Here is a 72,089-nt window from a genome sequence, read left to right on the forward strand (position 1 = left end):
AACGTTCTGTCATAACTACTAATAGCATTGGGAGAACCAGCCATTACAAAGCCCTTCCATCTGGTTTGCAAGATGTACGAGACAGGCAAAATACCCTCAGACTTCAAATAATAAATCTAATTCCACAGAAAGCAGGTGCAGACAGGTGTGAATATTACTGAACTATCAGTTTAATAAGTCATGGTTGCAAAATACTAACATGAATTATTTACATAAGAATGAAAAAAAACTGGTAGAAGCTGACCTCGGAGAAGATAGGTTTGGGTTTTGGAAAACATTGGAACATGTGAGGCAATATTGACCCAACAACCTATCTTAGGTCTTGTAAATAGGTTGAGGAAACGGAAACCCATGTTTACAGCTTGTGTAAATTCAGAGAAGGCTTTTGACAATGTTGACTGGAACACACTCTTTGACATTCTGAAGGTGACAGGAGTAAACTAAAGGGAGTGAAGGATTATATGGAACTTATACAGATATCTCAGTTATAATAGACCAAGGGCATGAAAGGGAAGCAGTGGTTGAGAAAGGAGTGAGACATTGAGAAAGGAGTGAGACAGGGTTGTAGCATATCCACAATGTTACTCAATGAAACTTTTATTTTAGCAATTGCTGGGGCGGGAGCTGCAGTCACTGAATGTGCTGCACTCTAGGTGACTGTTATTCTATGAATACTTACCTCTCTTGTGCACAGAAAATAATGGTGTTTCTACAAACCACAGTAAATACTCACTTGCAGAAAAAACAACTGTTTAAAATTTACCACTGCATATATCTTCAAAGGAAAAGGAACCAATAATGAAACGTTCTCTGAATGTGCACCACACCTTTTCACTGCTAATACAAAGGTATTTCCACAATTAATCAAGCTATATGTATACACATTTCAATTACTTGAAAAGTGTATCTCATCTGCCTGCATGACATTTGTTTGATTGGTTGATTGATTTGGGGGAGGGAACAAACAGCGACGTCATCAGTCCCATGCATGACATTTATGTCCATCCATATTATTTTCCATTTGTTGTGTGTTGGCCTGATGCAGCTAAGTTTATTGCAGGTCACTCTAAACAGTATGTATTGTCAAAGTTTTTCATCATCGTTATCACTGAGAAACATGGCACCACACCCTCTCAGCTACTGTTCAAAAACAGTATGAACAATAATGGAAATTCATAAACTGTGAGTTACCTTATTACGTTATGGTATGGGAAGATTTCAACTTACTAACTATAGGCTGGAAAACTCTATAATGATTATGGCAAGCAATAACAACAGGGATTTGTGTGATATTGTTATGAATCCTTATCGAAAATTTACCTTGAACAATTAGTAAGGGAAGTGACTTATAAGGGGAAATGTCTTAAATCTAGTTACAAATTGGTCATAACATTTTAATTTAGTTAACATAAAGCAGAGAATCAAAGCTGATATAGCAGTTATAGCATCACCACCATGAGTGTTATTAGATAGGTTAAGAAAGGCAGATAGATATTTCTCATTAATAAATGTGACAAGAAACAGATTTCAGATTATCTGAGCAGACAACATGAAACATTAATCATTCTGCTGTTAGCTGCCCTAAATGGTTGGTATTCCACAATTTTCACTCTTATAAACGACATAAATTGATGTTACAGTATTCATCTGTGGCATGCTAGTGTAGAATATGTGACAAATTCAGCTAAGTAAAAAGACCCAAACATTGCACATGTTAATTTAAATATGTAAACTAACTTTCAGTTTTTCCATGGTGTGAGACCACGTCATGTGTCAGGTAAAACTGATGCAGAATTCTAGAAATATTTTATTGTTTGTATTAAGGCTTGTGTGTATCATAATATATTGTGTATCTTCAAACATCTGTGAGTGCTGCAAAAGATCTGTACTACAATGTCAATTGCAAACTACATTCTGGCAGCAGAACCCATCATTTAGACAACCACTGCCTCCTGATTTCAGTTGGTACACGTGTGATAAATGATACATTTTTCAGAATTTTTGGAAGCTCTGAGTACTGTGTGTAACATATTTGACAATAAATCAATGGTTTTGAGTTATAGTTGTGTACTCTGCAAACTTTAGCAGCAATATATTTTTGGAAAATCATTTCCCCACATGAATCTGTTAATGAAGATGATTTCAACAGAAGTTTGAGACAAAGTAATCTTCAACAATTCACTGATATTTAACAAAAGCCACTTTCTTGGGTGTTGAAACTTCATATCTTAAAAAGGAACTTGGAGGCCTTGTAGGGTAATAAATCACGAAACTAAAAAATCCAAGATTAGTTTAAAGTTACTTGTTTATTGTTCAACAAAAACAATCAGTTTTTGAAAAAATAATTTAAATTTAATTGGATAAATAAAAAAAATCTACTCACCAAGAGGTGGCAGAACACACACATAAAAGAAAATTGTAATTAAGCAAGCTTTTAGAACCAGTGGCTCCTTCTTCGAGCAGAAGGATTGAAGGGGAAGAAAGAGGGGTGAAGGAAAAGGACTGGAGAGGTCTAGGAAAAGGGGTAGATTTTGGGAAAGTCACCCAGAACCGCAGATCAGGGGAGACTTACCGCACAAGATGAGAAGGAAAGACTGATTGTTGGGGACTGCATCAGATGATATTTGAAAACCTGAGACCTTAAAGGTGGAACACAGGGTAATATGCAAGACAGAGATTACTGCTTACACATCATGCATGAGTTAATAAGAGCAAAAAGATAAGTACATTGTATGTAACAGATGTGGGAGGGGGTGGTGAAAAATAGATAGGTAAGACAATGAAAGATGTAGAAAACTAAAGTGGAGTGAAGAGAAGAGTAGTTACTGTGAAGAAATGCTGGGATGGAAGAAGTTAACATATATTAAGGCCAGATGGTTCGCGAGAACCAAGGACATGTTGTAGTGCTAGTTCCCACTTGCAGAGTTCTGAGAAACTGGTGTCTGGGGAAAGAGTACAGATGGCATGTGTGGTGAAACAGACTCCGAGGTCATGGTTATCATGTTGTAGAGCATGCTCTGCAACAGGATATTGCATGCTCCCAATATACACCCTCTGCCTATGCCCATTCATCCTAATTGATAATCTGGTGGTTGTCATGCAGATATAAAAGGCCAAACGGTGTTTACATACCAGCTGGTACAAGACATGTCATTTCACAGGTGGCTCTCCCTTTGATAGTATATCTTTTGCCAGTTACAGGGCTGCTATAGGTGGTGGTAGGAGGGTGCATATGGCAAGTCTTGCAGTGAGGACGGTCACTGGGCTAGGAGCCATAGGGTAGGGAGATGGGTGCAGACGGAGCACAGGACCCGACAAGAATATTGCAGAGATTGGGAGGGCAACAAAAAGCTGTTCTAGATGTGATGGGTACAATTTCAGACAGAATGAATCTAATTTCATGGTATGTTTTTAGGAAGTCATGGCCCTGTTGAAGTAGCTGATTACACATTAAAGACCAGGATAATACTGAGTCACCAGTGGTGTGCTTCAAAGCTGTTTTTACAGTGATCAGCAATACCAGGATTGGATGGGATGGCCCAGGAAATATGCTTTTGAACTTGGCTGGTGGGGTAATTAAGTGCAGTGAAGGCTGAGGTGAAATTCTTGGTGTATTGCTCTAAAGAGTTTGCATCTGAACAAATACATTTGTCTCAAATGTCAAAGCTGTATGGGAGGGAACATTTGACATGTCAAGGCAAACGTATTTGTTCAGATGTAGACTCTTTACAGCAATACACCACCAGTCTCACCTCAGCCTTCACTGCACGTAATTACTTCACCAGCCTAGTTCAAAAGCAGATTTCCCGGGCCATCAAATCCAATCCTGGTACTGCTGATCCCTCCAAAAAAACAGCTTCAGAACACAACACTGGTGACTCAGTTTTGTCCTGGACTGGAATGCATAAATCAGTTACTTCGACAGGTCAATGACTTCCTAAAATCATGCCCTGAAATGAGATGCATTCTGTCTGAAATTTTTCCCACCACATCTAGAACAGCTTTTCGTCACCCCCCCTCCCCTCCCCCCCTCCCCTCCCCTCCCCTCCCCTACCCTCCCTCCCCCCCCCCAATCGCCACAATATTCTTGTCAGACACTATGCTCCTTCTGCACCCATCTCCCTACCCAATGGCTCTTACCCCTGTGACCATCCCTGCTGCAAGACTTGCCCTATGCACCCTCCTACCACCAACTATAGCAGCCTTGTAACTGGCAAACATATACTATCAAAGGGAGAGCCACCTGTGAAACAACACGTCATGTACCAGCTGTCATGTAAACACTGTTCGACCTTTTACATCAGCTTGACGACCACCAAATTATCAATTAGGATGAATGGACAAAGGCAGAGGGTGTATACATGAAACATGCAGGCTCTACAACGTGACTATCGCGATCTCGGTGTCTGTTTCACCAAACATGCCATCTGGATTCTTCCTCAGACACTAATTTCTCAGAACTCCGCAGGTGGGAACTAGCACTACAACATGTCCTTGGTTCTCACCACCCACCTGGCCTTAATTTATGTTAACTTCTTCCACCTCAGCATCTCTTCACAGTAACTACGCTCTGTGTGCTCTCTGGTTTTCAAATCTCATCCAATGCAGTCCTCAATAATCAGTCTATCCTTCTCGTCCCGTGTGGTGAGTCTCCCCCAACCTGCGGTTCTGGGTGACTTTCCCAAAGTCTACCCCTTTTCCTAGACCTCTCCAGTCCTTTTCACTCACCCCTCTTCCTTCCCCTTCAACCCTTCTGCCTGAAGAAGGAGCCACTGACTCTGAAAGCTTGCCTAATTACAACATTCTTTTATGTGTGTGTTCTGCCACTGCTTGGTGAGTAGATGTTTTATCTAGCCAATTAAATTACTGTTTGTTGTTCAGATAAACATCGCACCACCCACATGCAGCCCCACTGTGAATGCTGCTCTCAGGCACTGGGTGGACTACTTGGTGTTTGCAAGTAATTGGAAATTGTCCAGACTGCTATCAAGCATTTGAAAGCCGGTGTGAATGGATGGTTGGGTAGACTTCTGTCAAAGGAGCGTGAACTACTATCCTCTCCCACGGGTACTGTTCCTTCTCCAGGAAATACAAGATGTCGACAACTAGACTTTGAGTGGTGAGTCAATGGTTGGTCCAGAGGAAGGCTAGGACTGGGAAGAACTTCAAAGTTCTACACTTATCACTTTTACCAACAGGTTTAAGGTGCTGTCTCCCACTGGAATGATAACTGTTGGGGCAGTAGGACTAAAAAAAAAACATTGTTCATTGTTCATTGGTAGCATAGTAGGATAATGCAGTCAATCTACACAGGAAACTGCTTAAAAACACTTCCACATTCCATTTCAAGTGTATGGGGCCCATAAGAATTAGTACTGACATGTATATTGAATGTAAACAAGTAAAAGTAGTATGAATGGTCACAGGTTTGTTTGACTCACAGGAATGCTGAAAACCTTAAACTGGCACACACTTGAATATAGATGCCATCTGTTACTGGTAGTGGTGCATACACATCTTGCTGCCAGCCACAAGCACTAGTCATTTTTTTAATAGAATAATTCTTAGTCTCGCAGCCCAACCGAGATGATGCAGCTGTGCCAAATGAGGACACCACATGGCCTTGTCAACAGAGGTTATTAGTCGAGGCCACTGCAGGACAGCAGTTTTGCACACTACATCTCTCCACAGACTTATGGAGGCATGACACCACTGGCCACTCATGTACATCCCCGGCAGCACAGCCAACTCCTGCCCAGGGGGCAGGAGGTTTCTTCCCATGCACACCAGCCACTGCCAGACGGGGGGTCTAGTGTGGTGGGCACCCCTGCTGTGATGTCAGCAGATGGTACTTGGGGCCACAGAAGCCATAGCAGCATAAAATTTGCACAATGATGGTGCAGGGTCCATGCAACCAGCTTATGTAACAAGGTCACTGGCACGATGTAGTGCCGCACCGGCAACAAGGGTTGTGCGGGCAGACAGCCAAGCAGAATTCGGCAGCCAGCTGGACACTGACCCTATGCATCAAGCAGTTCAGATGTGTCAATAAAAGAACTTGTTACATTTGCAGCTGCCGTCCTCTGCCATCTGGGCTCGACCTCAGCTCCACCACCCATTTGCAGCATCCTGGCTTCTAGTCACCGCACCCTGCACCACGAGCACTGTACCTTAATCAGTCCCACAATCAGCAATTATTTTGTCAACACATCAGTGAAAAGATCTGTGCTCAGCTGTGAAAATAAACGTGTATGAACTTCCTTGTGTAGTCAGTCAGTGATAGGTGTAAATATCGATAAGTGAGACATGATTGTTGAACCTGTTAGAGCGCTATCGATGAGTTATCCTGCCACTGTTAAAAGTCCATTATATTCGCTAACTAACTTGGCCAACTAGTGTTATTATCTGGAGAGAAAGTGGACTGATTAGATGAGTATTACTAATGAAATTATTTTTATAAACTGCTGATACTACGAAAAAGTGTGAGAACTGGTCATCAGTTGCGTGCAACTTAATCTGAATAAATAAGGAAGAGTATCAAAATTAAATCAATGGTGTTACATTCGTCCCTGAACTGTGAGAACACCAACTAATACAATTTCAGGATCTGAGACTAAATTATTCATGCACCACTGAGGACTTGCAGCGACACTGCCAGATTGGTACCTTAGTAAGGTGGACTTTATTATTATTATTATTATTATTATTATTATTATTATTATTATTACTATTACTACTACTACTACTACTACTACTACTACTACTATTTTTATACGCAAACTATCAATGAACTGAAGTGACATGTAAAGGAAACGGGTCAATGCTGACACATCAAGAGTCCCAGAATCACTCCTCATCAATACGTACTTGTCAGAAGTACAAACAATGGCTTTATTGTGTTCAGGTGTGTCTTTATTGTTTCTAGATTGTTTTTGTTGTGAAAAACTGTAGACAATCATTTCATTTCACACTGACTTTATAATCTGCAGAATATACCAGCCACAAACAAGAAATGCATGATAATATTCTTCAAATTACATAGACGTACACGACTGCTGCATTTGTCTCCCTGTCTGGAGTGCGGAGATTCCTGTGCCTACATGGGGCAGCCTGTGTGCACAAATCAGAAGCCCGTGTGACTCTGCGAAGTTGCATTCACCCCCTCACCTCTCCGTTCAATGGCTACATGCACCTATAGTGCGCGTCATTTATGTTGGCGGCCATGTTTAGGTTCGTTCTGCGCATCTGACATCACAAAACACAATCAGCCAATGAACAGAGAACGACGTTGCCAGATCTCGACTGCAGTGCAGAGCATGGATGAGTGGTTTCAGTTTTAGAAACGTTCAGTCATAAATAAAGTAAAAGAACAAAATCAATGTCTTGATAGCAGACTTTCATTTATAGAAAGTTTGGGAAAAACATTCTTTATACCAATTGCTTCATATTCTATTAATTAATTAAACCTAACAAGTAATAAGACTCCTAATTCAGGCGATAGCAAGGAAAGGTGTTTGTATCAATCTCACTAACCGCTTTTTCGCAATAAAGAACGGCGGTAAGTGTTTATTTCCTATTTTACTTCGACGAAGCGTCAGTAATTCATAGTCATACCAACAGTGTTTGTCAGTATTTTGCATGACGTGTTAGACTCCTCATGTAGTTACATTGTAAGATGAGCTGCGTTAGCGTAATGGTTAAGGTGTTGGGCTACTAAGCAGAAGGTTGTAACGGTTAAGGTGTTGGGCTACTAAGCAAAAGGTTGTAACGGTTAAGGTGTTGGGCTACTAAGCAAAAGGTTATGAGTTCAAACCTTGTGCGGTGCTTAATATTTTCTTTATTTAAAAACAATATCGCAGTGTCTTACTTCACGAATTTTATTCGTTTGAATGCAATTTTTTGAAATTTCTAGTGCTTTGTCTCTTCATTAACCCTTTCGCTGCTGCAGACATGTGCTCCTCGAATTCCATGCTGTGCATGATTTTGTCATCACTGGACTGCTAGCCTGTGTAGACACATGGTGTTCCCACTGCTTTGACACACTTATCATTCGATTTCACAAAAAGTATTTGGCCCAAAAATTAGATTTTTACACATCTTCTTGACTGATATCTTCCCCTCATAAATGACTTAATTTTGTTTCGATGTTCAACACAGTTATTGTGCAGCAAAATGTAGTAAACCATTGCACGAAATTTTGAAGAGTTTGCAGAGGTAAAAGTCCATAGAGTGTACTTTCTGTATGGTCGATTTTAGTTGCCACAATGTTGAGATTGAAATGTGGACAAGATACCTAAATTTCATATAAAATTTACTGTATAACAATATCTCATTTAATTTAAGTACCACATAGGTGTCATATGTAATATTGAGAAATATTCCATCTTTCGCGACTGTAACAAAAGTTTTATTTACACTGGGCAAGTTTGGCTTTATTTTAAAGCACTTCAATCAACAAAAGGTATGACACATACACAATGGTACTCATGTTCTCTTTCTTGTTTTTGTTCCACAGTTGCAGTTTTACCAATGGTACTGAAATATATTCCTCTTCTGCAACTGTAATAAGCGACTTATTTAGACCAGATGCATTTCTCTCTTTTGAAGCATTTTCAGAGGACAGTATTTTGTCTCCTCCATTGCCAAGTCACCTTTCATAGTTTTGTGCTGCGGTAACACAATATTCAATGTTTGTGTCGGCTGATCAGTGTTTTAGCAAATAAATGCTGTTTGTGTGTGCCACACACAAAAATTATATTTGACATAGCTCAGAACACTTCACTGATAGATGGAGTCCTAATGTTTTTGTAAGTCCACAGTTTTGTATAATGTATTTTGTCTACTTCCTTTTGATCGCTTGAAGTACTTTTAAATAAAGCCAAACATGCCCAGTGTAAATAAAACTTTTGTTAGTCACGAAAGATGGAATATTTCTCATTATTACATACGACACCTATGTGGTACTTAAATTAAATGAGATATTGTTATACAGTAAATTTTACATGAAATTTAGGTATCTTGTCCACATTTCATTCTCAACGTTGTGGCAACTAAAATCAACCATACGGAAAGTATACTCTATGGACTTTTACCTCTGCAAACTCTTCAAAAATTTCGTGCAATGGTTTACTATATTTAATGCTGCATAATAACTGCGTTGAACATCAAAACAAAATTAATTCATTTATGGGGGGAAGGTATCAGTCAAGAAGATGTGTAAAAATCTAATTTTTGGGCCAAATAGTTTTTGTGAAATCGAATGATAAGTGTGTCAAAGCAGTCAGAACACCATGTGTCTGCACAGGCGAGCAGTGCAGTGACAAACGCGCACAGCGCGGAATGCAGGGAGCACGTCTTTGTATCAGCGAAAGGGTTAATGCGGCCGTGGTAGCTTTACTTCATGAACTGCGCGCTCCCCCCTAAATGTAAGCTTAGGAACTATTCTATCCTATGGCACTGCTTCTCTTGGTGCGTGCATCGTGTGCAACTGGCAATGCAGCAATCTCCCGCATCTGGGCGGGCATGCGCGAGCCGCCAAGATAAAAGAATTGAACTATCGTGCACACATAAAGTTACACAGATGTAAACACACCTTTACAAGCAGGTTAGTTTACATGCATCTAGCAGTAGTTTTGTCAGAGAAAGTTGTTGTTGCATCAAAAGAAAACTTCACCTGATAAAACAATAAATTATGAGACAGAATTTCTTCCCAGTGCCTATTTTCTGGGGGCAAGACTGTTAGTACGGCAAAACATATAAAATTATACAAAAATACTCTAGCTTTCAAAACTATCTGCTGCTACTGCTGCTGGTGTGTGTGTGTGTTTTGTATGTTCCACATCTTCTCCTAAACCAGTGGACCAATTTCAACCAAACATGATATACATATCCATTACTGTCAAGCAACAATTGCTGAGGGGTAAGAACCACCTACCCACCACAGTTCAGGACATATGACTTCATTAACACTGAGATGCATGAAAAACTGCTACATTGTGCATGACATTTACATTTTTTACTCCTTTGCTACTAACTCTATTCACAACACATTTTGCAGACACTATCCACAAAAGCTGCTGAATGTAACTATAAAATTATATCATTGTATGATGTACAGATCAGGAGAAACTTTTGCATCATGCATGACATTTAAATAAACTTGTTCTTAAGTACTAAAACACTCCTAGTCAAGTCAACTTAAGGTAATCCCTTACACCTGCTTGTGCTTTTGGCATGTTTGAACTGTGAAGCACAAACGGCATTAGACGAAAACTATAGCTGCCTACAGAGATATGGAGAGGCATTGCCATAGTGATGTTCACAAAACTGCACATCTCACACCAAGTATACTGCTCAAATACATACAAGGTTTCATTTCTAATAGAAAATTGGCAAAATTAATATCCACGCAATGCTGGGTTTGTCAGCTAGTAAGTCTATAAAAATCAGCAGCAGGGTGCAGTGCTGTTTATGAAAGAAGACAGTATATTGAACATTTCAGAAACAGAAGTCAGTGTTTCCAGTAAATGTTCAGTATTTATGAGAAATAACATGTTCTTACGTAGTACTTGAAAGTCAGTAATAAAAGTTAGTGTGATCTTATAATCTTTTAAATGAACAGATGCATCACCCATGGGGCAAGTGAACAGCAGATCTATTTCCTAATTCTTGTCAGTAAACTTTTACTTGTGTTTTCTCTTTGTATCAAACTGATGTTAGACATATGATTTATCTATGGATAAACAATAAACTAAATAATTGTGGCTTCATACTTCTACAAACATTATTCATTGTATAGGAATCATAGCCAGAGTTAGGAAATTGTATGTCCTGTTTTCCTCATTATACACTCCTGGAAATTGAAATAAGAACACCGTGAATTCATTGTCCCAGGAAGGGGAAACTTTATTGACACATTCCTGGGGTCAGATACATCACATGATCACACTGACAGAACCACAGGCACATAGACACAGGCAACAGAGCATGCACAATGTCGGCACTAGTACAGTGTATATCCACCTTTCGCAGCAATGCAGGCTGCTATTCTCCCATGGAGACGATCATAGAGATGCTGGATGTAGTCCTGTGGAACGGCTTGCCATGCCATTTCCACCTGGCGCCTCAGTTGGACCAGCGTTCGTGCTGGACGTGCAGACCGCGTGAGACGACGCTTCATCCAGTCCCAAACATGCTCAATGGGGGACAGATCCGGAGATCTTGCTGGCCAGGGTAGTTGACTTACACCTTCTAGAGCACGTTGGGTGGCACAGGATATATGCGGACGTGCATTGTCCTGTTGGAACAGCAAGTTCCCTTGCCGGTCTAGGGATGGTAGAACGATGGGTTCGTTGACGGTTTGGGTGTACCGTGCACTATTCAGTGTCCCCTCGACGATCACCAGTGGTGTACGGCCAGTGTAGGAGATCGCTCCCCACACCATGATGCCGGGTGTTGGCCCTGTGTGCCTCGGTCGTATGCAGTCCTGATTGTGGCGCTCACCTGCACGGCGCCAGACACGCATACGACCATCATTGGCACCAAGGCAGAAGCGACTCTCATCGCTGAAGACGACACGTCTCCATTCGTCCCTCCATTCACGCCTGTCACGACACCACTGGAGGCGGGCTGCACGATGTTGGGGCATGAGCGGAAGACGGCCTAACGGTGTGCGGGACCGTAGCCCAGCTTCATGGAGATGGTTCCGAATGGTCCTCGGCGATACCCCAGGAGCAACAGTGTCCCTAATTTCCTGGGAAGTGGCGGTGAGGTCCCCTACGGCACTGCGTAGGTTCCTACAGTCTTGGCGTGCATCCATGCGTCGCTGCGGTCCGGCCCCAGGTCGACGGGCACGTGCACCTTCCGCCGACCACTGGCGACAACATCGATGTACTGTGGAGACCTCACGCCCCACGTGTTGAGCAATTCGGCGGTACGTCCACCCGGCCTCCCGCATGCCCACTATACGCCCTCACTCAAAGTCCGTCAACTGCACATACGGTTCACGTCCACGCTGTCGCGGCATGCTACCAGTGTTAAAGACTGCGATGGAGCTCCGTATGCCACGGCAAACTGGCTGACACTGACGGCGGCGGTGCACAAATGCTGCGCAGCTAGCGCCATTCGACGGCCAACACCGCGGTTCCTGGTGTGTCCGCTGTGCCGTGCGTGTGATCATTGCTTGTACAGCCCTCTCGCAGTGTCCGGAACAAGTATGGTGGGTCTGACACACCGGTGTCCATGTGTTCTTTTTTCCATTTCCAGGAGTGTATTTTCCACACACAGTCAAACATCAGTTCAGTGTCAGTTATTATTAATAAATTTTATGGACAGAAAACTAGAACTTACAGTGTTGACATAAAATTTACACTTCATATTGCAGGTAAGTGTGGCTTGGTGGTAAAGTGCAATCTTTGGATTGGTGACTGATTTACTTTTTCTATTCCAGGTAAACTTTGAGTAAAACACACTGGATATTCTCATTCAGAATACAGCAATAAATAAATAAATATGTACAGTATTATTTACATATTTTAGAATCACAGTGAATAAGTATTGTCACACATACCTCAGAAAATACAGCAATGCATAAATATTCAGTAGCAACACAATATTTAGTCCAGTTTTTAGCTAAATGCTTGTATTCCAGTTATAGCTCTCCCAAGAATGAGAGCATGGATATCGTGAGTACCTATAACAGATTGATCAAGTGCAGTTGTCCATTATTTGCATTCAGGAAACAAAGAGGAAAAAGACAGAAAAGTATATGACCTTACCTTCATATGTATTGACTGATTCCAGATTCAGAACATGTCTAATAATATGATATTCATCAGAAATGCCATTCCCACCCAACATGTCACGGGCAGTGCGTGCAATGTCCAAAGCTTTTCCACAGGAATTACATTTCAGTATTGATATCATTTCTGGAGTACACCTTAAAATAATATGTACAAAATGAAACTTTACTTATATGGAGAAAATGAAGATGGTTTAATATGTAAGTGAGAAAGTGAGGAATTTGTGTAAAATCTTGAGAACAGCTATTTTTATTATATTATTATGAAACACGCAATAACAAATGGCTTTTCATGTAAGACAACTTTTGTTGGTGAAACTGAAGCATATAATTAGGAGACCACTCTTGCATCACAACATCCAGTTTCATACTACACCTAGTCACCTAATAGATAGCTGCCTCATCTTGACATACAAGACAGCTGCACATTATCAGAACATGGAGTCTCCATGTCCCCAATGCATGGTTAATGACACCCCAGACCAATTCAACTGGGATTATGTGCAATCAGGACATCAAATATCCCTCAAACCACTGTAGCGTGATTTTGACCTGTTGGTATGGATTGTGTTTTCCTGGGAACGCCACATCTGGTAGGGAGACCATAAACTATGAAGGAGCATATGTGACTAATAAAAATACTGGCATATTCCACAGCTTTCATAACGCCTTCTATAACAACCGCAGGTCCCAACAAGGTCCATGTCACCTTTTCCGAACCTTCATCTGAGTTGCCACTCTGCTACTAGGAAATTCATATTTCAAACTCTAATATCTAATAGGTTACAATATAATTAGTTTGCTTTTGATAAATATTAGTGATATCAGAATATGAACATCCAATAACCTATGCTGCTTTTGCAGTAATCATTTCTAGCTTCTAAATTATCAAAATGTGACCTCTGTTGAAGTTGATCAGCAGTTTTCTGTAATCTCAGAATACGGAGTACACTGAATGACTTAGTTGCACTCTTGGCACCTGTCATGCCATGAGTACATTAATTTGAGATAGTTGCTGTGTAGGAAAGAGAGTGGTCCTGTTTTCAAAGTGAACACTTCGGCATGCCACATGACTGGCAGTCATCAAATTTTGTACTGGTCATTGGCATAACAGTTGAGAGCAGGATGTTAAAGATATGCAATATTAGCATATTTTATCAAGATCAGATCATGTGTATATGGCACGTGAGACACTCCATTTGAGGCTATGCAATTGATGGGCTTTTCATATGCCACTCTTTCAAGGGTGTTCCTGAGGACTTGCTTATAGGGAAAATAACTACCACCAATGTCATAAGTCATGAGAAATAACACAGTGATGAAAGAGATTGCCACTAGCTCCTTTAGTTAGTGCAGGTTGTAAGATTTAAGTGGTGGGCCACAGCCAGTTCAATGCAGAACAACAACAATGTCATTTTTTCCTCTGTCATTCCTTAGTTGCTTCAAATTTCATGGAGGTACGTTTCAAAACTGTAAGTCAATGAAAGTTAGATTGTTTATGCCATATACGTTTCACTTCTTTTATTCATGAAGCATCTTCAGTGGCCTGTAATACATTTTTCTTTTTATACATAAAATAAATGTATTATGTAATAGTTACAATACGTTACTATGTTACATTTCGCCATGTCTTTCTCTTGTTTTTTAGATTACAAACAACTTTTATTACACAGATCTTGTGAGGTTCAATTATCATTTGATGTTACTTCCGATTTTCAGTATTGTTAGTCCATATGTGTGGTCCTGTAGCTGTGTTCGTTTGGTCCCCATGCTCCAGCTCGCCGATTTCTGGCAGTTTTTTCACCCACATTTATTACAACACATTACTTGCACTTTTCATTTTGTGATCAATATGTGCTTGTTTACAGTATGTGGTATTGCCAACTATCACCATGTGGTTTATCTTTTGTCTTTTATGTGTGGTTTCATATTTTTCATTTGTTTTGTGTGTGTGTATTTTGTTATGTGTAAATGTTACATTATTTGTGGGAGCAGTCTTCTTTTTCCTTAAGTGAATAAGTGTGTGTGTGTGTGTGTGTGTGTGTGTGTGTGTGTGTGTGTGTGTGTGTGTGAGTGAGACAGAGAGACAGAGAGAGAGAGAGAGAGAGAGAGAGATGGGGGGGGGGGGGGGGGGGGAGAAAGAGTCATCAATTATTTACTCTGGTTAATGTTTCCGATTTATGTTTATTATTGTTTTAGTGGCTAACTTGATCAGAGAGTTATTGATTACATTAATTAGGTCATTAATTACTTTCTTTTTCATTGCATGGGCTCTTTGTATGTGAAAGTTTTCTCATAATGTCAGGAGTTTTTTGTTGTGACTGTTCACTCTTCTCACATAAAATTATTAGAGTGAACGATCACAACAAAACTCCTCATATTAGAAGAAAACTTCCACATGCAAAGAGCCCTTGCAATGAAAAGGAAAGTAATTACTGACCAAATCAACACAAGCAATAACTCTCTGATCATGTTAGCCACTAAAACAATAACAAACAGAAATCTGAAACATGACAAGAGTAAATAATTGATGGATCTCTCTCTCTCTCTCTCTCTCTCTCTCTCTCTCTCTCTCTCTCTCTCTCTACACACACACACACACACACACACACACACACACACACACACAATATTCACAAAACACACACTCTCACAATGAACAACAAATTTACATATAACACAACACACACACACACACACACACACACACACACACACACACACAATAAATGAAAAATGATAAATGTGAGTGAACAAACACCAGAAATCGGCCAGCTGGAGTATGGGGACTGAATGAATACATCTCCAGAACCACATATGGACTAACAACACTGGAAATCATAACACCAAATGATAATTTAACATCACAAAATTTGTGATACAAACGTTGCTTCTAATCTATAAAACAAGAGAAAAACATGACAAAATGTTACATACTTACATTCTGCAACTACTACATAACACATTTATAAAAACTAAAACTTTGTGTTCTGCCTTATGGCAGGTCTTGTCATGGAGGAAGCCTCATCAGAGAGGTCCACCCCACGAGCGTCTAGGGAAGTGATTCCAGTGGTGGTTTCCTTTTGCCTTCCACAGATGATGATGAAATGATAATGAGGACAACAAAACACCCAGTCCCTGGGCGGAGAAAATCTCCAACCCAGCCAGGAATTGAAACCGGGCCCCATGACATGACAGACCGCCATGCCGACTTCTCAGCCATCAGGGCGAACACACATTTATTATATGTAAAAAAAAGAAATATGTATAACATGCCACTAAGATGCTTCACAGACAAAAGAAGCAAAAGGCATATGGAGATAAACACACTGCCTTTCATTTAGTTGCATAGATGGAACATACCTCCATGAACAACAATGATGATTGGTCAGCACCCACAATCATCCTCTCACTATAATGTGTAGAAGTCACCACTCTCACATGCTTATTGAACATCAAAGAGCATGGCTATTCATATCATCACTGGACACTGACAGTAAAGAAAGTTACCTGAACTGACGAGCTGCAGAACACACTGGTACACTCTTATGGCGGGGTACAATTACACCAAAAACCAGGTGAGCTGTTTTTCCAAAAGAACACCATTCAGGCCAGTAGCAGTGGTATAACCATATGGTGGACATGTACGTGGAATGAAATGTGGTTCCTGGTATGACTAACATTGTTCCTCACTGGTGAATGATACAACCACCTTCAGCCCAATCAGGTGCACACTAAATCTCTCACCTCCCTCTCCAGGTGACTTGTACCTTTAGAAAGACATTCCCTTATCTAGTTGCTCCCAAATTGGAACACTGCATGAAATGAGAAAGTTTTCTGGTCCTCCAGGTCACCTGACCTTAATCATATTGAGCACATATAGGACACCATATGTATGTTTCTTGGATCCATTTCTGGCCAATTTCTGTGTGTTGTGGTCAACAGTTGAGTAGTTACGGATCAGGGTGGCTATCTACACACACTGTTTCACACAGCCCGAGCAATGACATGTCACTGCTGTCATAAGGCCAAAACGTTTTGCTAGATGCTATTAGGTTATATTCCTCATTACTCCATAATACCTCTGGTATTATGACATCCCCCCTGGGTTATTAGGTGAGCTCAATCTTGACAGAAGGATGTTCATAATATTAATATTATAGGCAATCGGTGTGTGAGGAATTTTCTTAAGCTCGGTCTTCAGTTTTTCCCAATACCCACCCGTCATCCGTTTAAATTTGTTGAAATACTCCGAGACAGTCACTGTGTGAAATGTACTAACTTATCTCATGTTTAAAACAATTTTATTTTAATAGTAAAAATTGCACAATTTAAATGAGTTTGTTGTATATAAATCAATGTCTTGTAGGAATGAGTCATTTTACATCCCATCACAAATTATTTTGTGAATATTGTTATGGCATCAAAATTTTTTTTTTTTTTTTTTTTTTTTTTTTTTTTTTTTTTTTTTTTTTTTTTTTTTTTTTTTTTTTTTAGACATTTTATATGCCTCATTAAGTGATCAACAATTTTTGTTGCAGCATTACACCACCCTTTCTTTTGCTAAAGACAACCTTTATGGGGAGTATTGGATGTCATTTTTCTTTGTGGTATTGTAATTATGTACATCATAATGTACTGTAATGAACTGCAATGGATTATTTACAACAAACTTCATGAGGTAATAAATATACTGTGAAGCAGAAGTGAGGATGCCCAACTCCTTAAACAAATGTCTACAAGGTGATCATGGGTAAGCTACCACACATTATTCTTGTTGATAAATAATTAAACTTTAAGTGTTTCATGATACAACACTGGAAAATTCTTACTCTCATCAGTAAGTATGACAAGCACACTTTTAGGATCCATTTTAGAAGTTCTGGGCATGTTATTCATCTGCAAATGTGTCACATGACACATGAAAGTCATGTTTTTTTATCAGCAATCACATTAAAGGACTTCTTGAAGTTTTCAACCTCAGATGATTTTCACAAGTATTATACAGGGTGATTATAATTACAGTTAAACTTTCAAAACACTGTAGAAATAACACCACTAGTCAGAATGATGTCAAATTGCAATGGAAAATTATTGGAGAAGGGGAAAAACCTATGGCAGATGAAAAATATAGTATGAAAATTGATCAACAGATGGTGCTTCATGTGACAGAATAGGTAAATGAAAACACCTGTCATGCGCACGACACATTGAAGTTGGTATAAACACTCCAGGTACACGGCTTTTCCTCCTTTCGCATCTGCGATGTTCGCAATGACTGTCTCAATGCAGAATCACGCTCTGCTTGTGAAGCTGTATTACAAGAACGATGACTGTGCACACATCATTCTGTGGAAGTACTGGACACTGTAGGGTTTTAAAAAAGGTGTTGGTCCAATGACTGCCGTGGGTCTGGAGAAAATTATTCATAAATTCGAAAAGACGTGTTCTTTTGGTGAGCAACCTGATAGACAGAGGAAACAAATTGATTCGACGTCAGTGGAAGCAGTGGCCACAGCAGTGCAGGAGGAGACAAGTAGTGGTGTGCAAACGTGTAGTGCATGGAGAATTGCCTGAACATTGGACATACCCATGAGCATTGTGCGTAAAATCCTACAAAACACTCTTCTTTGCGACACATTCAAAATTACCCATGTGCACGAGTTGCTTCCTGTTGACCTGCCAGCAAGAGAGACCTTTGCTTGCATGGAAGTGGACAATGATTGGCCAGGGAAGATTTTGTGGAAAGATGAAGCCCACTTCCAACTGACAGGGTATGTCAATACACAGAGTTTTCGAATGTGGGCAAGAGAAAATCCACACGCAAATCAACCGATTCCATTTCATCCTGAAAAGGTCACTGAGTGGTGTGGGTTTACGGCATCATTTATCATAGGGCCATATTTTTTAGAAGAGACAGGTGCTTCTGCTAAGTGCTATGAGTGTCTCTTGCGCAATCTAGTTATTCTAGCTCTCCAAAAGCCTGGATGTGTGGATGGGATCATTTTTATGCAAGATGGCACACCTCTGAACATTGCAAATCCAGTTAAGCAGCTGCTGAAATGCCATTTCAGAATTGCTAGAATTATCAGCCGCCATTTTCTTACAGCCTGGCCATCCTGATCACCTGATCATAACCGTATGACTTCTGGCTGTCCGGCAGCCTGAAAGATGATGTGTTCAGTGTTCCGACTGCAAACTTCGCTGCATTGAAGGCACGCACTGCGCAACACATTCTGAATGTGATTCCGGAAACACTTCCATCAGTTGTGTAACATTCTGTTCCTCAATTTCAACTTGTTGCAGAAAATGGTGGACAGCATACTGAACATTTTTTGGACCAGTCACACAGAAATTAATAATGTGATCTGATTTTGATTGATGCTTTTTGTACGGTTTTTGGTCTCAGGACAATTAAAAACTGATGTAAGTGATGCTTTTTATGTGATTTTTGGCCTCAAGACAATTAAAAACCAATTTTTCCCATCCAATGTGATATGAACTTGCCGTGGTGGATGGGCTTACGTAACTAACAGTATCACACCTGTACACGCATGCAAACTGAGTAGTTAAGTTTGTTTAACGTCAAACGTACACCTTAGGCATTGTTGTATGATTCATTTGTCATTTGTAGTCGACCACTATTAAATTATAATGCTTACAGTGCCATATATTGCTACATATTGTAACTATTTATTTTCCGTCTGCCATATGTTTTCCCCCTTCTCTAATAACATTCCGTTACAATTTGACGTCATTCTGACTAGTGGTGTTACTTCTACAGTGGTTTGAAAGTTTAATTTTAATTATAATCATCCTATATTATATCTTGCGTGATTGCCCAATTTTGGCCTTGCAGGCCATTTTCAAGCATTGTAGGTGTTAATGTGTTGTGCAGTTACCCTGTTATTAAACAGTGCATACAGCCGATCTGAAAGCCAGCACATGACGTGCAAGTATGGCTGTGGTACCCCATGTGAACCAAATACGCAGTTACATCAATTAAATATCTAGGTGTAAAGTTGCAAAGCAATATCAAATGTAACAAGCACATGACATCAGTTGCAGGGAAGGCAAGTGGTCAAATTTGTTTTATTGCAAGAAGTCTTTTTAGTATGGCTCATCTCTAAAGGAGGCCACATACAGAATACTTCTTGAATACCACTAGAGTCTTTGAGACTCTACCAGGTAGGATTAGAGTACATCGAAGCAATTCAGAGGCACGTTGTTAGATTTGTTATTGATAGGTTCAATCATTATATGAGTATTATGGAAATCCTCTGAGAACTTGAATAGGAGTCCCTGGAGGAAAGACGACATATTTTTAGTGAAACACTATTGAGAAAGTTTAGAAAACCAGCATTTGCAATTGTCTGCTGAAGAATTTTACAGCACCCAATGTACATCTTGTGTAAGGAATATGAAGTAATCATAAGGTAAATTTGGGTTCATACACAAGCAATTAGACAGTCTTTTCCCCCTCACTCCATTTGCGAGTGGAACAAGGAAGAGAATGACTCGCTGCTGTGCAAGGTAACCTCTGCCAAGCACCATAAAGTGGCTTGTGGAGCATGTATGTAGATGTAGATGTCTACATCAATTTATGGAAGTAAAGGAAAACATAAATAACTTTGAGAGGATCTGAACTCTCCTCCATCAAATTTGTGTCCAGTTCCTGTAATTAGTACTCTTCCTTGGGAACTTTGCAGTGTAATAATGAACCTCAGAATATACTGTAACTAAGTACATGATTTCACAGTACTCTAATCAAATGAGTCATTTAGTTTACAAAGGACTTACTCAGTGAAAAATATAGTAACATGCTAGCCATTTATATGATCGTCCTTTAATTAATATTAAGCTATCTTTAATCTCTATTTTTCAACATACATTGATTTATACTTCACTATATGTGCAATGTCACATACACTTTACAGTCTTGTACATTCACAAATTTTTCAATTGTATACAAGCAAAATGGCACAGTGTAAGACACTCAACTCATTCGGTTCAAATCCCCACCTGGACATCCTGATTTAGGTTTTCCTTGATTTGTTTAAACAGTTTAAGGCAAATGCTGGGAAAGTACCTTGTAAAGGTACTTTTAAAAGGGCACAGCTGATTTCCTCTCCAACCTATTTCTAATGACCTCATCATTGACAATGTTAAGCTCTAATATTCCATCCTTTTCCTATGGAGATGGAGATGTCAAGCAGACATGATTTCAGTTTGCGTTTGAAGTTAATTATATTGTATATTAGATTTTTCACATACTTGGATAAGGGGTGAATTAATTTTGGGACTGCATAACCCACTGCTTTCTGCATCACACTAAGCCTGAGTGAGTTTTGTTACCAGGAATTTCTGAGTTGAAAGTGAACATCTTCATTCCCAAATGAATTACATAGCATTTCTTGTGTAACTTTGAAAATTATGACATAAAAGTAGTTACAAGTCAATGTGTCTTTATAGAGGCAGTTAATACCACAGGACAGAATTCTAGGATGAAAAATGTTATTTTTCTTTAATATACCTTATATTTTACCCTTATTTAAAAAAATTATTTTCAGTAATGAACAAGTTTGGATTATCTAAGTTTTTTTCAACATATTTCAAATTAAGTTTTGATTTGATTGAATATGTTGTTTTCTCTTTGTGATTAAAATCAGCAATATTACAAATTCTTATTCCTCAAAAATTAGTACACTTACAAATTCTTATCCTTCAGGCGACCCACATGAAGACATGCTTGAAGACCTATTGATATTTCTGTAAGCATATCTGCTAATTTCTTCTGAATGAGCTGGGTGGCTGCTAAAGGCCATCCAAACTGGTGACGCTCTAGTGTATATCGACGTGCTTCTGCTAAGCAAAACTCTGCTGCACCCAGGGCTCCCCAACCAATACCATAACGAGCATTACTAAGACAGGTAAAAGGTCCCTGGGGAAAAAGGGCACAAAAAAAGAACCTTAAGTTACAACAGATCCAACACTTACAATAAAAATGTGAAATATGGAAGAGTTTATTTTGAATATAAATAGAACACACAGAAAAACTTTATCAACTTCACTTCAAACATCAGGCCTTTTTTAGTTTTGCCTGTTACAGTATGCATCAATTCCTCAGTATTCTTCGAGTTCATTATATCCACATTGTGTAAACTGTATGAACCAAATGAGTATTGATTATATAATCCAATGTGCCTCAACTAAGAATACATTTGCCATGTTTACCAAGATTCATCCACAAGATAACAGATCGTAGGGATGAGAGGTTTTTTTTTTTTTTTTCTTTTAGGCTTTGAAGAATAAATTGGATCAGCCATCATAAATGAGTGTAATGAATACAACTTTAATCTACGTGACAATCTGATTGTTGATTTGGAAATTATGTAAATATCTGGAGATGTGTATTAAGGTCAGTGAGAACCTAGGGATGAGAGTTACTTTTTTCTTCTAGGCATTGAAGAATAAATCGGATCAGCCATCAGACATGAGTGTAATGGATACAACTTTAATCTGTGCGACAATCTGATTGTTGATTTGGGAATTATGTACATATCTGGAGATGAGAATCTAGATTATTCCATGATTGAACTTAGAACATCCAAAGTGATTGTGTCAACAATTTGCTTACAGTACTTCATGAAATCGGTGCTCAGCTGCAGGATGATTTGCCTCATAATGGGGAAGAAGAAGATAATTTGAAAAAGAGTAGCAACATAATTGTACAAATTTTCTCACTTTAGATGAAAGAGTAGTGTCTCAAACTACTTGTATTTTCTTAAAATTAGTAGAAATGGTCATACATATTGCAAATCTTTAACTGGCAATACAATTATAGAAAATAATTAGTTTTATTTCCTACAGATGAAATTATGCTGTTTTGATATCAGCCTGTAAAAGCAGACATAAGTTTGTATCTTTCAACTTTAAACCTGCCTATCTCCTACCACTTACTTTTCAAAATATTTTGGAAGACTATTTATGATCAGATTTATTGACATGTTGCAATTCCTTTCTGATTCCTTCCCAATTTGGTTTCCATATAAGATACTTCACAGAGGATGCTATAATCATTTACAGGAATAAAATACTTTGTTAACAGTATCCTCTGAGAATCTTTTTGAATTTTTGGACCTCTTCCAGGTTAGACTTACAAAATTAATACAGCATGGGAAATCAGATAGTATAGACTCTTTCAGTGTTTTACCCTCAACCTATTCTTATCTTGATTTTTCATTAATGGCTTTCCAATGATGGTAAATAATCAGGCAGCAATGGTTGCCAATAAAATAGCTGTACAGATCAAGTATTACTACTACACAACACAAGCCACAAAAATGTCAAATTTGTTAATACTATTTTATAATAGTGATTGACACTGCAAGTCATTGAAATGAGATAAATGTGCTGGAAATTCAGAACATCCAACATGTAAGGTTCCTATGTAGCCAAACAGACAATTAAATTGGCAGCTTATTGATAACTAACTGAAGCAACAAAGTTTGCTCCAAAACTTATTTTCTGACAGTATGACAGACAAGTGATTCTGTTATATTCTTTGTGTATTTCTATCATCTGCACTAATGAAAAGAATTTACATTTCATAGGCTATAGTTAAACAGAAGAGGGAAGTTCCACGATTGTAATAGGCTTGTCTCTCTCACACACATGGCAAACATGAAAAAGCCAACACACATTACAAAAAGATTGGTAGAAAAGGACTCGCCAAAGGTGGATGTACCAGAATTAAATGATGCTAAATATACAATTATGTACCAGTTTCTGAGAAGACATAAGAAAGGAAAAGAAATACGCCTGATTGGCTGACTTTGAAGTAAAGATGCTGTAAATACAATAAATAGCTACAAACCCACAAATGAATCCATTTCAAAAATTTACAGTCACAATGTACTATCTTTGCATGACAAGACTATGAAATACACAGCTCTTGTTTTCTTTTTATTTACACATCAAGTTCCGTAGGACCAAATTGAGTACCAAATCTCCAAGGTCATGCAACATGTCAGAACATGAAATTACAACATACAAGTAATAACAGATAAAATAAAATGTATATGAACTCAAAAAAAGACAAGCCATAAGTTTGAGTAAGCACAATCAACAATATAACATAGGAATGAGCTTAATTTTTCAAGGAACTCCTCGACAGAATAGAAGGAGTAACACATGAGGACACTCTGCAGTTTCAATTTCAAAGTGCATAGATGACTGCTAAGATTTTTGAACTCCTGTGGTAGCTCATTGAAAATGGTTGCAGCAGTATACTGCACACCTTTCTGCACAAGGGTTAAGGAAGTGCAATCCAAATGCAGATTGGATTTCTGTCTAGTATTAACTGAGTGAAAGCTGCTAACTCTTGGGGATAAGCTGATATTGTTAATAAGAAATGACAGTAAAAAATAAATATACTGAGTGGCCAATGTCAATACCCAGACTAGTGAACAGGGGTCAACAAGAGGTTTGCGAACTTATTGCCCAAACTGTGCATTTCTGAAGCACAGATATCTTTTGAGAATGATAAGAGTTACCCCAAAATATAATACCATATGACATAAGACTTATGTCATAAGTGAATGAAAATAAGCAAAGTAGACTAACTTTCATGTTGAACGATCACTTACTTCAGATACCATTCGAACAGTAAAAATGGCGTCATTAAGTTTTTGGACAAAATCCTGAATGTGGGCTTTCCATGACAGTTTACTATCTATCTGAACACCTAGAAATTTGAACTGTTCAGTTTCATTAATCATACGCCCATTCTGTGAAATTAAAACGTCAGGTTTTTTTGAATTGTGTGTTAGAAACTAAAAAAGCTGTGTCTTACTGTGATTTAGAATTAGTTTATTTTCTACAAGCCATGAACTTATGTCATGAACTGCACTATTTGAAACTGAACAGGGGTCAACAAGAGGTTTGCGAACTTATTGCCCAAACTGTGCATTTCTGAAGCACAGATATCTTTTGAGAATGATAAGAGTTACCCCAAAATATAATACCATATGACATAAGACTTATGTCATAAGTGAATGAAAATAAGCAAAGTAGACTAACTTTCATGTTGAACGATCACTTACTTCAGATACCATTCGAACAGTAAAAATGGCGTCATTAAGTTTTTGGACAAAATCCTGAATGTGGGCTTTCCATGACAGTTTACTATCTATCTGAACACCTAGAAATTTGAACTGTTCAGTTTCATTAATCATACGCCCATTCTGTGAAATTAAAACGTCAGGTTTTTTTGAATTGTGTGTTAGAAACTAAAAAAGCTGTGTCTTACTGTGATTTAGAATTAGTTTATTTTCTACAAGCCATGAACTTATGTCATGAACTGCACTATTTGAAACTGAGCCAATGTTGTACATAACATCCTTTACTACCAAGCTAGTGTCATCAGCAAACAGAAATATTTTAGAGTTACCTGAAATACTAGAGGGCATTGCATTTATATAAATAAGGAATAGGAGTGGCCCCAACACTGATCCCTGTGGCACCTCCCATTTGACCGTACCCCACTCAGACTCCACATCACCACTATTCTCAACACTGTGAATAATGACCTTCTGCTTTCTGTTGCTAAAGTAAGAAGTGAACCAATTGTGAGCTATTACCCACATTCCATAATGGTCCAATTTCTGCAGCAACATTCTGTGACCAACACAGTCAAACACCTTGGTTAAATGAAAAATATGCCTAGTACTTGAAACCTTTTGTTTAACTCATCAAGTACCTCACAGAGAAAAGAGAATATAGCATTTTGAGTTGTTAAATGACTTCTAAAGCCGAACTGTACATTTGATATCAAAATGTGTGATATAAAATTATCAATTATCCTTACATACAGAGCATTTTCAATGACTTTAGCAAACATTGATGGCATAGAAATAGGTCGAAAATTGTCTACATTATTCCTTTCTTCCTTTTTATAAAGCGACTTTCCTACTGAGTACTTTAATCATTCAGGAAACTGACCATTCCTAAACAAAAAATTAGAAATATGGCTAAATACAGGGCTAACATGTGCAGCAAAGTACTTTAATATTCTGCTAGGCACTCCATCATATCCATGAGAGTCCGTAGTCTTCAGTGATTTAATTATTCACTCAATCTCCCCCTTGTCTGTATCACTGAGAAATATTTCAGACATCAATCTCGGAAAGGCATTTGCTAAGATTGTTATATGATTTCCTGTAGAAACTAAATTTTTATTTAATTCACCAGCAATGCTCAGAAAATGATTGTTAAATACTGTACATATATCTGATATACAAGTAACAGAAACTGACTTTATATTGCCAACCTTGTGCTGCTGACCGGACACTTACTTCACAACTGACCATATGGTTTTAATTTTATCCTGTGAATGAGCTACTGTATTTGCATGCCATGTACTCTTTGTCTTCCTAATAACATTTTTAAGCACCTTGAAGTACTGTTTGCAATGCACTACTGTAGCTTGATTGTGACCACTTCTAACGTTTTGATATAATTCCCGCTTTGTTCTACATAATATCCTTACCCCACTAGTTAGCCACCGAGGCTGCCTTTTACTGCTAGTACCCTATTTAGCCCCCCCTCCCCATGAACCATGGACCTCCCAAGTGGGGAGGCTTGCGTGCCTCAGCGATACAGACAACAGAGGGGTATCTGTCGAGAGGCCAGACATATCTGTGGTTCCTGAAGAGGGGCAGCAGCCTTGTCAGTAGTTGCAGGCGCAACAGTCTGGATGATTGACTGATCTGGCCTTGTAACACTAACCAAAATGGCCTTGCTGTTCTGGTACTGTGAACGGCTGAAAGCAAGGAGAAACTACAGCCGTAATTTTTCTCAAGGGTATACAGCTTTACTGTATGATTAAATGATGAAGGTGTCCTCTTGGGTAAAATATTCCGAAGGTAAAATAGTCCCCCATTCGGATCTCCAGGCGGGGACTACTGAAGAGGACGTCATTATCAGGAGAAAGAATACTGGCATTCTATGGATCGGAGTGTGGAATGACAGATCCCTTAATCGGGCAGGTAGGTTAGAAAATTTAAAAAGGGAAATTGATAGGTTAAAGTTAGATATAGTGGCAATTAGTGAAGTTCGGTGGCAGGAGGAACAAGACTTTCTGTCAGGTGAATACAGGGTTATAAATACAAAATCAAATAGGGGAACTGCAGGAGTAGGTTTAATAGTGAATAAAAAAATAGGAGTTCGGGTAAGCTGCTACAGACAACATAGTGAACGCATTATTGTGGCCAAGATAGACACGAAGCCCGTGCCTACGACAGTACTACAAGTCTATATGCCAACTAGCTCTGCAGATGACAAAGAAATTGAAGAACTGTATGATGAGATAAAAGAAATTATTCAGATAGTGAAGGGAGATGAAAATTTAATAGTCATGGGTGACGAATTCGATAGTAGGAAAAGGAAGAGACGGAAACGTAGTAGGTGAATACAGATTGGGGGTAAGAAATGAACGTGGAAGCCGCCTGGTAGAATTTTGCACAGAGCACAACTTAACCATAGCTAACACTTGGTTCAAGATCCATAAAAGAAGGTTGTATACATGTAAGCAGCCTGGAGATACTGATAGGTTTCAGATAGATTATATAATGGTAAGACAGAGATTTAGGAACCAGGTTTTAAATATTAAGACATTTCCAGGGGCAGATGTGGACTCTGACCACAATCTATTGGTTATGAACTGTAGATTAAAACTGAAAGAACCAGAGGTTGTACAGAGTTTCAGGGAGAGCATAAGGGAACAACTGACAGGAATGGGGGAAAGAAATACAGTAGAAGAAGAATGGGTGGCTTTGAGGAATGAAATAGTGAAGGTAGCAGAGGATCAAGTAGGTAAAAAGATGAGGGCTAGCAGAAATCCTTGGGTAACAGAGGAGACACTGAATTTAATTGATGAAAGCAGAAAATACAAAAATGCAGTAAGTGAAGCAGGCAAAAAGGAATACAAACGTCTCAAAAATGAGATCGACAGGAAATGCAAAATGGCTAAGCACGGATGGCTAGAGGACAAATGTAAGGATGTAGAGGCTTATCTCATGAGAGATAAGATAGATACTGCCTACAAGAAAATTAAAGAGACCTTTGGAGAAAAGAGAACCACTTGCATGAATATCAAGAGCTCAGATGGAAACCCAGTTCTAAGCAAAGAAGGGAAAGCAGAAAGGTGGAAGGAATATTTAGAGGGTCTATACAGGGGCGATGTTCTTGAGGACAGTTTTATGGAAGTGGAAGAGGAGGTAGATGAAGATGAAATGGGAGATATGATACTGCGTGAAGTGTTTGACAGAGCACTGAAAGACGTAAGTCGAAACAAGGCCCCGGGAGTCGACAACATTCCATTGGAACTACTGCCAGCCTTGGGAGAGCCAGCCCTGACAAAATTCTACCATCTGGTGAGCAAGTTGTATGAGACAGGCGAAATACCCTCAGATTTAAAGAAGAATATAATAATTCCAATCCCAAAGAAAGCAGGTGTTGACAGATGTGAAAATTACCGAACTATCAGTTTAATAAGTCACAGCTGCAAAATAGTAATGCGAATTCTCTACAAATGAATGGAAAAACTGATAGAAGCCGACCTCGGTGAAGATAAGTTTGGATTCCGTAGAAATATTGGAACACGTGAGGATATACTGGCCCTACGACTTATCTTAGAAGAAAGATGAAGGAAAGGCAAACCTATGTTTCTAGCATTTGTAGACTTAGAGAAAGCTTTTGACAATGTTGATTGGAATACTCTCTTTCAAATTCTGAAGGTGTCAGGGGTAAAATACAGGGAGCGAAAGGCTATTTACAATTTGTACGGAAAGCAGATGGCAGTTATAAGAGTCGAGGGGTATGAAAGGGAAGCAGTGGTTGGGAAGGGAGTGAGACAGGGTTGTAGCTTATTCCCGATGTCATTCAATCTGTATATTGAGCAAGCAATAAAGGAAACAAAAGAAAAGTTTGAAGTAGGTATTAAAATCCATGGAGAAGAAATAAAAACTTTGAGGTTTGCCGATGACATTGTAATTCTGTCAGAGACAGCAAAGGACTTGGAAGAGCAGTTGAACGGAATGGACAGTGTCTTGAAGGGAGGGTATAAGATGAAGATCAACAAAAGCAAAACGAGGATAATGGAATGTCATCGAATTAAGTTGGGTGATGTTGGGGGAATTAGATTAGGAAATGAGACACCTAAAGTAGTAAAGGAGTTTTGCTATTTGGGGAGCAAAATAACTGATGATGGTCGAAGTAGAGAGGATATAAAATGTAGAATGGCAATGGCAAGGAAATCGTTTCTGAAGAAGAAAGATTTGTTAACATCGAGTATAGATTTAAATGTCAGGATGTCATTTCTGAAAGCATTTGTAGGGAGTGTAGCCATGTATGGAAGTGAAACGTGGACGATAAATAGTTTAGACAAGAAGAGAATAGAAGCTTTCGAAATGTGGTGCTACAGAAGAATGCTGAAGATTAGATGGGTAGATCACATAACTAATGAGGAGGTATTGAATAGAATTGGGGAGAAGAGGTACTTGTGGCACAACTTGACTAGAAGAAGGGATCGGTTGGTAGGACATGTTCTGAGACATCGAGGGATAACCAATTTAGTATTGGAGGGCAGCGTGGAGGGTAAAAATCGTACGGGGAGACCAAGAGATGAATACACTAAGCAGATTCAGAAGGATGTAGGCTGCAGTAGGTACTGGAAAGTGAAGAAGCTTGCACAGGATAGAGTAGCATGGAGAGCTGCATCAAACCAGTCTCAGGACTGAAGACCACAACAACCCTATTTAGGACATTCTAATGGAAAGCAGCTCTCAAAGAGCATCAGAAATGTGTTAAGGAAAGCATTATATTTGTCATCTATGTTACCAGCACTATAAACATCCTGCCACTCTTGTTCCTCGACAAGGTTTAAAAAATTCTCAATTGCTTTTGGATTAAATGGTTCAAATGGCTCTGAGCACTATGGGACTTAACTTCAGAGGTCATCAGTCCCCTAGAACGTAGAACTACTTAATCCTAACTAACCTAAGGACAACACACACATCCATCCCCGAGGCAGGATTCGAACCTGTGGCCGTAGCGGTCGCACGGTTCCAGACTGTAGTGCCTAGAACCACTCGGCCACTCCGGCTGGCTTTTGGATTAACTTTCCTGCATAGTTTGTAATTATATGTGACATTTGTTTGAGTACAAAATCCTTTTAGTGTTAAAATTGGTGCATCATGGTCTGAAAGGGCATTGACCCTTTTACTAACAGAATGCCCATCTGGTAATGAAGAATGAATAAAAATGTTGTTTATGGCTGTGCTACTGTTCCCCTGCACTGTAGTTGGAAAAACACATTCTGCATCAGATCATATGAATTTAGGAGATCTACCAACATCATTTTTCTTGCACTATCATGTACAAAATTTATACTGAAGTCACCACACACAACTAATTTCTCGTACTTCCTATAAAGTGAACAAGAACCCCCTCTAGCTTGGGCAGAAATGCTCTGAAGTCAAAATTAGGGGACCTATAAACAAAAACAATTAAAAGTTTAGTTTCACTAAATTCAACTGCAACTGCACAACATTCAAATATCTGTTCAGTGCAGTGCCACGATACATACCTCTATGGACGCAAAAGGAATACTGTTTTTTACATACATGGCCATTCTCCCACTCCACAATGAAATCCTTGAAAAACAGCCAGCTAACCTGTATCCTGGTAAAGGAAGCCTCTGAATCGTCAAATTATTTAAGTGGTGCTCCGATATACGAATAATTTCATAGTCAACATCTATAAGCAGTTCACTAACTTTATCTCTAATAGCTTTAATATTCTGATGAAATATGCTAACTCCTTCTCTACTTGGAAACATGACATCCTCTGAAGGTGAGCCCTTAGAGGGACTTCCTTTAAGCAGGTATATCCATCAGCTGACTTCATTCAAAAACGGTGCAGCTCTAACACCAACTACTACAGGAATTTTTCCAAGAGTGTCCTACCACCACCCACTACACTTGCACCTATAAGCTTTGCCAGTATCCCCTTCCCAAACCTGTTGAAGTGCAGGCCATGCCTAGTGAAACCTGATCTACTGATAAACTCAACTGGCACCAATGCAATGTGACCCATGCCCTCTGCCATCAGTGCCCTCTCCAGCCCAATGTTAACGTGCTTAACAGCTGCATTAAGATGAGGCTGATCATGATGCGGAAACAGTTGCATGAAATGCAGATTGATGCCATCAGTTTGAGTAGCTATCTTTATCAGGTCACCACCTACATCACATTCCCTGTCCCTATCAAGGCTATTCCCTGCACCAGGTCTAATTTGGTGCGTAGCTTTGTGTATGTAATTAATTTCCTAATTTATTTTGACCATTCCTAGTTAATATCTTTTGTTATGGAGTGAAATCAGTAATTTTTTCAGGACTTAAATTCTATTGTTTACTTATAAACAAAAATAAAATCTGTAATAATTATAAACATTTGGAAGAAGAACTACTAGAATCCTTTAAGTATTTACTTGGCTCTATTCGAAAACATGTTAGCAAAGTCAGCCCTTATTTAATTCCAAAATAATTACCAGATTGGTCAAAAGCATTGTTTGCATAACTAGATCTGCTAATTTCATTATTTAAACAAATAATTTGGCCTAATCTTTGTGGTAGAGAGAACTGTTAAAAAGGAGGAATTTTTCGATCTATTCATATAATTGAATGAGTTATGTTTTAATTGTAATTTCTGTAACTTAAAACATCAAAAAAGTATAGTCTCAGTGCCTATTTACTGTGAGGATTTATAAAGGCCCTATGTTTGGTCCTGAGACAGTCCGTCCACGGCCAATTTTCAGAGGGAAATTATGTACTGCTTCAAGTAACAACAATGCATCAAATTTAACAGTGGAATTAGTGTAACACAAATAGGCCATGTGTTAAGGCAATGACAATGTCTGTTCAAGTTATTTGAGAAATAGTGTCACACATACCTTATTCTTCTGCAAGAACTGCGAACTGTGTGGTTAGGTTTATACTGCTCATAGATGTTCAACAGCAAACTATCATAGCAGTATGCTGATGTTTGCCTGCAACCTATTAATGAGGCTTATCAAAATTTACCAATAGTGAGCTATGTACTGTTGGGGGTTGTGGACAGTGACAGTAAAGAACTGTGAAACACAACTGTGCAACTGTTAGCTACATTAATTACAGTAGTCAGTGTTGAACTTCCACCCTCCAACCCCCCCCCCCCCCCCCCCGCACCCTCTATTTTTTAGCCAGTATAACAATGCAGTACGTCGACACCAAGGACAAATGAAGAAACAAAGCAGGTGAACGTCACAAGCTTTCAGCCAAGTGCTCATTGGCCTTTTCCAAGAGGTATGACTGCCAGTGGGCTGCTGGTACACCCTTATATATGCTAGCTGCCAGCTGATATCACTGGTGCTCACAGCCTTGCCATATATGGGCATAATTTGACTTGGCATTCAATATGCCCACTTCAACCATGTGATCCCTGGATTCCACATCATTCTGAGCTGCAGGAGGCCATCTCCATTAAGGGCGTTATTGATGATTTTTATTTCAGTGGCTTATTTAATTACACAGTCCCAAAAGCCATTAGTGTGAGCCACAACAGTGGTTTCATCGAATTTGATCAAGCGACCGTTTTCTAAAGCATGTTCAGCTAAAGTCGATTTCTCAAGGTAGTGTATGCGATAAAGCCTCTTGTTCTTCTGTCTGCATTGTTCTACCATTCATACCGATTTCCAACATATGACTGGCCGCACTCACAAACCATCTTGTAGACCCGAGGTATTCTGCGACCTACTCCATCTCTAACTGGTCTCAGGACTTCCGAATATTTATCAGAGACCTGAAGATCAATTTGATTTTGTGTCTTTTCAGTAGGTGGCTTGTCTTGCTCAACATGGACCCACAGAATGGCAAGAAGACATGTTTCTTTTCCCACTTTTTGTCGGTGGTCTTATTGTGATTCTCACTTGAAAGCACGCCATTTATTTGATGAATGTTGTAACCGTAGTTCCTGAAGACCATACTGTCACCCTCATTAAGATGAAGATGGTCAGTCTGGTTGATAAAATCATTAGACCACAGAGCTGTGGTCAAAACACACAATAACCCTGAAAGAGTGGTTTGGTGTGGGCCGGTAGAGGGGTGACGAGGACCGCGGTGGCCATCGTAGGGTTGTGGACCACTCTGGCTGCGGCATGGATGGGGCCTCTCCGTCGTTTCTAGGCCCCCGGTTAACATACAATACAATACAATACAATACAAAACAACACAATGATGATCATTTATGAGTCACTGCAAGCTTAATATCAGTAACATGTATTGTCTTAATACAACTGGCCAGAGCCAATAGTTTTTCTTATTGCACAAAAAAAGTATTTCATTCTCCTCCATCTATTTTTCTCCTTTTCACATCAAAACTAAGAATATTCCTGTTACTGTCAACTGGAGATACTACAAACACATTTTTTGTGTTTTCTTGATTTTATAAAGTGTGGTCAGTTATGTTGTTGTTGTTGTGGTCTTCAGTCCTGAGACTGCTTTGATTCAGCTCTCCATGCTACTCTATCCTGTGCAAGCTTCTCCATCTCCCAGTACCTACAGGAGGCTACGTCCTTCTGAATCCGATTAGTGTATTCATCTCTTGGCCTCCCTCTACGATTTTTACCCTCCACGCTGCCCTCCAATACTAAATTGGTTATCCCCCGATGCCTCAGAACATGTCCTACCAACCGATCCCTTCTTCTAGTCAAGTTGTGACACAAACTCCTCTTCTCCCCAATCATATTCAATACCTCCTCATTAGTTGTGTGATCTAACCATCTAATCTTCAGCATTCTTCTGCAGCACCACATTTTGAAAGCTTCTATTCTCTTCTTGTCTAAACTATTTATCGTCCATGTTTCACTTCCATACATGGCTACACTCCATACAAATACTTTTAGAAACGACTTCCTGACACTTAAATCTATACTCGATGTTACCAAATTTCTCTTCTTCAGAAACGCTTTCCTTGCAATTGACGGTGTACATTTTATATCCTCTCTCCTTCGAGCATCATTAGTTATTTTGCTCCCCAAGTAGCAAAACTCCTTCACTACTTTAAGTGTCTCATTTCCTAATCTAATACCCTCAGCATCACCCGACTTAATTCGACGACATTCCATTATCCTCGTTTTTCTTTTGTTGATGTTCATCTTATATCCTCCCTTCAAGACACTGTCCATTCCGTTCCACTGCTCTTCCAAGTCCTTTGCTGTCTCTGACAGAATTACAATGTCATCTGCGAACCTTAAAGTTTTTATTTCTTCTCCATGGATTTTAATACCTATTCCAAATTTTTCTTTTGTTTCCTTTACTGCTTGCTCACCTCACCAAAAGTCTTGTTCCTCCTGCCACCGAACTTCACTAATTCCCACTATATCTAACTTTAACCTATCCATTTCCCTTTTTAAATTTTCTAATCTACCAGCCTGATTAAGGGATCTGACATTCCACACTCCGATCCGTACAACGCCAGCTTTGTTTCTCCTCATAACAATGTCCTCCTGATTAGTCCCCGCCCGGAGATCCGAATGGGGGACTATTTTACCTCCGGAATATTTTACCCAAGAGGATGCCATCATCATTAACCATACAGTAAAGCTGCATGCCCTCAGTAAAAATTGTGGCTGTAGTTTCCTCTTGCTTTCAACCGTTCGCAGTACCAGCACAGCGAGGCTGTTTTGGTTAGTGTTACAAGGCCAGATCAGTCAATCATCCAGACTGTTGCCCCTGCAACTACTGAAAAGGCTGCTGCCTTTCTTCAGGAACCATTCATTTGTTTGGCCTCTCAACAGATACCCCTCCGTTGTGGTTGCACCTACGGTACGGCTATCTGTATCGCTGAGGCACGCGAGCCTCCCCACCAACGGCAAGGACTATGGTTCAAAGGGGGAGGTGGTTGGTTATATAATTGATATCAATGGGTTTCTGTATATCATTCAGGTTCTTAAGGGCAATTGTAGCCTCAAAATGAATGGAAATCGTGTTTATGACATGTTTTAACAACATTGTGTGTAAAGTTACTCCATTCAAAGAGTACATGCATATTCAAATGCAGAGATATGTAAACAGGCAGAATATGGCACTGCAGTCGGCAATGCCTATATAAGACAACAAGTGTCTGGTGCAGTTGTTAGATTGGTTACTGCTGCTACAATGGCAGGTTATCAATATTTAAGTGAGTTTGCACGTGGTGTTATAGTCGGTGCACAAGGGATGGGACATAGCATCTCCGAGGCAGCGGTGAAGTGGGGATTTTCCCATGTGACCATTTCACGAGTGTACGGTGAATATCATGAATCCAGTAAAACTTCAAATCTCTGACATCGCAGCAGCTGGAAAAAGACCTGCAAGAACGGGACCAACGACAACTGAAGAGAATAGTGCAGCGTGACAGAAGTGCAACCCTTCCACAAATTGCTGCAGATTTCAATGCTGGGCCATCAATAAGTGTCAGTGTGTGAACCATTCAATGAAACATCATCAACATAGTCTTTTGGAGCCGAAGGCCCACTCGTGTACCCTTAATGACTGCACGACATGAAGCTTTACACCTCACCTGTGATCATCAACACCGACATTGGACTGTTGATGACTGGAAACAAGCGGATGGATGTGTAAGGGTATGGAGACAACCTCATTAATTCATGGACCCTTCATGTCAGCTGAGGACTGTTCAAGCTGGTGGAGGCTCTGTAATAGTGTGGCGCGTGTGCAGTTGGGAGTGCTATGGGGCCCTTGATATGTCTAGAGATGACTGTGATAGGTGACACATGCGTAAGCATCCTGTCTGATCACCTGCATCCATTATTCATGTCCACTGTGCATTCCAACAGATTTGGGCAATTCCAGCAGGACAACTCGACACCCCATACATCCAGAATTGCTATAGAGTGGCTCCAGGAACATTCTTTTGACTTTAAACACTTCCACTGGCCATCAAACTCCCCAGACATGAACATTATTCAGCATATCTGGGATGCCTTGCAACGTGCTGTGCAGAAGAGATTCCACCCTCTCATACTCTTATGGATTTATGGACAGCCCTGAAGCATTCATGGTGTCAGTTCCCTCCAGCACTACTTCTGACGTTAGTCGAGTTCATGCCACATCATATTGTGGCACTTCTGCATGCTTGCGGGGGCCCTACACAATATTAGGCAGGTGTACCAGTTTTTTGGCTCTTCAGTGTACTTTGCAAGATATTTGGCAGTATTGCCTTATAATGGATAACTTTACACACGTCTGGAAATTTTAAATGGAAAGAAAACAGAAATCTGAAGTGGCATGACACTTTTCATAGCTTTATTGACTTGTTGGAACCTATTACAAGGATAAATGCAATATGGCAAGTCATTTAAATTTTAAGTTTTTATTATGTAAATTGAAAATAATGCTTCTGCTGTGTCTGGAGCACGAGTTTCTCACCTTCACTTTTATAGTATTTCTATAGCAGGATGAGGCACTACTAACCTTGATTTCACTTCAATAAAGACTGGATACATACATAAAAGATTGCAGGTGTTCTTTGAACTACAAAGATCATCTTTGTAATACCACAGGTTCATCAAGTAGCCCCTAGTTATTGATTTTGGAGATATCTCCAACATCAGGCCATACAAATGTCTATGTTGAGTCACCTGTCATCTTCACGAACTTAACTTGAATCTCATCATAAGATAGCACTTGTCCAATAATTTCCTCAGTAACCTTATTTTCTGCTTTTGTTTGCAGTCGTCGTAAAGTTACCCCCACCCAAGCAAAAGTCACACACCTTTGCTTGTTTTCAGCTTGCTAGTAAAATGTCTCCACTAAAAAAGTGTTTCACCTACTGTTCCACATAACTATGACATGGCAATGACAGTTTCTAAGCAATGTAAAAATACGTAAAGATGCTCACATCCAATTAACTGCATTTATCATCCTGCATCATGATGTATGAACAACACTGTCATGATTTTTCAATCCAGTAAAGTTCACTATGTCTTATCTAAGCAGCCATTTTACTCAGAATTTCCAAAACAGGCCATGGGCGGCACCCCACAGAACTTAATGGAAAGTGTGTAAAGTAACCCAGGTTGCATAATTTAACCCAGTTTATGGTACATCAAATTCAGTCGTTATCTTAAAACCATTGCAGAGTATACCCTTGTACGTTTCATCCTCTCAGAAACTAAACTCTGCTTATATTCTGCTAAACACAAAAATAGTTTTATACATAATCACTATTATGAATTTGAATATTTTATTTCCATGCATTCAAAAGACAGCAGTAGATTTTAAGCAACTTCCTTCTTCTCTGAATTTCTAATTCTTCTGAAGCACACATAAATTTGATAATTACTGAAGATTTTTGTACCCAAATGTACAAAAAACTTTGGACGAAAACAGAAGGCATTCAGCCTGATCCATCTATTTGCCATGCTTTCTGTCAAACTACAGCAAGCTGTAGTCTCAAAATAAAATGGCACAAAACCTACAGCACTGCTCCCTGTCTAGCACTGCTGCAATTGCATTCTCACAATGAGTGGCTTTTGGATATTAGCGAGATCATGAAAACCAATCCTCTGCAACAGTTAACATGTTCATCTGATGATTAGATTATAGTGTATGTTTTAGAGTTCAGTTGTTACATCATATTTCAAAAGAAAATATAAAACTGACAAGAATATTTAGAACATACAGAGTGAATATCGAACACACACAGAGACTGGCAATAGCAAGAAAAACTTTCCTGAAAAGCAAGATGATGTTAACAACAAATACAAATTTAAGTGTTAGGGAGCCTTTTATGAATGTATTCATTTGGAGTGTGGTGTCATGTAGAAGTGAAAGGAAGAAAATAAATGGTAAAGAGAATATAAGCATATTTGGTGCTACAGAAAAATCCTGAAGATTAAATGTATAGATTGGATAAGTAACAAGGAGGTACTGAATGGAATTAGACATCAAAGAGCTTAACATCAAAACTTGCCTAACAGAAGAAAGAGATTGATTAGACACATCCTGAGGCATCAAAGAATAGTTTAATTTGGCCTAGAGGAACGTGTCAGGGGTAAAAATTGCAGGGGGAAATCAATGTTAAATACAGTAGGCAGGTTTAAATTGATGTAGGGTGCAGTAGTTATGCAGGTAGTAAAAAGTTTATACAGGAAAACAAGTCAGTCTTCAGACTGATGAATTCAACAATTACAATAAGCACTCTGTATTACTCGGCAAGGTGAATCAGTTACCTGGCTGTAATGGGAACTACTTGGCGATGTGACTTGTTACAGTAACGTTCCAGTCCATCTCAGAGTGTGAGCACAAAAAGGGACTGCAGAAAATACCTTTGTGGAAAGCCATGACTACTTGCTATTAATATCGTTAATATTACAGGCAATGAAAACAAGAAAAGTGTGATAGTGCTGACACAGAAGGTGATAAAAGATGCATTCAGTTAGGGAATGGTGTGCAAATTACAGAAGGAGGGATATGATGCCAAGTGGAGTAGGACATCAAGTATGTGCTCCAAAACAGAATTAGAGAAATGCATACAATAAATATTTCATTGGTGATCTAAATAAATTGCTGCAATATTATGGCCATGGAAGGAAATACAATCTTTGCAGAAATTTCACAGCTGTTGTTTCACTGAATTAGCCTTCCCTACTAGAAAAGAAACTCTAAGAAAAACTGTTCCATCTATGGGATTTGATTTTAGAAGTTGCTAGAATGAATGAGTCATGAACATACTAGCAAAAAAGCCCATGATATCAGACTTTTAAAAAAAATTTATAAAATGAAGCATTAGCATAAAGTGACCAATGGTTTACTTAGATGAGCCATGGATCGAGACACACTACACTGTGAAAGATATTGCAAAGTGGCAATGTGTGAACAGTGTCATCAGACAACAGTGCCAGAGAGCGTTTCATTGTTGTGACTGCAGAGTTTCATTTTTTGTTCACATATCCTCTGTGACAACAGGAAAACTTCAGACTATCATGTAGAAATGGCAAAAAAAATACAAATCTGTAGAGACAAAGAAAACCAAACTTTCACATTAATTATGGAGCAACAAACACTTTCTCTTTATTCAATTGGTAAACTCTTGCAAAAAATGTCCCTTCTTACTGCTGTCATGCCATCTAGACCTAAATCCTACAGAACTATTATGAAATCTTGCAAAGATAATCGTGATACATCACACATCTTACTCTCTAACCTGAAAAACTTAACAGCTCATGCCTCTGCTGCTAATAAATAAATGTTGTTTGTCATCTAGCTTGGTGCATACCTTTTGATGTAACACTACTTTGGTGATTTATGCATCAATTTTTCTGGTTATAGTTGGCATTACAAGGCTAAGTGGGTTTCCTTCCAAACCTTTCCACCTACGAAAAATTTGAGAGGGTCACTGGGAATCAAACACAGGACCTTGGCATTACTAGGCACAAATGCTAACCACTAGACCACAATGTCACTTTGCTTATGTGGCTGTGACATTATCTTTTACTGCTGTGTCCTTAGAAGACTTGAAAGTATACGTATCATGCCAAAAAAGTGTGTGATGATGAGTGGAGGAGACACACTTTGATGGCCAAGGAACTGAAAATATAAATAAAATCACTCAGCACAGATTCAAACAAAAAGTCAGCATTGTCATCCTCCAATGAAACAGCAGCAAAGAATCAACAGATACACACGTAGAAAATAGCGATGTCACTGGGGAAGATAGTTTTCCAGATATTGCCCTTCTTACTGCTGCCCACTGTGAGCAGCCAAGGTGAGATATACTATGTGTCCCAATTCCGGTCTTATTCTAAATGGGTACTTCATTTAGATGTGAGTATAGACATTTAGCGTGCGACAGCACTCCTCTTGTAACAGTACTGGAAGGTACACAATTACTACCTCCCCTCCTTGCTTATAGGGCATGAACACAGGGGCACCGGCACCCTGGCCAGATAATTGGATTGCTTTGCTGGGTAAAACTTCAGCTAAGGGAATTAAAATACACTCATCTATGGAATCTAAAGGAAGTTCTAGACATTACAGGCATAATAAAGAAGAAAATTGTAGAAAATAAAGTAACTTTTGCATCTGTTGCCTAAAGATGCTTCTACTAGAATAAAGAAATTTTTCTTGCTGTTCTGAGTTAATGCATACACAAAACATGACACTTTGCCCTCACTTGTTCCTACCAACACACAATTCTCATTTAACAAAGAATTAAATACTGCTCTTGGTTGGTGTCGCAACGTAGTTGTCAGTCTCACACATTGCAATTCTTGACTGAATTACTCTGCCCATATTCAGTATGTTCTGGTATAAGATTAGGGATCATGGTAGTGAGTTATGGTGACACATGACAAAAACAAAATTCAAGCTTACTTTGAAACTGGTCACACCAGGAAGAACGTTTTCCTCTGGAACTTCAACTTCATCTAAGAAAATCATTCCTGTAGCAGATGCCCGAAGTGAGAATTTGCCTTCTATTTTGGGTGTTGCCAATCCTTTAGCTCCATTCCATTCCACAATGAATCCTCGTAACTTGCCGTCTTCACATTTTGCCCAAATAATTAAAATATCTGCAACTGGGGCATTGCTTATCCTGAACAGACAATAAGTTACATAAACATAGATGCAGTATTACAAGTACACTTTTCAAATCAAAAGAAATCAACACAATGGAAACTCATCATAGATAGTATTAAGGAACAAGCATATGACAATATGATGTGTCTGAAATACCCAAATATAGCTACAGGTATGTACTATTATGCATGCCCACTCGGTTAGCTGTGCAGTCTAACGCACTGCTTTCCAGGTAGGAGGCATGCCGGTCCCCGGCACAAATCCATGCAATGGATTAGTGTTGAGGTCCGGTGTGCCAGCAAGTATGTGGATGGTTTTTAAGGCGGTTTTCCATCTGCCTTGGCAAATGTGGGCTGGTTCCACTTATTCTGCCTCAGTTACACTATGTCAGCGATTGCTTCACAAACACTTTCTCCATGTACGCATACACCATCATTATTCTACCATGCAAACATTGGGGTTACTCTCGTCTGGTGTGATATGTTCCTGGGGGAGGGGAGGTGTCCACTGGGGGCTGAACCGCGCAATAACCCTTGGTTCGGTGTGGGGCGGCGGTGGGGTGAGTGGACTGCTGTAACCTGTTGTGGGATTGTGTACCACTGTGGGCTATGGCAGGGACGAAGCCTCTCCATCATTTCTAGGTCCTCAGTTCCATACAATACAATATTATTATGCATGATTATTAACATAGAAAAGCACCAGTGTAGGATTTTTATAACATAAGAAATGATATTATTATTATTATTATTATTATTAACCTTTATTTGTCTATGATACCTTTACAGCCTTGAACATTGTAATTGCTGCACACTTACAATGATGATATCATGTCGTACATATAAGGAATACATAAGCTAAAATAGAAGCACATTAGATGCCATTATATAAACATTCAACGCCACTAATACACTGCAACATTCAAAAGTAATACTACTGATAATGGAGTTCAGAAATGTCTGAGTGGATATAAAAGTCTTTTAATTAACAGCTGTTTCAACTTGCTCTTAAAGAAATTTCCACAGAGCTGCTTCACATTATTTGGCAACCTATTATAAAATGCAAGTGGACTTTCATTTGTAGCACTTTTGTTACTCAGTATCATAATAACAACACCTTATGAGACCTTAGTTTCTCCCAGTGTATAGAATGTCGTCACCCAGCTGCATTCCCCTAAGTTATTTGAATACACCTTGTTCATGTATTGCATTAATAAAATCTCTATTCATTATGCTTATTGCATCATTCTCTTTTACAAATATAATTGTCATAAGCATATACCTTTATTGTATAGTCAATAAATTATACTTAATATAGTCCCAACACGACTAGTGTTTGCTTACAGTAGTAATAACCATAACTAGTATCTTCTGAAGCCTGAATATTTTATCCATGTAGACTGTGGGTGCTCCACCCCAAATTTCAGTCTCGTGTTGTAAATGAGAAGGGATTAATCCATAGAGCATTTGTTTAATAATAGGAGGAGTTATATATTTTTCAGGTGTTTTAGCAACCAAATATTTCAGCTAGTCTCTTTACAGATGTAGCTGACAGACTCTTTTCATGTAAGACACTCATCAATAACAATGTCTAAAAATTTATGTTTATTGGATGTTTCAACTGTAGACAGTGATTCAATATTTATATACACTTGAGACTGGTTGCAATTGAGCACCAACTTTATCACAACAGTCTTGGCCTTATTCGGCATAAGTTTATTCATGATCAGATGTTCCATGATTAGTTCAAAGTTGTCTTTATTGTTTTGGAATGCTATCTGCTCATTGCGGCTGAGGATAATAAATGCTGTATCAGCAGCATAGTTCACTAGCTTTAAGTTTTATGATCTAAGAATACTTCCCTGGGAACTCCAAAGTTGAGAGTCTTGTATACTGATTTTACTGTGGGGCATTCTTACTTCCATTCTTATAAGATAGTTTAGCATACTGTCTCCCATCTCAGAGATAACTTATGAATTTTAGTGATACTGCTATTATACCGCTAATTTGGATAAAAGTACTGTATGATTTATAGAACCAAATGCCTTATGCAAATCTAGAATTAATACTTGCAACACTTAATACAGTGAAAAACCATACTTCAACATAATTGTTTCTTTTGTATCTGCACAGGCACGACAACGTTGCAAAACATAGCCATCAGCACAAATGTCGCTAATCTAGCCAACTGTGGGCACTCAACCCAGGAGCCTGGAAGCTGGACCGCAGAAGAGGATAAACTCAATGTGCAAGTTGATCTATGGGGGAACAGGGAGTCCAAACACCATGTAGAGACACAAGGAGAAAAGCACAAAATGCAACCAGCATGAATTACCAAACAAATAACATGTGGAAACAAGAGCATGCTGCAATGTGGAAGTCAGGTCAGTGTTAATCAATCACTCCATAGGAACTCACTGGCCCAACCTATCGTCCCTGGCAAGTAAACACCTGAGTCAGCAGTTCTGCCCATATGACACTCCACACATGACGTCCATGATAGCTTCTGCACTACTCTACCACAGAACCCACTGCAGTTCATCTGTGTCCATACATTTGTCTGCTGGTGGGGATACCAAAATTTCAATTGAGCAACACATTATTGGCTAGTTCTACAGCCCTGAAAGTTCTCCTTGGTACCCAAGCCACAAAACATAATATCTTTATTTATGCCAATGCAATGTTCTTCTACATGCACATTGATACAGGTATTTCAACGATTGGTGGTCCATTAAAGGTTCCCTTGCCTGAAGTGAAGTTCAGTACATTTCTATCATCTGTTCTATGCAAATAATTGAGGTTCAAAAAATTTTGAACTCAGGTCTACATTATTCATGTAATGTCCTGACAAACTGACAATTATTCTGGTATATGTTTCAAGTTTCCTGTTGTTGTTGTTGTTGCTGTTGTTGTTGTCTTCAGTCCTGAGACTGGTTTGATGCAGCTCTCCATGCTACTCTATCCTGTGCAAGCTTCTTCATCTCCCAGTACTTACTGCAACCTACATCCTTCTGAATTTGCTTAGTGTATTCATCTCTTGGTCTCCCTCTACAACTTTTACACGCCACGCTGCCCTCAAATGCTAAATTTGTGATCCCTTGATGCCTCAGAACATGTCCTACCAACCGATCCCTTCTTCTAGTCAAGTTGTGACACAAACTCCTCTTCTCCCCAATTCTGTTCAATACCTCCTCATTAGTTATGTGATCTACCCATCTAATCTTCAGCATTCTTCTGTATCACCACATTTCGAAAGCTTCTATACTACTCTTGTCCAACCTATTTACCGTCCATGTTTCACTTCCATACATGGCTACACTCCATACAAATACTTTCATAAACGACTTCCTGACACTTAAATCTATAATCGATGTTAACAAATTTCTCTTCTTCAGAAACGCTTTCCTTGCCATTGCCATTCTACATTTTATATCCTCTCTACTTCGACCATCATCAGTTGTTTTGCTCCCCAAATAGCAAAACTCCTTTACTACTTTAAGTGTCTCATTTTCTAATCTAATTCCCTCAGCATCACCCGACTTAATTCGACTACATTCCATTATCCTCATTTAGCTTTTGTTGATGTTCATCTTATATCCTCCTTTCAAGACACTGTCCATTCCGTTCAACTACTCTTCCAAGCCCTTTGCTGTCTCTGACAGAATTACAATGTCATCGGCGAACCTCAACGTGGGCTACAACCCCGTCTCACTCCCTTCCCAACCACTGCTTCCCTTTCATGCCCCTCGACTCTTATAACTGCCATCTACTTTCTGTACAAATTGTAAATAGCCTTTCGCTCCCTGTATTTTACCCCTGCCACCTTTAGAATTTGAAAGAGAGTATTCCAGTCAACATTGTCAAAAGCTTTCTCTAAGTCTACAAATGCTAGAAATGTAGGTTTGCCTTTTCTTAATCTATTTTCTAAGATAAGTAGTAGGGTCAGTATTGCCTCATGTGCTCCAACATTTCTGCGGAATCCAAACTGATCTTCGCCGAGGTTGGCTTCTACCAGTTTTTCCATTCGTCTGTAAAGAATTCGCGTTAGTATTTTGCAGTTGTGACTTATTAAACTCATAGTTCGGTAATATTCACATTTGTCAACACCTGCTTTCTTTGGGATTGGAATTATTATATTCTTCTTTAAGTCTGAGGGTATTTCGCCTGTCTCATACATCTTGCTCACCAGATGGTAGAGTTTTGTCAGGACTGGCTCTCCCAAGGCCGTCAGTAGTTCCAATGGAATGTTGTCTACTCCCGAGGCCTTGTTTCGACTCAGGTCTTTCAGTGTTCTGTCAAACTCTTCACACAGTATCGTATCTCCCATTTCATCTTCATCTACATCCTCTTCCATTTCCATAATATTGTCCTCAAGTACATCGCCCTTGTATAGACCCTCTATATTCTCCTTCCACCTTTCTGCTTTCCCTTCTTTGCTTAGAACTGGGTTTCCATCTGAGCTCTTGATATTCATACAAGTGGCTCTCTTTTCTCCAAAGGTCTCTTTAATTTTCCTGTAGACAGTATCTATCTTACCCCTAGTGAGATAAGCCTCTACATCCTTACATTTGTCCTCTAGCCATCCCTGCTTAGCCATTTTGCACTTCCTGTTGATCTCATTTTTGAGACGTTTGTATTCCTTTTTGCCTGTTTCACTTACTGCATTTTTATATTTTCTCCTTTCATCAATTAAATTCAATATTTCTTCTGTTACCTAAGGATTTCTACTAGCACTCGTCTTTTTACCTACTTGATCCTCTGCTGCCTTCACTACTTCATTCCTTCTTCTACTGTATTTCTTTCCCCCATTCCTGTCAATTGTTCCATTATGCTCTCCCTGAAACTCTGTACAACCTCTCGTTTAGTCAGTTTATCCAGGTCCCATCTCCTTAAATTCCCACCTTTTTGCAGTTTCATCAGTTTTAATCTACAGTTCATAACCAGTAGATTGTGGTCACAGTCGACATCTGCCCCTGGAAATGTCTTACAATTTAAAACCTGGTTCCTAAATCTCTGTCTTACCATTATATAATCTATCTGATACCTTCTAGTATCTCCAGGATTCTTCCATGTATACAGCCTTCTTTTATGATTCTTGAACCAAGTGTTAGCTATGATTAAGTTATGCTCTGTGCAAAATTCTACCAGATGGCTTCCTCTTTCATTTCTCTCCCCCAATCCGTATTCACCCACTATGTTTCCTTCTCTCCCTTTTCCTACTCTCGAATTCCAGTCACCCATGAGTATTAAATTTTCGTCTCGCTTCATTACCTGAATAATTTCTTTTATCTCATCATACGTTTCATCAATTTCTTCATCATCTGCAGAGCTAGTTGGCATATAAACTTGTACAATTGTTGTAGGCGTGGGCTTCGTGTCTATCTTGGCCACAATAATGCGTTCACTATGTTGTTTGTAGTAGCTTACCTGAACTCCTATTTTTTTATTCATTATTAAACCTACTCCTGCATTACCCCTATTTGATTTAGTATTTATAACCCTGTATTCACCTGACCAAAAGTCTTGTTCCTCCTGCCACCGAACTTGACTAATTCCCACTATATCTAACTTCAACCTATCCATTTCCCTTTTTAAATTTTCTAACCTACCTGCCCGATTAAGGGATCTGACATTCCATGCTCCGATCCGTAGAACGCCAGTTTTCTTTCTCCTGATAACGACATCCTCTTGAGTAGTCCCCGCCCAGAGATCCGAATGGGGGACTGTTTTACCTCCGGAATATGTTACACAAGAGGACGCCATCATCATTTAACCATACAGTAAAGCTGCATGCCCTCGGGAAAAATTATGGCTGTAGTTTCCCCTTGCTTTCAGCCGTTCGCAGTACCAGCACAGCAAGGCCGTTTTGGTTAGTGGTGCAAGGCCAGATCAGTCAATCATCCAGACTGTTGCCCCTGCAACTACTGAAAAGGCTGCTGCCCCTCTTCAGGAACCACACATTTGTCTGGCCTCTCAACAGATACCCCTCCGTTGTGGTTGAACCTATGGTACGACCATCTGTATCGCTGAGGCACGCGAGCCTCCCCACCAACGGCAAGGTCCATGGTTCCTGTTAATAAGTCGTAATTCTTTCATAAAGTACAATGTATTCCCTTCCACAGAGAAGAGCAAGCAATAAGAACTGAAATAGACCAGCAATAACTTCAGCAACACCATCAACTACTTCAGTAACAACTAAACAAACAGGAGAGCCAATAAAAAAGTTTGGAATAATGCAGTCACCAACAGTCTTAGGAGATACACGCTTTAGTGTCCCTACTACCATGTCCAGCGTCATTTGTGCCATTCCAAGAAACACAGGGGCTTGAGACTCTTACAGGCAATACCAAAAGCAACATTTTGAGGTGTTCCAGGTGCATTGTGTGAATGTATGTAATTCACTTTTGTAATGGTTCTGCCACACATCTGTCACTGGCAGAAAACTTGAGAGGCTATCATTTCTTATACCAGGTAAACTCTTATATTATTATGTTAATTGCTAAATAATATTTTAACATTTTATTTTAGACAGCGAAAATAACCACTAAATTTTTGTACTATTCTGAACCACACAATGATAAAATTACTGTCATAACAAAGCAGCAAGAATGGGGACCAATGAGAATATGTTGGGGGCAACAGAAAGGGAGAAAAGACATGGGAGTGTGTCCTCTGTGACAGAAACAAACAGAAGGCTGTCAGAGGTGGGAGCTTTCCACTGTTTATGGTCAAGATACAGGACAGCAGTAGCAGCCAGCAGGGGGTCTTCAGCATGGACTGGTGAAGAAGGACATGGCACCTGATCCCACATAACGCTGCCATTGTAGGTGATGCAGCCACTGCCATTATGGACACTCCATCCAGAATTAGGAGCTCATTCAATTGTTAAGTCCTAGTCTCCAAGATTACAGGGGTAATAGTCTCAAAAGGCCAAAATGGCTGTCATTTGCTATGCTACACAAAGGAAGCATCAACTACCATTTTGTAAAATGATCCCTGTTGCTTCAGAGACTTGCTGTAAGGACATTTTATTAACTGAACTTAATGCTGTAGCAGTGGTTCAGAAATTCATTTATGTAAGCTACCATGTTTGCTGAGAATACGTAAGTCACAAGATATTTGAACCTGTGAGTTATCATCTCCCAAGTCACCGTAAATTAGTGACTCAACCCCTTTTGCAAAATTTCTTCTAAAAAATATAGTACGGAAAGATATCACAGCAGCTATGGAGTTTAGTGGCATCATCTTGCCAAAAGTGCTATGAAGACATCACAACTAACTGAACTTTCCAACTACATAGAACTGTAACCACAATAATTTAAAAAAATAGAGTTTACTGTTTCATTTACCTTTCACTTGATTAACTCTGTCACTATTAACTTTTTACTGGACTGTATACTGAACTCTTATTTTTTCTCAATACTATCTCAGAAGCAAAACTGGTAAGAAACTTGTATTTTTCATCTTATTCATGTATATGTTTGGACTCAACTTTTTCCATGAAGTTGAGTGTCACCTGTCAGCACTGTTGGCCACAGAACTCAGGTTACTGTGGAGCAGAGATATGAATGTATCAAGTTTTCCTTTGCAGGAAAACAATTTCATAACTACTATGACCAAATGTGAGAAGAGCAAGGGAGGTTGTAGAGAGTGAAAGTGATGGAGGTTGAGGCCAGCCTGTTGCCAGGGGCAGAGAGGTTTTTGTATGGGCATTTATGAACCCAGTGTAGTGGGAACACAGTATAGCACATATCTATGTAGAACTAGCATTTCTATTGTTAATAACTTTTCTCATACAGCTCAGGATAATAAAAAAATAACTACTAATTTTCTGTCTAAAATAAAACATACAATCTTATTTTGTAGTAAATATTATCTTAATTATCTCTTTGTCTGCTGTGTAAAAGACTCAAACTGTTGTGACAGTGCCATGACATTTAACAGTGCCGCCACGACAGTACGCGCAAATGGCGATAGAGGCACTCCGCAACTCGGCTGAGCGCGGGAGTGCCACCTAGCTACGAATGGCGGCGGCCGCATGTCACGGCACGGCAGTCGAATAAGAGATACTGAGTTGTTATCATGTAACCAGCTATTGCTTCTAAGTGAGTGTGTTTGAATATCCACGCAATTATTGCGGATTAAAGGTTATAACACTTTTTGGCAACGAGGTCGGATATTTTCACTGCGTTGTGGATTTGTGTGTTCGTGACGGGGCAGACATGGAACAGCTTATGCAAGCGCTCATTGAACAACAAACACAGTTGACGGCTGCTATTCAGGCATTGTTGACATCGCTTACTCATCGTCTGGCTTCCTCTTCTCCGCCTCCATTCTCTCCATACGATGAGGCTGCTGAAGACTGGGATGATTATGCGAAGCGTTTGCGGCAACACTTCTTGGCTTTCGGCGTTGTCGACGCTCCTATGTGTAAGTCGTTATTTCTATCTTGGATTTCCCCACGGATCTATCAGCTGCTATCTCAGTTAGCCCCTCTGCGGGAACCTGCCTCTCTGTCCTTCCAGGAAATGTGTGACTTATTGTCTAACTATTACCGAAAAAACACCCACGTCGTTGCCACCCGTGTGGCGTTCTACCAGTGTCGTAAACAGCCCCATCAATCATACCGGGCTTGGGCGGTGGAAGTACACGGTCTGAGTAGGAAATGTCAGTTTGTCACGGACACTCATCATGAGTCTTATGCTGATTCAATGGTTAGGGATGTTATTCTACGGCTTGCTCCTGATAAAGAAGTTCGGCAACATGCCCTACAACTGCCAAACCCGTCGTTGTCGGAAGTTCTAAGCATCGCTCAATCCTTTGAAGTGTCTCACACTGCTGGCGCGCAAATAGATGTGTGGTGTGATGTAGGCGCTGTACAGTCAACTTTCGACCCGGACAATTTGCCTGTTTCACAGGAGAACGAAGATGTGGCGGCGGTTCACTCGCGTAAGCAACGTCGCGTTGGGCCGCAACGCTCGCAGCGACAACAGCAACCACGGAAGCAGGTTCGTTGCGCACTTCCTTCTTGTCCACATTGTTTCGTACAGCATGACAGGGCCGTGTGTCCAAAATGTTGGGCCACGTGTAATTCATGTAGGAAAAAAGGCCACATTGCTTCTGTGTGTCAGTCCCCTAAAGTTCCTGTCAACGAGGACAAGGCATCGGACATGGATGTTAACTGTGTGCTTTCTCAAACAAATAAGTTGTTTGTTACTGTTCGTGTTCTGGATAAAGACATTCGCATGCAAGTGGGCACTGGCTCTGCAGTAACTCTCATTAATTCTCGCACGTATTTGGAGTTGGGCTCCCCTCTCTTGTCTCCAGTTACGCGAAATCTGAGAACTTATAATAAACAGAAAATTCCCATCATTGGCCAGTTTGATGCTTCCACTGCCTACAAGTCTGTTGTTCGGCCCCTCACATTTTATGTAGTGGATCATGCGGGCTGTAATGGAACTGACGAATAGACGTCATTTTATGTTATGATACACTATTAGACGTCACTTTATTTTATTATTCACTAAAGTCGTGTTATAAAAGTTTTTGCTTAAGATAATACTAACTTAGGTGTTGCGATCAATAATCGATATTGGAATTGTATGTTCTTTGTAGCTTATGACCGTGTTCTTTGGTCTACTACGGGCTTTCAGCCACTTGTGTGTTGGCCGCGGTTGAGTGTAGTTGTGCATATAGTTCTTGCAATAAATGTGTTTGATACAAAGAAACCGTGGAATACTGCGTCGTTTTTCGATAGTCCAGTAATAATTAAAAAACCCGCACCTTTTTCTTGGACCCAAAGCAGCCAAGGAATCATCGCCTAGACAACAAGAAGCCACAAGGACAACGCAGACACAGCAGCATCAACAAAGGAGACATCATGGCCAGCTCTACTAAATTACTTTACAGCCATTAGCTACACCGTAACGGTGTCCTTATGGAGTTAACTTTTCCTGCACAGTAGAGCCGGTTCGTGACAGGGCACTGAAAACCTGTTCGGTTATGATGCTTTCCAGTTGTTCGGGTTCTCCGTTGATGATGATGTGCACCTCATATCTGAGGATATTCCGTATCAACAGCTGGATGGATTGGGTTCTGAATTTTTGTTCGTGTTCTCTGCTGGCCTGGGTCGTGCCAAGGATTTTGAAGCCCACATTACTCTTAAACCTACAGCTTGCCCTAAGTTTTTCCTGGCACGCCCTATTCCGCTAGCGTTGCGTGCACCTGTCAAGGCTGAGATAGACAGGTTAACAGCTTCAGAGATTCTCCTTCCTGTTACCTCCAGCGAATGGGCATCACCAATCGTGGTGGTTTCTAAACCAAACGGGAGTCTGCGATTGTGTGGTGATTTTAAAGCCACTGTCAACGCTCAGAGCCTCATTGACACTTATCCCCTTCCCCGTCATGAGGAGTTATTTACCAAGCTCACTGGGGGCCAGTTCTTTTCCAAACTTGACTTATCGGAGGCGTACCATCAGTTGCCATTGGATGCTTCTTCTAAGGAATTTCTCGTCATCAACACTCCTTGTGGGTTGTATCAGTACCAGCGGGTACCATTTGGCGTCGTTCGCGCGCCGGCCACTTTTCAGCGGTTTTTGGAACAGCTCACGGCTTCCGTTCCTGGCTGCATAAACTATCTGGATGACATTCTTGTCACGGGGGCCTCCACTGAGGAGCACCTTCGCAATTTGCGTTCACTGTTTCGGGTTTTGCATTCGGCTGGGTGGAGGTGCAATCTGGACAAGTCACAGTTCTTCCAACCCTCCATTGTGTATCTTGGTTTCCACTTGTCCCGTGAGGGTATACGTCCTCTACGTCAGCATGTTGCGGCCATTAACGCTCTACCTCGGCCGTCTACGGTCAAAGAACTTCAGGCGTTTCTAGGCAAGATTGCTTGTTATCACAAATTCATTCCATCCGTGGCGGCGGTCGCTCATCCTCTGCATCAGTTGTTATGAAAAAACGTCCCTTTCTGCTGGTCCGACGAGTGTGAGCAGGCTTTTGTCCGCCTGAAGGCTCATTTGCAGTCAGCGCCTTGTCTTGCCACATTCCGTCCAGATCAGCACTTGGTTCTGGCGACTGATGCGTCACAGTATGGCCTAGGGGCTGTTCTCGCCCATCGGTATGAGGATGGGTCGGAACGACCCATTGCCTATGCTTCCAAGACCCTCAATGATGCGCAACGGCATTACTGTCAAATCGAAAAGGAGGTGCTCGCTATCATTTATGCTCTAAAAAAGTTCAGCATTTTTTTGTATGGTTCTAAATTTCACCTCATCACTGACCACAAGCCGCTGGTCTCTCTGTTCAGCCCATCGGCGTCGCTTCCGGATAAGGTAGCTCACCGCCTGCAACGTTGGGCCTTATACTTGTCTCGTTTTCACTATGAGATTCACTATCGCCCCACGGCCCAGCACGCCAACACAGACGCATTGTCGCGATTGCCGATGGGCCCCGACCCAGTTTTCGATCGTGATGAACTACTCTGTTTCCACATTGATGAGGAAGAACGTCGTGCAGTCGAGGGTTTTCCACTCACAGGTTCGCAGGTCACGTCAGCTACTGCGCAGGACATGGTCCTGCGTCAGGTGATCGGTTTTGTTCAACGGGGTTGGCCGGACAGGACCCAGGGCCGGGCATCGGATCCCCTTTGCAACTACCATGCCTTGCGCCTTCGTCTGTCTGTTCGTGATGGTGTTGTTCTTCTGGCCACGGATGGTGCATCTCCATGGGTCGTGGTGCCAGCTTCTCTTCTCAAAGATGTTCTCAAACTGTTGCATGAAGGCCATTGGGGTATTTCTTGGACTAAGTCCCTGGCCCGCAGGCACATTTATTGGCCCGGTATTGATTCGGACATCGCCCACATGGTTGCTGCGTGTGGTCAGTGTGCTCAACAACTGGCTGCACCTCGTACAATGCCCTCTCCATGGCCTGATCCAGCGCAGCCATGGGAACGGGTGCACGCTGACTTTCTCGGCCCCTTCCTCGGTATTTATTGGCTACTGTTGATTGACGCCTTCTCGAAGTTTCCGTTTGTTGTTCGATGTTCGTCGGCCACCACTGCGGTGACGACGCTGGCTTTGTCCAAAATCTTTGTGCTAGAAGGTCTTCCATCCACGATCATCACAGAAAATGGCCCTCAGTTCTCTTCGCAGTCCTTCTGTGATTTTTGTACTGGACAAGGGATTCATCATGTTACAGCACTGCCCTTCCATCCGCAATCGAATGGGGAGGTCGAGTGCCTTGTCTGCAGTTTCAAAAGCCAGATGAAAAACTTCCGTAGTGATTTATCCACAGATGACGCTCTGCTGCAATTTCTGAGTTCTTATCGCTTCACGCCTCTGGGTGATCGCAGCCCTGCTGAACTCTTGCATGGCCGCAAACCGCGCACTCTACTGCACCTGCTTCACCCTGTCAGGCCTTGTGCTGTGTCCCCTAGTGCGGGAAAATACTTGGTGGGTGCCGACATGTGGGCATGAGAGTATGGATCTCACCCTAAATGGATTCCAGGGGTGGTCAAGGCTCTTCGCGGCCGCCGGCTTTGTGAAATACATACGGACGACGGCATGGTTGTTCGTGATTACGACTAGATGCGCCCACGAGTGGTGGCCACGCCGGTGCCACCACCCCTTCCTTCTCCTCCACCAGCCCGAGAAGCCAGTCCTGTCGCTGCTGCTGATCTACCGTACGTGTTGATGGAGCCGCCGTCGCTACCATTGCCGAGTACACCGGAACCGGCCCCAGTTGCGACGCCGCCTTCTCCAGGACCCATCTCGCTGGAGCACAGCCCCAGGTCCACGACACCTATGGATTCTGCTCCGGAGTTTTCACCCATCTCATCCATGAGGCACATTCCACGCACGAGCTTCTGTCCTGGACATTTTCGACCATACTCTCGTGTCTCTCCGCAGGATCTTCTCGGGGCCTCACAAGAGGCCATGGATGTCTCCGTACTGTCCATGTCTGCAAGGAAGTGAGTGTTTTTTTTTCTTCAAGAGGGGAAAAGTGTTGTGACAGTGCCATGACATTTAACAGTGCCGCCACGACAGTACGCGCAAATGGCGATAGAGGCGCTCCGCAACTCGGCTGAGCGCAGGAGCGCCACCTAGCTACGAACGGCGCCAGCCGCATGTCACGACACGGCAGTCGAATAAGAGATACTGAGTTGTTATCATGTAACCAGCTATTGCTTCTAAGTGAGTGTGTTTGAATATCCACGCAATTATTGGTGATTAAAGGTTATAACACAAACCCTTCCATCTTCATACACTTCATCAATATTTTGCCACATTTGATAACTTTTGAGACAAAAATTAGGTCAAAATATAACAGAACCGTTACAATTTCTTGTCATGGATAGAGACACAAATATTTAAGGTACTGAGAAAATATACGCCATTAATGAACCCAGTCTCGTTGCCTATGGCCCATTCCAGTCATATGTCAACAAGGAAAGCCACTTTGTTGTATATCAGTGCCAGAAGCATCAGGGGCAACTTTATGAGGTACTATATTTGTGGTTTGACCTGTAAATGCCATTTCCATGAAACAAATGAAGATCTTTGTATAAAATGTTTTCAGTTTTCTTGCCATGTGAAATCAGAGTAAAATCTAAAAATTTTGATGATTATATCAATCGACTTCATCAACAGTACCTAACAGCAACCACCTGATGGATGTAATCATTAAAACCTAAATGTTTTACTATAATTTCAAGCAGCAAAAAGACTAAAAACACCAGATTCTATATGTTTAAATTCTGAATTTGAACAGTCGTATACAAACTTCCTAATGCACAGTGGTACTGTCCATTTTAGGAACTCTGTTGTGAGTAATTAAAACTAGATGATCACACAGTAGAAGACTATCATACAGATTTGGAAGTTGCAATGCCAGGAGATTTGAAAGTAGAAGTGCCGTACAGCTCAAACTGCATCACTTCCCTCACGTTCAATACCATCAACAGCCTATAACAGTACACACCCCATTGGCAAGCCATGTGGGTTGATCATTCATAGCAAAAGAGGCTACTCCCAAAGAAAGCAACAGAGTGACAACACAGCAAAACTGGTTTGTCACTTATGTACATAGGATGTGACAATCTAACTTGAAGACATCTGTAGGCCACATAAATTTAAAAATCCTCAGCTATTTGTGATCTCAGCCAGTGTGGACATAACGCAGTCACTTAGTCAGCTTTAATGATTATTGCAAACACAAAACTATGTTCCATTTGGAAACTTCATTTCATTTGACCCCATAATTAGGGATGCTGTTAAGTCAGTGTCCAATGCAATTCCCTACTAAGTATTCAGAAACCTCTGCCATTAATTTGCTATGATTTTCTCACCTGGATCAGGGTGTGCTACAAGTTATGAAGCCAACCATGGACCTTGGTGCAGTGGGATGGCTTGTGTGCCTCCAAGATACAGTTACCTGCACGATAGGTGTAACCACATGTGAGGGGTGTCTGACTCAGATTAACATAGGCCTCCTGAAGAGAGATAGCAGGTTGTTCAGTAGTTGTTGGGATGATTGATTGATCTGGTATTGTAATATTAACCAATATGGCCTTTCTATGTTGGTACTCCACTGGCTGAAATCAAGAGGAAACTACAGCTATTAGATTTGCTGAGGACACACAGTTCTATTGCATGGTTTAACGGTGCTGGTATCCCCTTGTTTAGAGGGCCAGTAATTTGATAGCAATAAATGGGAAATGGGAAAAATAGTGGGAAAATATGGACTAGAGGAAAGGAATGGAAGGGGAAGCAGCCTGACAGAATTTTGCACAGAGTATAGTTTCATCATTTCCACACTTGATTTAAGAATCATGAAAAGAAATTTGTATGCAAAGAAAAGACCTTAAGACACAAGACGGTTTCAAAGTGAAAAATATTTCAAGGGACAGATGTGGACTCAGACCATATTATAGTGGTTACAGACTGCAGATTAAAACTAAAGAAATTGCAGAAAAGCAGGAAATTAAGGAGATGGGGCTGCCTAAGTTAAAGGAACCAGAGGTGGTTGAGAATTGCACTTGGAGCATTACGAATTAACTGAAACAGGCAGAAGGAATACAGTAAAAAATGAAAGGGTAGCATAATGAAAGCAGCATAGAATTATAAAGGCAAGAAGAAAGGCCCAGTAGAAATCCTTGGATAACACATGAGATATGGAATGTAACTGACCGAAAAGAGAAAATACAAAAATGCAGTAAATGATGGTGTCAAAAGGGAATGCAGATGTGTAAAACATCTGACTGACAGAATTGCAACATGGTAAAGCAGGAATGACTAGGGGAGGAATATGAAGCTGTAAAAGCATGCATGACTACAGGAAAGACATATGCTGCCTAAAGAAAAATCATAGAGACCTTTGCAGAAAACAGAAGCAGCTGTATGGATGTCAAGAGCACAGTTGGCAAGCTACTACCAAGTTAAGAAAGGAAGGCTGGAAGTTGGAAGGAATATGTGGAAGGGAAATAAAGTTGAAGACTATATTATAGAAAGGGAACAGGAAGTAGATGAATATGAGATAACACATTTGATTCTGCAATAAGAATTTGGTAGACAGCTGAAAGAGCTAAGACAAAACAAGGCACGTAGGGTGGATGACAATCCCTCAGAATTACAAAGAGCCTTGGGAGAGCCAGATATGAAAAAAACTAGTCCACCTTGAGTGCAAGATTTGTAAGAAATATAAACTTATTTCAAGAAAAATGTAATAATTCCAATTCCAAAAAAGGCAGGTGCTGGCAGGTGTGAATATTACTGAACTATCAGATTATTATTATTATTATTATTTCTTTCCTTTCTCAGACATTATGTATGGTTAAAAATGGAAAGTGACGCGGACCTTGATCAAGTGTGACTTCCTTTTAACTGTACGGTATATGTTACATTGCATTTAGGAACTTTTGGGTAATTGAACATGTATCAATAATTACAGATTTCTGTAGTTGTATATATACATTTGGATGTAGCAGTATTGCATCGATGTACTGGTGGATATTGTGTGGTATGACTCCTGTAGTTGATAGTATAATTGGTATAATGTCAACTTTATCCTGATGCCACATGTCCTTGGCTTCCTCAGCCAGTTGGATGTATTTTTCAATTTTTTCTCCTTTTTTTTCTTCTGTATATTTGTTGTATTGGGTATGGATATTTCGATCAGTTGTGTTAATTTCTTCTTTTTATTGGTGATTATGATGTCAGGTTTGTTATGTGGTGTTGTTTTATCTGTTATAATGGTCCTGTTCCAGTATAATTTGCATTCATCATTCTCCAGTACATTTTGTGGTGCATACTTGTATGTGGGAACGTGTTGTTTTATTAGTTTATGTTGTATGGCAAGTTGTTGATGTATTATTTTTGCTACATTGTCATTTCTTCTGGGGTATTCTGTATTTGCTAGTATTGTACATCCACTTGTGATGTGATCTACTGTTTCTATTTGTTGTTTGCAAAGTCTGCATTTATCTGTTGTGGTATTGGGATCTTTAATAATATGCTTGTTGTAATATCTGGTGTTTATTGTTTGATCCTGAATTGCAATCATGAATCCTTCCATCTCACTGTATATATTGCCTTTTCTTAGCCATGTGTTGGATGCGTCTTGACCGATGTGTGGCTGTGTTAGATGATACGGGTGCTTGCCATGTAGTGTTTTCTTTTTCCAATTTACTTTCTTCATATCTGTTGATGTTATGTGATCTAAAGGGTTGTAGAAGTGGTTATGAAATTGCAGTGGTGTAGCCGATGTATTTATATGAGTGATTGCTTTGTGTATTTTGCTAGTTTCAGCTCGTTCTGGAAAGTATTTTCTTAAATTGTCTACCTGTCCATAATGTAGGTTTTTTATGTCGATAAATCCCCTTCCTCCTTCCTTTCTGCTTAATGTGAATCTTTCTGTAGTTGAATGTATGTGATGTATTCTATATTTGTGGCATTGTGATCATGTAAGTGTATTGAGTGCTTCTATGTCTGTGTTACTCCATTTCAATACTCCATATGAGTAGGTCAATATTGGTATAGCATACGTATTTATAGCTTTTATCTTGTTTCTTGCTGTCAGTTCTGTTTTCAGTGTTTTTGTTAGCCTTTGTCTATATTTTTCTTTTAGTTCTTCTTTAATATTTGTATTATCTATTCCTAGATATTTATAGGCATCTGTTTTATCCATCGCTTCTATACAGTCGCTATGGTCATCCAATATGTAATCTTCTTGTTTAGCGTGTTTTCCCTTGACTATGCTATTTTTCTTACATTTGTCTGTTCCAAAAGCCATATTTATATCATTGCTGAATACTTCTGTTATCTTTAGTAATTGGTTGAGTTGTTGATTTGTTGCTGCCAGTAGGTTTAGATCATCCATGTATAGCAAATGTGTGATTTTGTGTTGGTATGTTCCAGTAATATTGTATCTATAATTTGTATTATTTAGCATGTTGGATAGTGGGTTCAGAGCAAGGCAGAACCAGAAAGGACTTAATGAGTCTCCTTGGTATATTCCACGCTTAATCTGTATTGGCTGTGATGTGATATTATTTGAATTTGTTTGGATATTAAGTGTGGTTTTCCAATTTTTCATTACTATGTTTAGGAACTGTATCAATTTAGGATCTACTTTGTATATTTCCAATATTTGTAGTAACCATGAGTGGGGTACACTATCAAAAGCTTTTGGTAATCAATGTATGCATAGTGTAGTGACCTTTGTTTAGTTTTAGCTTGATATGTCACCTCTGCATCTATTATCAGTTGCTCTTTACATCCTCGTGCTCCTTTGCAACAGCCTTTTTGTTCTTCATTTATAATTAACTTCAGTCATTACACAGAAATTAATAGCACATACAACACAGAACAAAATTATAAATGAAGAACAAAAAGGCTGTATAAGTGGGAATGCATTTACATCGATTGGACGAACATTATGAAAACAAACACTCGAAACCGACGTTTCACGTAAGTCACATGCAACGAAAAATCTGTAACGCAACCATCTGTGTGTGGCGTGTTTATAATTACGTTTTATTTATATTTTAGGACAATTCATCTATAAAAACACACCAAATGTCAGAAATAAAATCGTGTAAACCGTCTGATGATGAGTCACAACGATTCGAAACCGGTAACGGTTTCCTTTGAATAAAGGAACTCAAAGTAAATTTGTGGCTGGTTGCTGTCCTAACACCATCAACATTTGTCTTCAAACAACAGCCACGGTCTCCAACATGTCATCATATGACAAAATTTCATTAAGCTGAAATTTTTCTTCTATATGTAACATGTGTGTCACTTCGTGTTCTATTTTTGCTTGTTCTGGTGGTTGTCTTAAGATTTCGTTTTCCTCTGATTGTTTAATTGATGCATGTTGTTCTTTGTTTATTTGCTCTGGGATGTTTGAGTCCATTACTGTATTTTCTTCTTCTTCTGATTCCACATTATTTTGTTCTAGTATTTGTTGCACTTGTTGTTTGATGTTTTCTAATTCTGACTGCGGTATCCTGTTATTTTTCATTATTACATGGATCTGATCAGCTAGTCACTGTTCTGTTAAAAATTTTAATTCTGGGTATCTGGTAATAAATGTTGCATATACTTGTGATCTGTATCCAGTTGTGTTGGTTCCTAAGTTTGTTGCTTGGTAATAACAGAACATGAGGTGTCGGTTAACTTTAACTGACCATCTCATCCTCTGTCTTTGTTTTCCTTCTAGACTGGTTGGAGGAAGCATATCCTGCAAAACACCTCTATTTGGATTTAAATCATTTTCCGTGTGGCTAGCAGTGTCGTTACCATTGTGGACGGGCATAGGGTTCAAGCGTCGTCCCCGACCATGACAGCGCTTGTTTGAGGCTTCATTAGTTCTGTCCTGAACCAACTGATCACACTAAAAGGGGGGTTAGCCCGATTAGTGGTTTGTTCTTTTTGTCGCCTTTTACGACTGCCAGAACATACCAGAGGCCTATTCTTTCCCCGGGCCTCCACGGGTTTTATTATTATTATTATTATTATTATTATTATTACTATTATTATTCATGTATGGGCCCAATAGGACTACGCAAGGTACAATCCATCAATGTCACTTTTGATGGTTGGCCTCCCCTTTTGTGTGTAAATTTGTTTCATCCTTTCAGAATGACGTCTCTTTCTTTCAGCAGATCACGATGTTGCAGTCCATTTTCTAATTTCCCTCTGACCAACTTTCCAATCAAATATCTTATGCCTGAATGTTTCTCTACATGTAATGTCTGCCTGAGTTATACCAGCTACTTTAAGATCCTCCTTCATTGCAGAAATCCATTTAATTTGGTCAGTTATGGCCTTATTTCTGTTTTTGTAGAGTTCTACTATTTGTTTTGTCAACCTAGTGGGTGCCATTCTTTAAATGTGTCCATAAAATTTAAGTCTTTGTTTTCTCATGTCACCATGTATGTCTGTGTATTTTTCTATTGCCTTATTACTTCTCAGCCTATAAATATCTCCAGCAGTAATTTTGGGCCCTAATATTTTTTTAATAATCTTTCTTTCTTTTGAATTTCTTCAATGTCCCTCTTTCTATTTAAAATTAACATTTCTGCCCCATAAAAACATTCAGGTTTGACACAGTGCTGTAATGCCTAAGTTTACTGAATTTAGAAAGTGATTTTTTTGTTATAAATATTTTTTGTTAATCTGAATGCAGTTGCCATTTTTTGACAGCGATTTTCATTTGCCGCTTTTTTCAGATTGATTTCTTCTATGGTTTCCCCCCAAGTATTTGAACTGAGAAATCCTTTTTAATTTTCCATCTTTTGTGGTCACAAATTTTGGTGCTAGTTTCTTGCATGTCATATATTCTGTTTCTTCAAATGATTTTTGTAGTCTTACTTTTTTCTACAACTTCGTTAAGAATTTAAATTTGTTTTTGACCTGTGGTAATATCACTAGTTAAAATTGCCAGATCATCTGCAAAAGCGAGGAAATCTACTCTAATATTACTTCTACCTAACTTGATTGATTGATCTATATTTTGACTTGATGTTTGCTATCGCCATTCTGTAATTACCAGTTAAACAGTAATTGGGAGAGTCCAGCTCCCTGTCTAACACCAGTTGTTATATCAAATGTTTCAGAAATTTCTCACATGAATTTAAGGGGATACGGAATCACCTATCCCCGCAATGTTAATATATGCCTACTATAGGGAACATTTCCTCACAAACTACTGGAGACAGAGAGGTAAAAATTTTACTGTATGTGCATTCATATGTTACAACAATACTGAAACAACAGTTTATTGTCAAAGTATTTTCTTACAGAGATATTGTACATTTATTTTTAAGTAAATTTTTTCCATCGCTTTTTACTAGACTATCACCCCTAAGTCTTTTGTAAATCAAGTAATTAAAAAATCGTTGTTTCAGTATGTAATAGGGACCTATGTCACTACGTCATAAAAATTTCAGACTTCTAGGTTGACCAGTACCTGAGATAATGTTCCTAGATGAAGTAAAAAGTAAACTTACGGGAAACGGAGAAAGAAGATTAAAACATTCCTGATCCGTAGCTAATACCCCCTTCACAGTCTTCATAATCATCTTCAAGTCTTCTTTTGGCACCCCTCTGCACCTGTCTTGCTTTTTTCACTAATGTCTTGATTATATTATCAGCATGCCTTAGTCTGTGCTGATCTAAAAAGAACATAGCACGTACCGTACGGGAACCAACACACATACCCAACTTTTGAAGGACCTGGCATTTAGTTATATTTCCAAGATTGAAGGTTGCCACAGCATCATACACACCAGAATGTAGTGTATTAATTCCGACAAACACTGTTTTTGGGAGACGATGCCATATCACACTATTCAAGCACTCGTTGGGGTTCTGCGTTTTTCCGTGAAGACATTTCATCAGAAGACTTCTGTCAGCCAGATCTCTGAAAATGGGCTTTATTTCTGCCATGATGGCTGATGGTAGACTGTGGTGGTGAATGTATTTCTCTCCTGTTGTTAGTCCCCTATTGTATTTACACCAGCTGTTTTCACCTTTGGGGCACAAACCATGTTGTGGATGCTCATCCGTGGATGCGGTGTGGAAATATAAAGCCCATATAGCTCTCCTCATTTCTTCAAGATTGCCTGTATTTTGCCTGATTGCAAGGCCATAGCAGTTCTGAATGTGGTCTATTATGGAATCAGTCAATCTTCCTCTGCCATCCAAGGTTTTCCCATCATCTAGTTTTTTCCCTTTCATAACTGATTTTAACCTTCTCAGCCTGGCACCCATTCTCTTCTGCACATGTCCTATACATTCAAGTTTGCTTATATTTACACTGTTCCCATATGGTTTGCTTTCCAAAACTTCTTTGAATGCTTTAGAGTCACCATCTCCCAGATATTTGACATAGCGAACATTATACCACTGTGAAGAGCGATGAAAAATTTTCTTCACCCCAGCAACCTCCATGCCACCACTACTACCATAATAATTAGCAATACAGTCATCACTGTGTTCATTTTTCAGCCTGCCTGTGCACCTACAGTATTTAGACATTATTGCAACATCAATAACCTTGCCAGTATCAACACTAGTTGCTGTTACAACACCATTCTTGGAGGTGTGGCCCCTTTTCTGCCACGTGCCATCAAACGCCACTGTGAGGTCACGACTGCCGTCATTTTCTTCCACTGCTTCTTCCACAGCAACCTGCATTGACTTCTGTGCTACATCTTCAACTGCAGATCCTAGTACATAATTGTAAGCTTCAAACTTTGAAGGTGCACTTGGAAGATTTAGAACACCACATAGCATATCACCAGCTGCTTTGCCCTTACCAATTGCTCGCAATCCATAAACTAACCTAATATTTACACTATAAAGTTCAGTTTTCTTGTATCCATTATTTACAGTTACTGAAACCGAACTTGGAAACTTACAGCTGTATTTACAAACACTGCATATTAAATTAAACTGGGCAGCCAGGCCAACATGGGATTCTACTTTCAGAGAAACGTTTCCATGACATTTTTTGCAGCACAAACTGTTTTCAAGAGCTTCACACAATATATTCGTATCAATGAGTTCAAAAACTTCATTCCCTCTATCAAGTAAATTATATTTCTCTTCCAAATCTCTTAGTTTTTTATGAGAAGCACTGTTTTCATTTGGTGTAAGTTCGTTCGGCAAATCAGTAATAAGTGGATTCACATTTTCCAACAGTGATGAAGATGAACTGCTTTGCTTTGCTAATGAATCATTATTTCTTTTCTTTTGCCAGTTCACACGCTTTTTAAATACTTTTGCTTTAGCTCTAGGCATTTTCACTGCGAAAAATGAAGCACTAAATACGAAATAACTCAACAACAACTACTTTCTTATATCACACTGTTTACAAAACAGTCCCGCCACAAAGTCAAAGAGTAACTTGAGGAAACCAGAGAGAAACATTTTCGGGCAACTAGTGTATAAATAGTCGCTGGAAACCGGGATATTTGAATTCATGTCACTTTAAAGGTACTGCCAAAAAGTTCATGGTCAGCCACGAGAGACGTGTATAACTAAAGCGCAATACCCGATCTCACAAATATATAAAAATAAAATAGTTATAATTGTAGTAGAGCTATGTATGATACGTCATTTTAAAGAGGAAACATGGCAGAATATAATACGCCAATAAAAAAAAAATTCGATTTTTTAACCCAAAATCCGATTCCGTATCCCCTTAACTTTAGAGCTAGTGTCAGTTAATGTTTCCTCATTAAGTGTGAGAGTTTTATTATCTAGCCCTTCTTCCTATAAAATGTGGAAAAAGAGATTCACGATCAACTGAGTTGTAGGTCTTTTTAAAATCCACAAATGTACTTACAATATTGTTACCAGAAATTCTTTCGTGCCTAAGGATTAGTTTTAAATTAGGAATTTGTTCTGGACAGGATCTGTTTGGTCTATAGTCTCTTGGTATTCACCAGTTTTAGGTTCTAACTGTCCTTGGGCTCAATCAAGTAAACATTGCGAGAGAATTTTGTATGTGACCAGAAGCAGAGAGATTCCTCAGTAATTATTAACATTGGCTCTATCCCCTTTTTTATGCAATTGATGAATCAGGGCAATTTTCCAGTCCTCAGGTATTTCCTCAGATTGCCAGATATGTCCTATTAGTTGAGTGATCTATTTTATAGTGTTAGGGCCAGCTGATTTTTAGTAGTTCTGCAATTATACCATCTTTTCTGTAAGCTTTATTGTTCTAAGTCTGTTAATTTGTTTAATTATTTCAATTTCATCAGGTTCTTTAGAATTAGCGTTGGTGTTATTTTGCTGTGGTTGGAATTTATTCGGTGGTTCTAGACAGCTTAAAAGTTTTAAAAATAATTAGCAAGTGCCTTACAATTTTCCTGGTTGTTAAGAGGCAAACTGCCATTTTCATTTTTGAAGCAAAGACTTGGAGGTTGGTAACCAGTTAGTATTGTTTTGAATGTCTTATAAATGTTTCTTGTATTGTTCTTTTGGAAGTCTTTTTGATTTCTAAAAGTTGGGCATTTTCACAGTTTCTTTTAGTCTGTCAGATTAATTTAGATGTTCCTTTTATTACAGTTAGAAAGGTGTTGCACGTATTTTCAGTTTTGTTAATATTCCAATTTTTAATGCTTCCCACCAAGGGTGTTTTTGTTTCTTTCGAAGCGGAATTAAATTTTGTGCTGGTTTGATGAACTTTTCTTTTAGGCTTTGCCAATTGTTGGATTGTTTTTTGTCAAGCTCACTTGTTAGGCTTGAGGTTATTTTAGCAGTGTCAAATTTTGGGATAACATTTTTTGTTTTGAAGAGTTTTTGAGGATGAAGTTTTACTTTTATTCATGTTAAATAATGGTCAGAATCAAGATTAGCCCCTTTCCTAACTTGGAAATTTAAAATTTCTTTGTTGTTAGGGTATGAAATTGCTACATGATCGATATGAAATTCCCCAATAAATGTATTGAGCTCCTGTCAAGCTTTTGTTTAGAAGGGTTCTTTTTAAAATGTGCTGATGTGATTTTAAGGTTAAAATTTTTGCATGTTTCAACAAGTCTTTGACCATTTTGGTTTGTCTACTTATGAGCAGGAAATCCATCCACCATTTTCTTATATGTCCTTCTCTTTACCTAGTTGAGAATTAAAAGCACCCATTAAAATTTCAGCATGGTTTGAGGGAATTTTCAAGATGATGCTTTCTAACATTTCCCAAGCTTCATTAACTTATTCACGTTTCTTACAGTTATCTTCGTTGACTGGCATATGGCCATTAATTAAAGTGTACGCTTTATTTGCACATTTAAGAGAAATTGTTATTAGTCTATTATTAATAGGTTTTACTTCTGTCATTGAATTAAAAATATTTTTGGAGACTGAAAAAGTGACTCCCAGATGTGGTGTATTCTTTTATCAGTTTTACTTTTAAAGAGACAATAATTGCGAAAATCCATGGTGTTATTCTTTGTCATTCATGTTTCTTGAAGTGCCAAAATTTGAATCTTCTGTTCTTTTAATGTATCTCCCAATTTATGAAGTTTACTTGGTTGCAAAAAATGTATTTGTGTTGGTTTTAAGATGGTGAGAGGACTCTGACTTCCTCTGTTGAATCACACTGCATTTTAACCTGGCTACCCCAGAATCTGAAAGACCAGTCATGCTAGAAATACTGTCAGTGGATTGACGACCTGGTGTAATATTGTGATTATCAAACTGCTCCATGATGATTGTACCTGGAATAAGATGGGGTTGAGTAGACTCACTGAGTGAACTCAAAGTGTTAAGACTGGAAGGGTTGGTTCCAGAATATAAATTTCAGCCACACAGCTGGTGAGCAGACACTGACCACTTTGTGCTTGCTACAGGACAAACACAAAGTGGACTTAGTTTTATTTTGCCTTGGTCCAAGACTGCTTATTCTGCATTCACAGCTGTCTACCATATCTGATGGAACGTTCACTATCCGCCACCTGTGACCTGTCCAATATCGTAGGCAAGGTTGGCTTCTTAGACTTTTAGTTACAGTCTTGAAACCTGAAAATCAGCAACTGACAGTGGCTGAAGGAGAAAGAATATAAAATGCAGACTGGGAAAAGCAAGAAACATGTTTCTGGAAAAGAGAAATTTATTAACAACAGATACAAATTTAAATGTTCAAAAATCGTTTTTAAGTGTATTTGTCTGGAGGGTAGCCTTGTACAGAAGAAGAGAACAGAAGCTTATGAAATGTGATGCAAAAGAAGCAATATTTAATTTGTAAAAAAAAAATGTTATTTTAACATTTTTCTGAGCATTTTAAAAGTGCGAATACAAGTTTTGCTACAGCTGCAATAAAAGTTCTGTCATAGCAGTCTCAAAATCTGTGGTTCTGACCTTTTTTTTTTTGCCACATGTACCAGTACAGAGTACCGGTACATACCATCACAAATCAAGCACTGAACAGATGTATACTGAAAATTAGATGGATAGACTGAATAACAAATGAAGAGGTACTGAATCAAATTGGGGGTTGGGGGAGAAATCTGTAGCACAACTTGACAACTTGACAAAAAGAGGGGATCAGATGATACATTATACCCTGAGGTATCACGGAATTGTCAATTTGGTAATGGAGGGAAGCACGGCGTGTAAAATTTTAGGAGACCAATGCTTGACTACAGTGAGCAGGGTGAAAAGATTTAGATCGCAGTTTATGTAGAGATGATGTACAGGTGATCTAATGACATATAAATTATGCTTATTTATATTTACAATGAAGCACCTTTCACAATAGGCCTACACAGATGAACAACTGCTGTGTACTGGATACCACAGATTTTTTAAACTATATATAGAAATGTAATAACAGTGGTGAGAAACTGTAACATTCATACCACAAAAAAAGCTTTTATTTTGATATGAAAGAGCAAGATTTAATTTTGATGACTGTAAGAAAATGGAAGACAGTTTCATGTAGAAACTGTTTCAATAACTGTCATACATTGATTTATCCATGAATATAAATTGGAAATAAATACAAATGTTCCCAATGGAAAAACCAAGACTCAAATTACTCAGAATGAAAATGCTTAAGAAAGAGAGATGGGACCCAGGAATCTAGTTGTTTCACATTCTACCAAAGAGTGCATAAGACATCAAACATTAGGAGATTATCTCAAAGACACTAGAAATTATTTAATGCAGAAATAACCTTATACTATTAAGATAGTGTAATAAACTAAATTAACTTGTGAGGAAGCAAGCTGGTTTCAATTCCCCTCTTGTTTTGCCATCTGCCTCCTTAAACTAATTACCATTATCATACATGAGTATAATCTGTATTTTCATATAAGAGAACAGTTGGCCCTCAGTTTTAAAGAATTTAACACCAGATCTAATTCTGGGCTTAGCTTTAGGTATGTAATTGATTTTCTCATTTATTTTGACTATTCCTAGTTAGTTCTTTTGTTATAGGGTAAAATCTGTAATTGTTTCATAACTTAAATTCTACTGTTGAAATATTAACAAATATGAATTCTGTAGTAATTGTAACCATTTTGAAGATGAAATGCTAGTATTCTTAAAGTATTTATTTGACAAAACCTGCCCTTCATTAATTCCAAAGTAATTAACAGTTTTGTCAAACGTATTGTTTACATAACTATATATGTTAATTTCATCATTTAACCAAATAATTTGACCTAAACATTGTAGTAGAAGAAACTGTTAAAAAGACAGAATTTTTCAATTTATTCAGCTAATTTAATGTGTTAAGTTTTAATTGTAATCTCTGTAAATTTAACTTCGAACAATGTGTAGTTTCAGTACCTATTATTGATAAGGACCCGATTTTTGGTCACGAGGCAGTCAGTCCACAGCCGAGCTTCAGACGTGAAACCTATGTTGGTTAGAACAACAACAATGCTTCAACTTAACAATGAAATAAGTGTTACACCAATAGGCCATGTGTTAAACCAATGACAGTGTCTGCTCCATACGTACCTGATTATTCTTCAAGAACTGTGGACTTTGTGGTTAGGTTTTACTGCTTGTAGATGTTCAACAGGAAACTATTGTAGCAGTATGTGAATGTTTGCCTGCAACCTATTAATGAGGCTTATCGAAGGTTAAACAATAGTGCACTGGCCATATCACTGTGTTTTACTGGGAGGGGGGGGGGGGGGGGGGGTTGTGGGTTGTGAACGGCAAAAGTAAAAGACTGTGAAAAGTAACTATGCATCTGTCGGATACATTATTTACCATAGTCAGTGTCCAAATTACAAACATCGTTTTTCAGCCAGTGTAGCAACACAGTATGTCGACACCAAGGACAACAAACAAAGAAATAAAGTAGGTAGAACCGTTACAAACTGAGTAGTCATTTTATTCATTAATGTGTATATACTGAGTTAACATTTCCACATGAATGAGACCAAATTAAAACTAATCAGTCACTTAATCAATCAGTAGAACCAATTTAAAGCTAATGGATTTCCTAGGAAGTCAAATCTCACCAATATATTAACACACACAGCTCAAAAACTCTTTCTGAGAATGGAAACTGAGCTGCAATTTAAACACTGCCTAAGAACCACCAGTAGAAACTACAGTAATGAAAATATAAATCACTTTCTCCATTACTTCAGCAAAGAAAACTGGAAAAAGATTTACAACTGCAAACACACGGATGGAAAAATTAATATAAAACTTAATCAGAAATTTTTCCTACTATTTTTAATTGTGCTTCCGTCCAACACAGAGCAAAATATACACAAAGAAAACAAAAAATAAATGGATCACTTCTGGAATTCTGGTATCCTCAAAAGATATTACTACACAGGTTGTCCCAACAACTCACGTCACCAGAATTTGATACTTACTGCAAAACCTATAAAAATATCTTCAAAATGGTTGTCAAACAAGCAAAACTAATGGCAAATGACAAATACATAAAAAATTCCACCAATAAGATGAAAGCCATATGCCACTGGCAGTCCCAAGCCCGGGGGCCTCATGTTGCAAGTGATGAGGAAGGAGGAGGGGGAGGAGTAACACCTCGTTAAAAAAAACCTGTGTCCATCTGGCTCCAGATGGTAGAACCCTGTAAGTGCCCCTGCCTAAGGTTCCTCGGTGAAACCTGGTCAACGCTCTCGAAGCTGGAAGAGGAATCCGATTCCCAATGGCGGAGAGAGCAGAAGAGCCTAGTGGAGTTAACCGTGAATTAAAAATCAAATCAAAATCCAAAAGCGTCTGTTCTCAAATTGGGCACCTTTTGGTCAGCGTCTGTCTCCATGTAAGGGGCAGCTGTGAATAATCCTCCAGGGTTAACAACCTTGGTTGTAAAAAATGGTGGCTCTAGAAGTCACCATCAGGACTCAAAGAATTATCAATCATGAAAAAGTGTGATGTGAAACTAATTAGCCCAGGTGGTCAATCCACCGCACATTAGTGCGCAAGCAGACATTTTGATTCTGATGATTCTGCAATGTCACACAAAGATGAATCGGAACATCTTGGAACCTCAAACAAAATAAAATACAGGAAAGCAAACTACTTAGCAACTTTTAATGCAAATTCACTTTTGAATGTGGGGAAACTTAAGACTCTAATGTACACATTAAATGAACATAGAATATTCATTATGGCTGGGCAATGGACCAGGTTCTTGGACGAGGAGAGCTTTGAATCAGGAGGATTCAGGATACTTAAGGAGAAGACAGGGACAAGAGTTATGAAAAATGTTCCCCACCTTGGGACAGGTTTCGTAATTGACAAGAAAGTATAGGCTCCATTATAAGCTTTGAGTCTCCCTCTGAAAGGCTATCCACACTCACGTTTAAGTCAACCAACAAAGTATATACCATTGTAAATGTTCACGCCCCTATAAACATTGACAACAAAAAGAATAAGAAGAAGGTGGAACTATTTTGGAACAAACTAGATGACATGATCCAAAAGGATCCCCAAAAAACATATCATCATCTTTCTAGGGGATTTTAACGCCCAAATGTGGAGAGAGAAATGGTTGAGGAATATAGTGGGGAGATACCTGGCACATAACAGGATGAATCAAAATGGTATCAGGCTCATCGAATTATGCCAGGCGCACAATTTGGTCCTGAAATCAACTAGCTTTAAGAAATTACCAAGAAAGCAGAAGACATGGGTTTCACCTAACCATCTCCTGGGAGAATTCCAGTTAGATCATGTTGCAATAAAGCAGAAATTTCGTAAGGAAATCCAAAATGTTAGGGTTCTCAAAGGGGCCAACCTCGATTCTGACCACTATCTATCTAAAGTGAAACTGAAGATCATCCCCAAGAATAACTTTCATAGCAAAAACCTTGCATGAAGGAGATATGATCCAGAGAAAATAAAGGTGAAGAAGGAGGAATGGGGCAAGTTAACCAGTGACCTAGAAGACCAGGACTGGAAACAGATGGAGAAGAGACTTATAACCAAGGCAGAGCAGCTTGGTCCTGTTACCAGGATGAAGAAGCACAGGTGGTGGAATGATGAGTGTGATAGACTACTTGATCTGAGGAAGAAGACGTGGCACATCTGGCAAACCAAAAAGGATGAGAGTGCCTGGCGGCACTTTGTGGAAACTAGAAAGATGGTGTCCAAGGAGGTCAAGAAAGTTAAGAAGGAGCAAGAAGACCAACTGCTCAGGAAGATAAATGACGAATTTGCTAAGAACAACATGAGAAACTATTATTGGATCTTCAGGGAGAAGCTAAACAGATATGACCTCCCCCCCCCCCCCCCCCCACCTCAGGACAAAAAAGGGAACATAGGATAGTAATAGGGGCAACTGTAAGATACTAGCAAAATACTTCAAGGAACTTCTAAACTGTGAGGAACTACACCAAAAGACGGCGTTCAATGGTGGACCGAAATCATCCCCCAACCCAGGCTCTAAACCCCCACCTGTAAGTGAGATCCAAGCAATACTAAATCATATGGAAAATTTCAAGGCATCAGGTGAAAATCAGATAACAGCCCAATTATGGAAGTATGCAAGCAAAAATGAAATTGTCTTACTGCAGAAACTTTTTGAAGAGATATGGAAGAAAGGAATCATTCCAGAGGAATGGAAAATGGCCCTGATACACCCTCTTCACAAAAAAGGTCCTATATCTGACCCCAATAACTACAGAGGGATTTTCGTGGTGGATGTGACCTACAAGATATTGTCCAGAGCTCTACTTAAAAGAGTAGAATCCTAGCTGGATTGCCAGATTGGGGAGTATCAAGCAGGGTTTAGGAAAGGAAAATCTTGCCCTGAACAGATCTTAAACCTCAGAAACATTTTAGCATATCAGAAGCGGAGGGCAAAACCATATATATTGACTTTTGTAGTCTTCCAAAAAGCTTGTGATTCCATAGACAGAGAGTCGTCGTTCAATATTTTGGAGGAGTTTAGCTTGGATGACAAAACTCTAAATATCATCAAGGAGACACTAACGAATACGTCCTCTAAAGTCAGATTCATGGGCGAATTGTGAATTTTTGTGAATTGTGTTTTAACCATCTCATGACGTACATTTGCAATCCACTTGGTTTGCGTACAGGAGACATGTCAAAAATTTATAAAACAATTACAATGATTTTTACATTAATAAGTAATAGCACTATAATAAATAACAGCACTATAAGGATAACACATTGTACCCAGCTCAAATTTCCCATTTGTCCTGCATGAATTCATCCACTGAGTAATAACACTTCAGTGTCAGTACCTCATATAGTTTTCTTTTAAGTGAACCTAAATTCACCTGCATCAACTTGTTCCCTTTTAATTTATTACAAATTTTCATTCCCATGTATTGAGGTCCCTGGGCATACAGTCTGAAGCGGTGGATGGGGAGCATAAAATTTTCTTTGTTTCTGGTATCATGTGAATGGACAAAATGGTTTCTCTCAAATAATTCATGTCTGGTGTACAAAAATTTAATAATCTCATATATGTATAAGGATGGCAGAGTTAATATTTTAAGTTTTCTAAATAATGGTCAACATGATTCTTTGTGATTTGCAGTGCACATATTTCGTATGATTTTTTTTTCTGTATTTTTAGTATCCACACTATGTTTGTCGAGTTACCCCAAAAAACATTACCATACCTATTAATCGTTTCTGAAGTAGCTTGTATATGCTACTTTTCGTGTGTCCATGTCAGTTGCATTGCAAATGCAAAGCTGCTCAGTTTATTTGCCAGGTATTCAATGTGTGCCTGCCAGCTCAAATTTTTATCTACATTTAAACCTAAGAATTTGACTGAGTCAACTTCTTGCATACCTTGGTTGTTGTGTACAACCTTAATCTGCTCACATTTTGACTGTTTGGTTCTGAACTTTATCATGTGAGTCTTAGATATGTTTAGATTCAACCCATTTAGCTGAAACCAAGTTTCTAAGGTACTGAGGGTACTGATCACAGATTTGGGAATTTTTTCCGAGTCCTGATCTTTAACTAAGACAGAAGTATCATCTGAAAACAGAACTGATGGGGAACTGATATTTAATGGTAAGTCATTAACGTAAAAGAGAAATAGGACTGGGCCTAATATGGATCCTTGTGGAACACCCTGAGATATTTTTTTTCCAGTCAGAAAAATAATATGTGCCATTTGAAGAAAT

At 39.3% G+C, this 72,089-nt stretch overlaps 1 protein-coding gene across 1 annotated transcript; it reads right to left on the bottom strand.

Annotated features, from left to right (window-relative positions):
- Nucleotides 1–12,554: 12,554 nt before the first annotated feature.
- On the bottom strand, nt 12,555–41,307 carry LOC124722276 (glutaryl-CoA dehydrogenase, mitochondrial-like). The gene is made up of 5 exons (XM_047247462.1): nt 41,294–41,307; nt 40,275–40,494; nt 21,511–21,740; nt 12,777–12,937; nt 12,555–12,691 (listed from the first exon to the last, which is right to left on the bottom strand). The coding sequence occupies exons 1-5, from the start codon at nt 41,305–41,307 to the stop codon at nt 12,627–12,629; spliced, it is 690 nt and encodes a 229-aa protein (XP_047103418.1). The 3' UTR covers nt 12,555–12,626.
- Between the last annotated feature and the right edge of the window lie 30,782 nt (nt 41,308–72,089).

Source organism: Schistocerca piceifrons, chromosome X (assembly GCF_021461385.2).
Source record: "Schistocerca piceifrons isolate TAMUIC-IGC-003096 chromosome X, iqSchPice1.1, whole genome shotgun sequence".
Classification (NCBI taxonomy): Eukaryota; Metazoa; Arthropoda; class Insecta; order Orthoptera; family Acrididae; genus Schistocerca; species Schistocerca piceifrons.

Excerpts from the sequence above, each read along its gene's own strand:
- LOC124722276 (XM_047247462.1), bottom strand. Across the intron at positions 21,741-40,274 it reads CTGGTGTGACCAGTTTCAAA|GGACCTTTTACCTGTCTTAG; the intron begins GTAAGCTTGAAT and ends CTTTTTCCCCAG. Across the intron at positions 12,692-12,776 it reads ATCAGTCAATACATATGAAG|GTACTCACGATATCCATGCT; the intron begins GTAAGGTCATAT and ends AATCTGTTATAG.